Source organism: Silene latifolia, chromosome 3 (genome assembly GCF_048544455.1).
Source record: "Silene latifolia isolate original U9 population chromosome 3, ASM4854445v1, whole genome shotgun sequence".
Taxonomy (NCBI): Eukaryota; Viridiplantae; Streptophyta; class Magnoliopsida; order Caryophyllales; family Caryophyllaceae; genus Silene; species Silene latifolia.
Window position 1 is genome coordinate 114,103,343 of NC_133528.1, and position 72,089 is coordinate 114,175,431.

At 35.6% G+C, this 72,089-nt stretch overlaps 3 protein-coding genes and 1 long non-coding RNA gene across 6 annotated transcripts; 2 read left to right on the plus strand and 2 right to left on the minus strand.

The window, feature by feature from the left end:
• The first annotated feature begins 10,507 nt into the window (after nt 1-10,507).
• LOC141647867 (mitochondrial import inner membrane translocase subunit TIM23-2-like) lies at nt 10,508-11,550 on the plus strand. Its single transcript, XM_074456227.1, has one exon. The coding sequence runs from the start codon at nt 10,678-10,680 to the stop codon at nt 11,257-11,259; it is 582 nt and encodes a 193-aa protein (XP_074312328.1). The 5' UTR covers nt 10,508-10,677; the 3' UTR covers nt 11,260-11,550.
• Nucleotides 11,551-14,360: 2,810 nt separating this feature from the next.
• LOC141647868 (uncharacterized) lies at nt 14,361-20,695 on the minus strand. 2 transcript variants are annotated; one of them, XM_074456228.1, is made up of 5 exons: nt 20,520-20,695; nt 15,483-15,635; nt 15,310-15,391; nt 15,098-15,214; nt 14,361-14,739 (listed from the first exon to the last, which is right to left on the minus strand). In XM_074456228.1, the coding sequence occupies exons 2-5, from the start codon at nt 15,599-15,601 to the stop codon at nt 14,689-14,691; spliced, it is 369 nt and encodes a 122-aa protein (XP_074312329.1). In that variant the 5' UTR covers nt 15,602-15,635; nt 20,520-20,695; the 3' UTR covers nt 14,361-14,688. The 2 variants fall into 2 exon arrangements, with proteins under 2 accessions (XP_074312329.1, XP_074312330.1); XM_074456229.1 differs by lacking the exon at nt 20,520-20,695 and adding an exon at nt 17,735-17,891.
• A 2,465-nt stretch (nt 20,696-23,160) lies between these two features.
• LOC141647869 (vicilin Cor a 11.0101-like) lies at nt 23,161-29,455 on the minus strand. Of its 2 annotated transcripts, none has more exons than XM_074456231.1 (8): nt 28,906-29,455; nt 28,267-28,327; nt 28,119-28,169; nt 27,599-27,902; nt 25,878-26,153; nt 25,722-25,778; nt 23,726-23,860; nt 23,161-23,500 (listed from the first exon to the last, which is right to left on the minus strand). In XM_074456231.1, the coding sequence occupies exons 4-6, from the start codon at nt 27,686-27,688 to the stop codon at nt 25,743-25,745; spliced, it is 402 nt and encodes a 133-aa protein (XP_074312332.1). In that variant the 5' UTR covers nt 27,689-27,902; nt 28,119-28,169; nt 28,267-28,327; nt 28,906-29,455; the 3' UTR covers nt 23,161-23,500; nt 23,726-23,860; nt 25,722-25,742. The 2 variants fall into 2 exon arrangements, with proteins under 2 accessions (XP_074312332.1, XP_074312331.1); XM_074456230.1 differs by having other exon boundaries at nt 23,161-23,507.
• Nucleotides 29,456-36,018: 6,563 nt separating this feature from the next.
• Nucleotides 36,019-40,640, plus strand: LOC141647870 (uncharacterized). The gene is made up of 5 exons (XR_012545882.1): nt 36,019-36,363; nt 36,490-36,619; nt 36,712-36,909; nt 36,999-37,132; nt 40,270-40,640. It is a non-coding gene; the product is annotated as an uncharacterized LOC141647870 (long non-coding RNA).
• Nucleotides 40,641-72,089: the final 31,449 nt, after the last annotated feature.

Genomic DNA, 72,089 nt, shown 5'->3' on the forward strand with positions numbered 1-72,089 from the left:
TATTATTCACTTAGAGAAAAACTAGTGAATTATTATTCTTAATCATCTAAAATAAGAGTTTTAGAAAGAGAAAAATCCTCCATAATCTCTCCTCTCCTACCCGGTTTTAGGAGCTAAAATACCAACTATTTTGGTTCAATTTTCATAAGATTAATATTATACTAGTATTCATAATATTAATTAGATTAAGTGAAAGCCTTGGGTATAAAGCATAGGGAGAGATCTTACACTTAGATCTTTGTTCTTCCATTGGAATAGCTCAAGAACAAGAAGAGAAAGGTGATCTCTCTTGTGCCCAATATAGCCGAAATATTGAATGTAAGGACATTATTTCTCTTCTTTATATTATTGTTTGCATGCATAAAATCCGTTTTAATTTTATGACAAATTATTTTAGACATATATGAGTATGTTAAAGTGTATATGAATCTACATTTCCTTCAATTGGTATCAGAGCGCCACGGTTGTTTGCATGCAAATTGGTTAAAAGTTTTTCCGAGTTATATGAATAACAAAATAAAACTTGTAAAATTTGTGTTATTATGATATATCACGAAATTATTACATGCATGTTAATATTTCTGGTCCTAAAATGTTTTAGGATATTTTGGTTAATTTTTCGGATTTTTATTGTTCATAATTTACAATAATGGCATTTAAATGTGATTTTATGAATAAAAATGTCATTTTTGGTCGAAAATTAGCTATACTTCGAATTTTAAGTTGATCTTTGGATATGTTATCACATATATTATTTTGAGATAACCTGTAATTTTTCATAATTTTTGCACTTGTTATGCTCGAAAAATGAATTTTTCATTATTAAATATGGATTTAAGAGAAAAATAGGTTAATATGAGTTAAATTTCGAATCTGGTCATAGAAAATTAATATGTTGTCACATGCAATTTTACAAAATGTGTGTAAAATAATTGGCTATAAAGAAGTCTTTTAGCATGATTTATGAATTTTTGAAGAAAAATTAGCATAAATAGTGACATTATTAGTGTAAAATTAATAAAACATAATCTATGACTTAGGAAAAACGTATAATGTTGCATTTTATTATATTTTTCAGATCTAAAATTGAAAAGTTAGTGAAAATAATTTTTCCATGTTTTTATGATTATTTTATTAAATATCGATAAACCGCAACATTGTTTTTCCGGAAATTTTTTTCGAAATTTTTAACCTAAGATTTTGAACATTATGAGTGTCATGGATTTTTCCAGAATGTTCATGAATTTAAATTTCAAATTTTGAATTTATTTGAAATTTTGTGATTTATTTGAAGTTTAATAGCTTATTTTTGTAATTTTGGTCCATTTATGAACAATTTTGTAAATAAAAGTTAATTATGGTCAAAATTATTAGTGAAGACTATATTTTGAGTCCTAAGAGGTTAGGGTAATTAACTTATGCATAAATATGAGTTTATGTATTTTTGTGATTATAAAATGTTGAAATCACGCAAATCCGTAAAAACCAAGTAATATATGATATTGGCTATTTAAAGGCGATTTGGCATAAAAATTGAGCATGTTCATACATATTATAATGCTGCATTTTTCTTTATGATTGTCATAATTTTAATTTATGTAATTTTGAATTATGTAATTTTACTTAGTATGGCCTTAGATTTTAATTGGTATTTCCCGAAATGTATGGGAATATCGATTCGGTTGTAATTTTTATTGTGATCTCGTATCACCGTTTTGTAATTTAATAGATTTATTTTATTTTAGTTACAAATGTATAATAGGAAATTATGTAATTTATTATGTAATTTTATTCATTCCGGAGTTCCAAAAGACGGATTACTTCAAGAATGGCGATACATAAAGACGGTGTTACCTCGAGATGTGTGCCACAACCGAAGTTCAAGGGACCAATGGAGTTGGTTTCCGAATATGTAATAGATTAATAGTTTTTCTATTTTAGGAAAGGCCATACTAGGATTTATTTATCTTTATGCTTGCATTTTATTTTATGTCACATGCATCGCTAAATCGCCATAACTAAACATGCATTGTCTTATTTTATCGAGTTAATCGACCGTGTCAAATATAATTATCGTAGTTCACCGCTTTAGTTCACTTAAAACGTGATAGATAATAATTTGACATGACCTCTCGCTAAAACTATCAATTGAGACATAGCCTTACCAAATAGTAGAAACCATGAAAACCTATTTCGCGAGGGAGTGCGCTCGGCCCCACCGGGTACAAACCTTGTTACGTAGGGGAAGTGGGTGATGAATGTTAATCCACCGAATTCATGTTGATGAGGGATGTATCGGCCCCACCGTGCCCAAGTTAATGTGGGTTTGGATCATGGACACATTTATTCGAAATTTGGATTGAACTCAACAAAAGTATTTGATAAGGGATGTATCGCCCCACCGTGCCCTTGTCGATGTGTTTTGGGCTATAGATAATTGTTAATGTAATATTATCGACCAAGAGTTCTAAAAGTAGAATCGATTAAACGTTAATCCACCGAGTTATATTGATAAAGGATGTATCGGCCCCACCGTGCCTAAGTCGATATGAATTTGGGTCTTGGAATCATTTATTATAGTTGGGTAGAGGTCACTATATAAATGTTCATATCTTGTTAAATTTGCAAGTATGATTTAAAAAGACAAATGTTAATATTTCCTTTCCTCCATATTTGTAGTGCATTACAATGAATCCAACAAATGCTACCGCACCAATTACTATTGAGTCATATCACCATGTTCTTGATGACGTATGCTCCAACAATAATTTCGATACAACTAGAGAACTTCATTTCGGGATAGGTTCGGATGGAAACCTAAATTTCATCACTTCTTCTAAACCACCCACTACTACTAGACCTCGTGTGAGTCCGTCTCAGGAAGACTACCTCATACGATCTATAGGGTCTTTGTCTCTGGAAGATAAAGATGCCAAAGCTAGTGGGAGCTCTAGCAATCAAGTTCTTGCTTCAAAGGGCAAGAGGTTCAAGAAGAAAGCAAAGAAAGTCAAAAACTTCAAGCAAGTTAATGATGAGTGCCATTATTGCTATGGCATGGGACATTGGCTTAGGAATTGCCCTATGTATTTGCGAAATATAAGGGAAGGACTCATTACTCCAAAAGGTACAATTCCTAAAGAAATTTATGTTATTGATATAAATTATACTTCCACTACGACATGGGTACTAGATACCGGTTGTGGTTCTCACCTTTGTAATCATTTACGGGGTTTAAGAGATGTGGAGAGGCTTAGCAAGGGAGATGTGGATCTTCGACTTGGAAATGGAGCTCGGGTAGCGGCCGAATCCAAAGGAACTTATGTTCTAGCTTTGCCAAACGGTTTTGAGTTGTATTTGCATAATTGTTTTTATGTTCCTACGCTCTCTAAAAACATTATTTCAATCGCCATGCTAGACATGGACGGTTTTTGTTTTGTCATTAAGAACAATCGTTGCTCTATTTCTAGGAATGATTTGGTTATTGGCCAAGCTTCTTCCATTAATGGCATTTACATTTTAGAGACCTCAAATCCAACAAGTGATATTTATAACATACAATCAAAGAAACTCAAAACAAGTGACCCAAGTGAAGCGTTCATTTGGCATTGTCGATTAGGTCACATAAACGAGAATCGCATCAAAAGATTAATTTCTACTAATGTGATTGCACCATTTGATTATCAATCATTTGGTACATGCGAATATTGCCTACTTGGCAAAATGACTCGTAATCCTTTTAGTGGTAAAGGGACACGAGCTAGTGAGCTATTAGGACTCATACACACCGATGTATGCGGACCAATGAGCATCACCGCTCGTGGTAATTATGACTACTTTATAACCTTCACCGATGACTTAAGTAGATATGGGTATATCTATTTAATGAAACACAAGAGTGAAGCATTTGAGAAATTCAAGGAATTCCAAAACGAAGTAGAGAACCAATTGAACAAAAAGATTAAGGCACTTCGATCCGATCGTGGTGGTGAATACCTTAGTCTTGAATTTGATTCACACTTGAAAGGTTGTGGCATTATATCACAACTTTCTCCACCCGGAACACCACAACTTAATGGTGTTGCCGAAAGGAGAAATCGAACCTTACTAGATATGGTTCGATCCATGATGAGTCAAACCGAGTTACCGAACTCGTTTTGGGGATTTGCGATACAAACCGCAATTCGATCTTTGAATAATAGTCCCACAAAGTCCACCGAAAAGACTCCATGTGAGATGTGGACGGGTAAGATCCCAAATATATCCTATATGAAGATTTGGGGATGTGATGCTTACGTCAAAACTAAGAACGACAACAAGCTAGCCCCAAGATCCGAAAAATGCATCTTTGTAGGCTATCCCTCGACCTCTCGAGGGTATTACTTCTACAAACCTCAAGATTATAAAGTGTTTGTGTCTTGCGAGGCTGTCTTCTTAGAAAGAGAATTTATTTCTAAAAGACAGAGTGGGAGAAATTTTGAACTTGATGAAGTTCAAGAGCCACAAACCGAGATAGAGACGCAAGAAGATGTTCCTTCGTCGTCTAACGCGGTTGTACCTCCTCCACTAAGAAGGACGGGCCGAGTAATTCGCCATCCCGATCGATATGTGGGACTTATCGAAGAAGATGGAACACTCGATGTGTTACTTATGGAAAGTGACGAGCCCGCCACCTACAAGGCCGCAATCTCTAGTCCTAATTCCACCTTATGGCTTGAAGCCATGAAATCCGAAATGGATTCTATGCTTGAAAACCAAGTTTGGGACTTGGTAGATTTGCCTAAAGGGGCAAGACCCTCCAATGCAAATGGATATTCAAGGTCAAAAATGGCATAGAAGGACATGACGATGTCTACAAAGCTAGGCTAGTGGCAAAAGGATTTACCCAAGTCCAAGGTCTCCATTATGATGAGACCTTCGCCCCCGTAGCCATGCTAAGATCCATACGGATTTTGTTAGCGATCGCCGCATTTCATGATTATGAAATTTGGCAAATGGATGTCAAAACCGCTTTTCTAAATGGGCATTTAGAAGAGGAGGTGTACATGATACAACCCGAAGGTTTTGTTGATTCTAAAAATCCTAACAAAGTGTGCAAGCTTAAGAGATCCATTTATGGTCTTAAGCAAGCATCTAGAAGTTGGAATCATCGATTCAATCATGTTATAAAAGAAAATGGTTTCACTCGAAATGTTGAGGAACCATGTTTATACATGAAATTCAATGGGAGCAATGTTGTGTTCCTAATCTTGTATGTCGATGACATACTACTCATTGGAAATGATATTCCAATGTTGTCTTGTGTTAAGAAGTGGTTAGGTAACCACTTCCAAATGAAGGATTTAGGAGAGGCACAACGCATATTAGGTATCCAGATCTATAGAGATAGACCCAAGAGGATATTGGCACTAAGTCAAGAGTCTTATGTTGATAAGATTCTTCGACGATTCAGCATGGACAAATCCAAAAGGGGTTTGGTACCTATGGTAACGGGAACGATATTGAGCAAGACTCAATGTCCCTCCGAACCCCATGATGTTGAACGCATGAAGTTGATCCCTTACGCTTCCATTGTTGGATCAATCATGTATGCCATGATATGCACACGTCTCGATGTCTCGTATGCCTTGAGCATGACGAGTAGATATCAAGCAAATCCGGGTGAGAGTCACTGGATTGCTGTCAAGAACATCCTTAAGTACTTGAGAAGAACTAAGGACTCTATCCTTGTGTTTGGAGGAGACACTGAGTTGCGTGTTACAGGATACACGGACTCAAGTTTTCAAACGGATAGAGATGACATGAAATCACAAGCTGGTTTTGTTTTCATGCTCAATGGTGGTGCCGTAAGCTGGAGAAGCTTCAAGGAAGTTGTAACCGCGGATTCAACAACGGAGGCTGAGTACATAGCAGCATCAGAAGCTGCCAAGGAAGCTATGTGGATCAAGCAATTCACGGAAGGTCTAAAAGTAGTACCTACCGCCGATGATCCCATCACTCTCTATTGTGATAATAGTGGGACGATCTTCCAAGCTAAGGAGCCAAAGTCTAGTAATAGATCTAGACATGTACTTAGAAAGTATCATGTAATAAGAGATTTCATTGAAAGAAAGGAAATTGCGATTTGTAAGGTTGGGACGGATGACAACATAGCCGATCCGCTCACCAAGCCTTTATCGCAGGCTAAGCATGATGGGCATGTTGCGTCCATGGGACTTAAACGTGTACCAAATTTTTGTTAGATTTTGAAATGAAATAAAAGTGTTATTTTTGTTCATGTTCATAATCGCATTTGTCTTTTATCCTTAATTTATACTTTGTTACATCCAAACGGGTTGTAGAGACAATTGAACCCCGTTAAAGTGAACATGGATTAACATTGTTTTGCCCATAGTTACTTATATGAGGTGACGTCTCGAAGTGACTAGAGTGTGAGGCGATTGATGGCAAGTTCAGTGCCATACGGTCATGTGAGATGACTAGTCGATCACATAGGCAGATTATTAGGAACATTTTGTCGGGCCTAATGACCGCTTATAGAGTTCGGCAAATTTATATAGCCTGGTCGTGGCGAGAGCTACTATAGTGTTCTAATGAGTCGATTCTTTTGACTAGAGACTATTCGCCTAAGATGGCACGATTTTTGATTAACTTTGATTTGTGTTACTACGACCTTCGTAAATGGGGTCAAATGGGCATATTTTGGGTTATGATGGGTGTGGCTAGTCGAAGGGAATGAGTGCGATAGGAATTGTCCACCCCTTGTCGGGTTATAACAATATCTCGGGGCCACTCGAGGAGCAATGAATCGGAAATGCGTGGCCACGCTCGGAGGGTATCCGGTGTGGATAAATCCGGTCAATCGGTTATTCTCCGGATCGAGGAAACCACTCTCGATATGATCACTTGCAAGTACGACCTGAAAGACACCTTGCATTGAGTGGGAGATAGTAATAGGACAAGAGAATTGGTGACGCACACTTGTCGAGGACAAGTGGGAGATTGTTGGGAAATGTGTCCTCAACAATAGTGCGATCACGTGATTTAAATATCATTATTAAATCTCATTTTAAGAATACAATTGGGAAGTAATATTGTTCTTGTCAATCGGTCAACATATATCGGTAATGATTGGTGACTAGAGTTTGACACATTGTCGTGTGACGGTGGTGATCGATTGACCCCCTAGGTCATACCTAAAGGGCATACTCTTAATTGATTATTTAATTAATCGTATAATGTTGCGAGTTAATTAAATTACTTGAAAATTGACGGACGATTTTGGAAGTAAAATTTACGTATCAATTTGAAATGTGATTAAATGAGATACGGTGCGAGTAATTAAATTGTATAATTACTCGGATGAAATAAATTGTTTAATGTAACAATTAAATTTGAATGAATTGATATAAATACAATCTGTTGTGATTTATAAATGGTAAAATATCTTGGCACAAGTAATTATGAAATTACTAAGTCATTTTTGTATGTGACGTATTTTTATTAATACGTTGATTTTTAATTTGTTAAAAATACATAACAAATTTATGTCACACATGACATGTGACATATTGACAATTGACAAAATAATATGGAATCCATATTATGTCAAAATGCCGAAATAATGGAGGAGCATTAGGCTAAAATTATGTTTATATTTAAAATGGAAAACATAATGATGAAAAAGCTACAATAGCCATGCAACCCTATTCATCTTGTGAAGACAAATATGGGCATGCATTGGCTCTCCTTCTCCTCCACTCCCACCGGTTTTGGGAAGAGAAAAATCCTAGTGATTTTTCTTCTTATTTTACCTATTATTCACTTAGAGAAAAACTAGTGAATTATTATTCTTAATCATCTAAAATAAGAGTTTTAGAAAGAGAAAAATCCTCCATAATCTCTCCTCTCCTACCCGGTTTTAGGAGCTAAAATACCAACTATTTTGGTTCAATTTTCATAAGATTAATATTATACTAGTATTCATAATATTAATTAGATTAAGTGAAAGCCTTGGGTATAAAGCATAGGGAGAGATCTTACACTTAGATCTTTGTTCTTCCATTGGAATAGCTCAAGAACAAGAAGAGAAAGGTGATCTCTCTTGTGCCCAATATAGCCGAAATATTGAATGTAAGGACATTATTTCTCTTCTTTATATTATTGTTTGCATGCATAAAATCCGTTTTAATTTTATGACAAATTATTTTAGACATATATGAGTATGTTAAAGTGTATATGAATCTACATTTCCTTCAATTTGTGCCATTGAATATGACACAGATATGTTGAGAATATGTCATCAGTTTTAGTGAATGCAAACAAACCTTGATTTGTGACATTGAATTCATAGTTTTAAATTTCTTAATTTGCAGATTATTCAAATCAATTGACGGATGACCATGAAAGTTCTGCTCCATATGAAAACTGCCGATAGTTTAAGAATTGATTGTGAAACTGGAGAAAGAGTATTAGAAAATAGAAACATAACTGACAATTTAGTGGGCAATTTTTTTTGTCTTTTTTTTTCTAATTATTTTTTGGCAAAATAACTATATGGGAGTATCCTGCTCCCTACTCCTGGGTGCAGGATATAATTTGCCAAGAAATAGCCTGTTGGAGTTGGGCGTAAAACAACAGTAGAGATCACCTATCCCATTTTTATGTCTCATCTTATGTCTCATCCCCTTAAGATCTTGACACATCACACTTGAAATAATAAAAATGGTAATATTATATCTTAAAGTGTTCATGTGTCATTGGGAGAAGTAATGGGACACAAGATGGGACATGAAATGGGACAGGGGATCTGCTCTGATAAAACAAAAGGAAGGAACGGTATCTCAGTACCAATGTTTTGATAATATTAGAACATTGGAAAAAAGGAAAAAAAAAATCCTTTTCTTAAAAGAGTTCCACTTTACATGGAATTTGATGAGTATTTGCCATGTACTACAAGTCTACAACTATGATTTGATAAAATTTCAATGAATGTGATTGTTCCAATTCATGAGTGTGTTATATTAATGGCGGTTTTACTAATCCATATTAATGGCGGTTTTACATTTGATTAGTGTTAGCTATAGCAAAAACTACGCTTAAAAAAGTAATAAAAAAGAAAAAAAATAAGAGTTAGCTAGAATGATAAGAGCTTTATTACTCCATCATGAAGTTTGGGTTCAATTTTTACCCACAATGTAGTGCACTTATTTAATCCAAAATAAAGTAATAAAAAATAAAAATAAATTCACAATTACCCGTCTACCCCTAATTAGCGAGGTCTCATATAAAAATTATTGGGAGACCGTCTCTTCGGAGAACTTGTGCAGATTAAAATATGGTTTTTGTTGATATGACAACGTAGGTAGTTCGAGTTTATCAATAACATCGTATGTAGAATTATGGGTCGTTTGGTTGCCCACTAAATTACACAAGAACTTTAATTCATGTGAATTGCAAAATGGGTAGGTTGTTTGGTTACCCCAATTCACATGAATTGGAACTTCCCATGAATTTCAATTTCTCCATAATGGAGGAAGTTGCTTACCTAGATCCCCCTAGGTAAGTGGGAATGCCTACATGAATTACAATGCCTACATGTAACCAAACAACATTTTCTAATTCACATGAATTCTAAAATCATGTGATATGACACTTCCTAGACATTATAAGTTCCTGTATGTAACCAAACGACTCTTTAATTTGTAAATAAAATTGTACGTATTCATTATGTAATTTAAATGCCACACTCAAAATTTTAGGCAACAAAGTTAATATGTCAAATATCAGAGATACAATATGATTTTTTGTACTTCAATTAATCCATTGCAATTTTTTAAAATTTTTAAATTTATCATTATATATGAGGAAACAAATATGAAAAATGTTGAAGTTTCAACGAATTAACTAGAGAGAGATATTTTTTAACAAAAAAGCTATGAATGTGAGAGTAAAAAAAGTCTTTTTTAAAAGCTCAAACTCGGGTTTTCACTTTGAAAAGTGGGATAATTTCCAGCATGCTAATCAAAATTTGAAAGTAGATTTGGTTTCGAGCCAAAACATTAATTATTTTTGTTTAAAGCATACTTTTACAAAAAAAAAATAACCAAATACTCTTTTTTTTGTGATTTCATTATATAATGTATTGTTAGTCTTGAAGAAAATTTATATACAACGATATTATTTGTAGGCCTGTGCATTGCACGGGCATTAAATCTAGTACTTCTTTCGTTCCATTGAATTGTTTACGTTTGCTTTTTGGGCACTATTCATAAGTGAGAAGAATCTTCAATACAACTTTTTAATGTATAACATAAAAGATAGTCATGAAAGATCTTGTTTAAATTGCCTTACCGAGTGCATTATGAATATCAAATTTTTATAATTTTTAATAATATGTAACAAAAAATATGACCAAAAGAAAACAAACATTGACATACATGCATAAAACAAACGTAAACTATCATATAAAACGGAGAAAGTATATATTGTATATTGGTTGAAAAATTAGAAAAGACGAAACACAAAAGGGTTTGGTGAGTTGGACATTCTGGAACCTCGTCTTCTCAACACGCCACTTTTCTCTCCTCCTTTTTCCCCTTTTTCCTCAAACAAAGACCCCTTCAAACCTCTCACCTTCCTCAAGATCTCCCCCAAACCCTAACCTTATTTCCCCCAAAAATGGCCTTCAATCAAAACTCAGAAAACAACAACAACTCGAACATTTCCAACAACCCTAACCCGACCCACCGTCTCTACAACCCATACGCCGATCTCCAATTCCCAGCCCACAAACTTTACGAACTCCCTACCCAACCCGAATTCCTCTTCCATGAGGAATCCATCCACCAACGCCGTTCTTGGGGTGAAAACCTCACCTACTACACCGGCTGCGGTTATCTCGCCGGCGCATCCACCGGCGCCTCCCTCGGCTTTTACAACGGCGTCCGCGCCATCGAGTCCGGTGACACTCTGAAGCTCAGACTCAACCGTGTCCTCAACTCCACCGGCTCCACCGGTCGTCATTGGGGTAACCGTGTTGGGGTTGTCGGCTTGATGTATGCAGGTCTTGAAAGCGGGTTGGTTTATCTTAGAGATACTGATGATATTTTAAACAGTGTTGCTGCTGGTCTTGCTACTGGTGCTTTGTATAAGGCCGCTTCCGGCCCAAAAGCTGCTGCTATTGCTGGTGCTGCTGGTGGGATCTGTGTTGGAATGATGGTCGGGGCCAAACAGGCTATCAAGCGTTATATTCCTCTTTGAATCAATCATTGATTTGTTGTTATGAGGGTATGAAATTTTGTCTGGAATTGGGATTGGTTGGTGGAATTTGCCAAATAAAGTTGGTATCTTTAGCTTTATTTTGTGTAATACTCTAATGAAACAAAAGTTTAGATAGATGGGTTAATAATTTTGAGAATTGTGTCATACAGTAATGTTGTTGCTGTTGGACGTATTTTAGGAATATAATGCGTCTTTGTTTGTTCTTGTTGGATTGTTTCGACTAAGTATTGTTTTAAACCTAACAAAAGAATGGATCATCTGTTATGTTTATGATGGATCGTTGCTTTTTAGTCTAGTTTGTTTCATTCTAATCTTGTGTTAATGTTCACTTTGTGTTGCGGTGTAGTTTGTACGCTATGGGCAGGTAAGCAGGTGTATCTTTCCGCGACAAAGATGACTTGCTTCTGTGAGTCATCTTTGTACTAGTTGATTTAGTGCTGTTGTACTCTGTGTTCAGGGAAAATTTTATCGCACGGCAATTAGGCCTGCCCTACTTTACGGCTCCGAGTGTTGGGCCGTGAAGCATTGTCACATTCAAAAGATGAGTGTGGCGGAGATGCGCATGTTGAGGTGGATGTGCGGACATACAAGGAAAGATCGGTTAAGGAATGAAGTGATTAGGGAAAAGGTAAAAGTGGCGCCAATAGAGGACAAGATGATGGAAAACCGCCTAAGATGGTTTGGCCATGTGAGACGGAGACCTATGGACGCACTTTTGGTTAGGAGGTGGAGACTTGGAGAACAGAAAAAGGTCCCTAGAGGCGAGGAGGAAGACCGAGACAGACATGGTTGAGAGTGATAGAGCACGATATGAGAGTTCGGGGCTTGAGGGAGAGTATGGTGACGGAGAGGGCACAATGGAGGAAAGGATACATGTGGATTTTTAGTATCCGATGTTTTTTGATGATTTAATGTTTTTTTGTTTTATTTAATTTAAAGAAACTAAATTATTTATTTTTCTCTCCTTTATTACACTTTTTCACCAACCACTTTCCTATAGATTTTACCCGGTTCATTCCGGATCCTTAACTCTATTTCGGTTTTTAAAAATCGTTTTAATCTTTTCTCTCGATTTAAATTTTAAGTTTTTATAAAAGAAAGACGGAATTCGATTTTAAAACCCCTAAGTTTACCTTGCCTTTCCATTACATTTTTCGTTCTTCCTTTTTGTTTTTCATCTTCCCTTTTTTTATTCGCATTTTGAGGCTTGCGTTCACCCATAGACGGTTCGAAAGGATGATTCATGTCAGCCGACCCCAAATCATTTTGGGATTAAGGCTCTGATGTTGTTGTTGTTGTTGTACTCTGTGTTCAGGGAATTGAGGTTTACCGTGAAATTGTGTGTTGTCGTCGTTATTATTTGGGGTGTTAGATTACCTTTACTGTTGCTCTTCATATTTGCTTTTGTTTCATTAGAATCAACAACCATTGGCCTGCTGTTATCAACTTTGATTTGTCCAATTTGTCAGCCTCAAGTAAAAGATATATATTTAAAGGTTGACTACTGTGTTCCTGCCCAAGTTCGTTTTAAAGGGCAGAAAAATGTAATGGTAGAGGAAGAAAAAAGAGTCGGTCGGGACACAACCATGTAGGTGGAAGAGAAAGGGTGGAGGAGGTGAGTGAATTCACAAATAGATAGACTTAGGCAGATGGTTCTCTTTTTTGATTGAATTTTTGCTGATGAAGGATGGGAGAATAATGTTTTGTTCGAATAACCTCTCTTCTGTAACCACTGTCAAATGTCGCCCATACAGAGATTATGGATTTCTCATCATCTAGATGTTTAAGAAGGAGTTTACTCCTTGTTGACATGATAGCTTGTAAAGATCTAGATATTAGTCTGGTTGTTTATGGATTGTGTAAATCAAATATCTTTTTCGCCTTACAACTCTGTTCCTGTTGTATCCTACATCGTTTTTATGCATTATATGCAGTGGATTGCATTTTGAGTTACACTTGTATTGATCCACTCTAAGCGGATGGGTTCTTGTGCATATTCAATCCTGCAGTAACAAAATACTCCGTGGCTAGTTTTCTCTTATTTCCCTTGAACTTGCAGAAAATTTTCAGCATTTGGCGGATGAACCATTCTTGTGCATATAACTGATCAACCTTTAATAATCTGTTTGTTGGAGAAGTAGGTTTTTCATGTTTTGTTTTAAATGTCTGTAGTGCCGAGTACTAGTTCCAAGATTTTGTTTGTCAGAATTGGTTGGGAGTATGTTGCTCAGCTGATTAGAGCCCCAATCTCACTTAAGCTGGTGATTAGCTTGTACGATACTTTGTATAATTGAGCTTGTGATCGCTTCTGGATATCTAGTTACCGATTATCTGACATGGGCTTGAACCAAGTCCAAGTGCATGTTTGGAAGAAATTCGTTGATATTAGGATGGATTTGAAAGCAATATATCCATATATCTAAGGTGCAACTAAACTGTATGCGCTATTTATCATTCGTCGAATTCTCTAATTAATACTGATGCACGTAGGTTAAACTTTTAACTTGATTGTTAAGTTTGTTTACTAGTTATGACTAATTTAAAATGTAATTCCTATTAATTAGCTAATCTTAAAAAGAGAATTGAAATTTTAATTCATTATAAAGTATTCAAACTTGGTAACTTGCAATCGAATTTCAATGATCAATTGTTATTAAATTGTGGATTTTTGCTTATCCTTGAAATCCTTAAATTATCTGAATTCGCAAGTCATCAACTTTACTGCATTCAGTTAAAAGAGAATTGTTAGTTATACAAACTCAAAAACACCCCAAGTGGTTACATAAACACCCCGTTTGGTTACTACAATCCTTTTTCTTTGCACTTCAATTGCATCAACAATTAGAATAATTCCTTATGGGTTCCAACCTTATTTCCGCTTTACTATTGTTTTAATTTAATAATTAATTAGAAGTGCAAAGTGCAGTAACTTTCAAATTTAAGGACTTGTTGTACGACCTTAGCTATTCGTCTGTTCCTGTAGCGTATACTTGGACACGTTATAGTCTGCATTCTTACAACTATTAGATAATGCAATCCAAGTTTGCCATTTGAGTACCTCAAATGTAGAACTGCAGAAGTGATAAAAAGGAAATACTTAACACTGTCTCACTGTAAATATCACAAGTATCTCACATTTATAACTAAAAATAAATAAACTTCCATGAACCAATGAGGCACTCTTTCTATTTACCTATACCCGTTTCATGCAAAAATTCACCATGGGAAGTCCATACATTGGATGAGCATTATTGCTAGCGTGACGTTCACTGAACAATAATCCAAGAATAATCAATTCCGCAAAAAAATAACAGCTTCACCGGCAACCAGCAACTGAATTTCTTTAAGCTGCTGCAGCAACGTGTACATTTGGACATGTTCATCAGAGGTTTAGCATATGATGTTTCTTTATCCACTTCCATCAAGCTGACCCTCTGATAGGAGGTGTGCCATATATTGCTGCCACCATAAAAGACAAGAAGTTTAGATTCAGAAATTACCCTGATGTGATGAATAATTACGACCTATATTTCTTTGACGCTTCTTTTTGGATGGGTAACGCAAGAGACACAATGGTCCTAACACAATACGACATTCCGATACTTTAGTTTAAGCCTAACCACAAATTTGTTGACAAAACACAAAACAGTGGTGTCGGATGCATGTCGAAGGGTCTCGGACAATTGTAGCCAAGTTTGACTAATATAGATGACAACACCACCACCAACAACAAAATCTTAGTCTCAAAACGACAGGTAGTAACTATACAAAAAATTATCTAGTGGCAGAGATACGAATTCATTATAGTCAAACTTACCGCATGGTATGCATATGGTGATTTCCCCTGACGCTCAAAATGCTTAGCCATAACACAAAACTCAATTGGTCCCCAATCTTCCACTTCAAAGCAATTTCCAAGTGCAGCTTTGTATAGCTTTGCAGTAAATTTCATAACTAGTGTGAGATCCTTAACCTTCAAAATGTAAGCAAATAACGACATCAGAAGAACCTTGAGGTTAACGTTCTCACCTTTGCAGTGTCTGTCAACATTTCTGTTCCTGCGGGATAAGACGCATATAGTTGATCACCTCTGGAGAAACCTGCTCGTGTTCTACAATGTAAAAAGAGTAACATTTTAAAACCAACTTCAATAGTACATGCCAATTTTAAGAAATAATTCTATTGACAGACAAGAGACTTACGTATTGTTGGTATAAGCGTAAGTCACAACAGATGCAAAGCAATAAAATCCAGCATAAGAGACCATCCGCCGAAACTTCTGAATCTTTAGTATCTCGTAACATGTATCATAAAGACCCATAATTGACGTAAACTCTAAATACGCTCTTAAGCACCTGGCCAGTGCACAAGAAATAACATAAACATAAGATATTATCAGATTTGTCAAGATGGTAAACCAATAACACTTTGAGCGTAACATTGCATATAATGCAATTCAAATGAATCATTTTCCATGTATTTCAGCACCTTGGGGCTCGAATCACAGCCAACATTTGAAAGTAGGAGTTAGGGTTGTTCTAGCAACCTAGGGCGGCTAGGGTTAAATCCTAAGTTTGCAGTAATGCACAGGTTGATTTTGTTGTTGAATACTGGTTGATAGTGATGAGAAGTCGACGGTGGTGTCACACACTGGTTTGATGGCAGGCAGGTGGGTGTATTGGTGACGGTTAGTGTACATCTAGATGATGACGTTGTATACATCTAGATATTTTTGTGTCATTACGTACACATTCAATCTAATATGGGAGTTGAACCACATCTTGTGCATTGCACACGCTCTTCCAATTGAGTTAATATGTTTCACAATAGAGCAAAATGATGCAGAGAAACTCCAGTGTCAATTGTACTTGCTCCTAAAGCCAAACTCCACCATACAAAACAAATTTTGAGGATAATGACAATTGGACTACATAAATTAGTCAACAGATACTAAATTGAGGATGAAACTTCAATCAAAATCAATGCAACCATATATAATATGGAAAAGGGCAACAACAAATGAATTATAAACCAATATTTTGTATAAAAGAAAGATAAAACAATTGAGCAACATTCTTAATCTTTTACTTTCGGTTTTTTTTAATCGTCTTTTCATCCACCAAGTATAAAGAGGAATATCATTTTTCATTTCTACTCAAAAAGCAAAGCAATTTTTTATCTCTAACCTTGCAAGTTGCAACTAAGATCTACAAGAAGATCACCACCACTGATCCTCAGGCCTTATGTGTGTCAAATGATGTTCGTCGTTGCTTTTGAAGCAATAACGGTGATGGTTTGGTTGTTGGTGATCTTATGGTACTTGATTGTGATGTCGATCCCAACGAATAGCTCGGTATGTTCAGACAACTGTGGTGGGATTGTGGGAATGTGGTGGTGGTGGTGGTGGTGGTGGTTCAACGAAGATGTTGGTGTATGGAGGCTATTATGTTGTTGGTACAAGAATGGATGAAGGCAAGTGATGAATGTGATTAGTGGGTTAATCACACTCAGACACTCAGTTTATTAATTGGGTTCACTTCTCATCTGTTAGTGTATTTATATTGATTCTTCTTAAGAAACGTATATAATCAAATTGAAGGAACAAATAGATGTAAAGGGAGGGAGTATTTCTTATTGACTTTTTGGAGAGTCGGACTTTTAACTTCTGCATAAGACAGTTAGACAGCCAGCCAGAATTGCCACGACCCTAAACACAACAAATAAGTAAAAATGTAAACATGAATTGAGTCATGCTATGCTAGAAACCCCAACCCCAACCCCTATCATTCTAACATCCTACCCTCATCGACTTGAAAAAAACATACCAAAATCACGAGACGGGAGTTGAACCGGCCCATACCAAATGACTCATTTTCCAGATGTAACTATACTCCAAATACAACCTAAGAAAATTGAAAAACATGCAAAAATAGACATATTCCCACTTCATAAAAAACAAACTTGATATAGATGACTTTGAATTCTATCCTTGAGTTTCCACAATAAATCATGACTAAACAACCTTAACGCAGGAGCCTTTGCCTTTCTTTCTTGCAACAACCCAAGGTAGTTGTTACTCAACTTGATTAGGTAGTTGTTATTCGTATTAAGATGAAAGTAACACATGATGATGATGATTGGCAAGCACCGATTCTATGTAAGGAAGTAATGACTAACAACACAGAGGTGGATAAGAATGTAGCAATTTGAGGAAAACAAACTTGCCTGTAAGATGGCTTAAGATAAAACCCAAATAATGAAAATCAGAATTTTAGGCACTTAAATTTAAATGGAATAGAAACACTACAACATTATGATTATGTGTTGGTAATAATACGAATTCCAGATTAAGCTAGTAGAAAGCTGAAATTAAATTGAAGCAAAGAATAATAATTAAAAACAAATTAATAACGTCTTTAGGAAATTAATAACCAAATCCGAAATCGACAGTTACCTTGATTAAGAGGGATAGAATAGATGTTAACAACAAAGCATAAAACCCTAAAATCTAGTATTGCAAGTGGCCGTTGTTTGTCGCCATCGGTTACTGGTGGTTTGGCTGAGAGAAGACCCAATTTAATTTGTGTGTGTTCGTGGGATAGAGTGAGTTTGTGAATGCTTTCGTTGTGACTCACAGAAATAAGAGATGAAATGGTTGTGTTGTGTCAAGGGTAAACTTACGGTAAACTATACTGTAGTTACAGGAAGTCGTACCCTTAGTAAAAAAAAAGTGTTTTTTTTTTTAATTGACGGGTCTAAGGATCGGGTCCGGGTTTTAAAACTCAAACCCGGACCCGGAATCGAATTAATTTTGGATAGCCCATATCTGACTAGACCTGGCAAATCGGGTTAACGGGTCGGGCTAATTCGGGTCGGGTCTGCTCATTTCAAGTTACGGGTCAAGCGAGTCGGAATATTTTGGGTCGGTCATTTTCGGGTCAATGATTAAGAGAGAAAAAGGCGTTTCAAGTCTTTTGGGGTCAATTAAAGTTATATTTTGTCGGATCATTTTCGGGTTGAGTGGTTTTAGGTCGGGTCATTTCAGAGCGGGTCTGTTACGGGTCCACGAAAGCTCGGGTCATTTTCGGATCGGGGTGATTTGTCAGCTATATCTTACCCTTGCTCGTTGGGTCTGAAAATATGAGACCCATACCCATCCCATTTAGGCCCGACCCGTTGCCATCCCTACCTCCAAGTCTAAGGCTTTAACCCATTTATTTACTTTTGTTTTTGGCCCAAAGATCACGGAGAGATGAATATCTTTTATCAGCAACTCTCCTATAGGACCGTCCTATAGTATAAGACTGACCCAATAGGAGAAAAGCCCAAGCAAAAACATTAAGATGTTAAGTTTTTGATTTTATTTTGATAACTTTATACTTTTTAATGAAAACCAACATATTTAAATATGTAAGTTGTTAATTTGAAATATTAGGTTATTAAAATAAAAGTAGTATTTCATATTTTTATTAAGTAATTTTGTTGGGCCTTGTGCTATTGCGTTAATCTTACCTAAGTATGGGCCTTATACTCTTATAGAACAATTTGTGATCTTTTATAGTTGTGGTTAACAAATGACAAGAAGATAAGAATATAATTACATAATCAAATTACAACATGAAAAACATTACCACTATAAAAAGCTAACAATTAAATAAATGGGAAATTCCCATGGCACCCTTTAATTTTGTCAGATTTCTCATGGTACTCCCCCTACTTTTAAAAATCTGCTTATACCTTGAGGTTCCATTTTTATGCCCCCTAATGTAACGGTCGTTAAATGACCGTTAAATTTTGATGATGTGGCAATGAATTAGTAATTAAAAATTATTAATAAATCAATCAATATACATATATATAAAGCAGAAACTTTTCGAGCGATATTAGAGAGTTCAACTTTTATGAACTTCTAAATATTTAATATTATTGTTATTATTATCCTAATAAGAGTAGATCTAATAATTTATGAGAATATAATCCTAATACATAGTGATGATCAAAGATCAAATTCCTCTAGAAGCCGAGTCTAAATCAAATTCGTGCCTAACAATTGTAGTGTATATATTTTCGTCAATTGCATGCTTGCTTTGGTTTGTTCTTATCCTTTTTCCATTAATTAGTTAGCTATTACTCCATGTAGTACGTATTATTTTTAACTCATGTTTATTTGTTGGTTTTCTTTCTATAATTAATCCCTTCACAAACCCTTACATAGTTTATTGTTTCATGCAGGGGCAATTTGTTCTTCAAAGTTCGATTTAGCAGCATTCAGCCTTCATAAATTTTTATAATAGCGTTACATATTTCATTATATATATCATATTTTTAGCCTATAATTTAACGATTATAGAATTCACAACCTTTATTTCTTTCTTACATGGTTATACGTTATGCGTCTTCTTGCTATCAGTGATATGCATGACTTGACTTACTTTCTTCTGTTATTTGCAAATATTACTTGACTCTGAGCCAGGGGCGGATCCAGGATTTGAGTAAAGGGGTGACACACTAAGAAAAAAAAATGCGGACAACATTATACATTAGAATTCTAATATCGTCAATACATAATAATTAACGTAGTTTATTTTTGCGGTACACACTTTACTCAACCCGTACTTTTTGAAAAATACTTTTGTGATCCTTTTGTGTCTGATATTTGATATGTATGTTCTGATCTTATGCACTTACATCCTACATTGTTGGGAGGACCATCTCTCACTCATGTCTTCTTCTGCACCTCTTATAATGGTTTTCTTAATCCACGCCACTTATTGGTCTAAAAATTTAACCTGGCAGTTGGATAGCCCTAAACTTTACAATGCCACTCTCACCAAACCACATGGTCAGCAGTTCAGGACCTTTCACACTAATAAAATTAGCTTTGACACTCATTTCAGACAGCCCAAATAATCGGTAGTGATGTTGGCTTGCAGTTCACAAAAACTTCACCAGAAGATACAAAAATGCATTTCAGACAACCCAAATAATCGGTGGTTATGTCGGCTTGCAGTTCACAAAAACTTCACCAGAACATACTATTTAACTCCCTAATGGCTACTCAAACTATTTCGCAAATAATTCTTGGAACTCAAATAAGTGTCCTAACCGAAATTAATTGCTAAGTAAGGAAGTGATTTAGGGTTTGACAAAAATGACCAAATCATTCAATCTAAAAATTACCAATCAATGTTCAATCAATCAAATGAACAATAATCGAATTTGGGGAAAAATGAACTTACCAATACAGGCAGGCGAGGCGGCAGGTGGACGGAGAGGGAGGCCGGCAGTGGAGCGTGGACCGTGGACGGCCGAGGAGTGAGGCGGCAAGTGGGAGTGGGTGGTTGTATTTGGGGATTTTAAGGGCTTGGTTTTATTTGGTGTAGTTTGTGTTATTGAGTTGCTGTATCTATCGCGTCTTTCCTTCTATTTTTTAGTTTTTTTTTTTTTTTTTTTTTTTTTTTTTTTTTTTCACGTGAGGGAAGGTGCCCTCACTTTCCACCCAAAAATCCGCCCCTGCTGTGAGCTAACGTTGATATGTAGGATTGTAGGCAGGGGCGTTTTTAGTGAGGGTTTATGGGATTTAATTAAACCCCCACCAATCAATGATTTTTAATATTTAGTAGTAAAGTGGTTTATATGAGATTGTTAGTTGTTTTTTGACTAGGGGATGGGAGTTTGAACTCCAATGTCATCACTTTGTGTTTGAGGTGTCTTGATCCACTTTAATTGTACTAGTTGGTTGCCCGGCGCGCGATGCGCGCTGTCCCCCAAGATATTTTTATCGTTTATGTTTTAAACGTATAGTAACGATTCTTGATTTGATTTGGTTATCTATGATTTTTGATTGGCGATCACAATGAAATATTATTGTCGTTATAATCTTTTGGAAGTTCGTAATGAAACTCTTGTTGTCATAAAGTTAGAAACGAAATATTTATGAATGTGATCTTAATGAAACTCTTGTTGTTATATTATTTTGATGGTTGAATCAATTTCAAACAAAATTATAACCATTCATAAATAATTTGTAATTAACTTTGTTGGGAGCATGAATATCCGAATATAACAACACTTTTTACTTAGATGGTTAATTGTTAAAGAACACAATTACATGGAATACATAAGTCATTAGTATTATATTGTATTTTGCGAAGTAACGTAAACATCACATCTCCTTCGCCCCTTCCTTCTCATACTAATCGCTCTTTTCCCCTTAGCCCTCCTTAATCCTCCTCTTCCTTCTCCTTTTCCCCAACCTTCCTCACCCACTACTTCGTCATCCTCTTTATCTCCTTCTTTTCTCTTCAACGCCGTCGCATCCTAAACCACCTTCTCTTCTTCAACCTCGTAGTCCTCCTTCCCTTTCCCCTTTCTCCTTCTCTATGTCCTCCTTCTTCCTTTTCCCCTTTCTCCTCCCTTATACTTACTATGTTCCTTTATCATCCTCCATTTCCCCCCCTCTTCCTGCTTCTCTCATATTACTCCTATCCTTTTTACTCCTCCACGCACATCTTCCCCTTTCTCCTCCCCCTTCCCGCCTCATTTCCTTTCCTCTTATCATTCACATCTTTCGATTTCCTTCTCTCTACTCCCTATTCTTTCCCCCTTACTCTCTTTATCGACTTCCATCTCTTTCCCTTTCCCCTTATCCGCATTATCCTCCTTCCTCTTCTCCTCCTACTATTTGTCCTGCTACCCTTACCCTTACCCCCTTCCTCCTTTTCTACCTTATTCCTCTCCCTCTCCCCCACGCCCGCCTCTTACCCTCTCTCCTTTCTCTGTAACATTGACGCCTCATCCTCCTCCGCCTTTTTATCAGCCTCCTTATCCCTTTTCCTATTCGTCCTCCCCCTTTTATTACTGTGGCTCCCTGCCTTCCCTTGTGTCTCCTCAGCCATTTTTCCTATGCTTCTTCTAAGAAAATGACATTTTGATTAAGATTGTCTCGACTAACTAATAATTTAGTGAACTATCTTGGTCTGTAAGCTGCATACTATATTCTTGTTCCTCCTCCCTTCCTCGTACCATAGTTGGTTGTACCGTGCGCAAAAGCGCGCGATCCCCTAAGATATTTTAACCTTCAGTCCATCTCATTGAAGACGACCACTATCCGTTACAAGCTAAAGACGGATAGTGGGTCCCTCACAAAATGCAAGTGGGTGGGCAAATGGGGGTATCCATTTTCCCCCACTTGCACTATCCATTTGCATTTTGTGAGAGGGTACTATCCGTCCTCACCTTGTGACGAATAGTGTCCGTCTTCAATGGAAATTTGTGTTTTAACCTTTGACGTTTCATGTATGCTAACGTATTTTATTTGGTTTGGTTGTCTCTACATGTTGAGTGTCGATCATAATAAAACTCTTGTTGTTATATTGTTTTTATGGTTGAATTGATTGCAAACAAAATGACAATCCTTCGTAAATATTTCGTATTTAACTTTGCTAAGAGCATGAATATCCGAATAGAACTACGCCTTTTACTTGGATGATTAATTGTTAAGAAACACAATTACATGGAATAGTTAAAACTTAGTATCTACACACACCGCCCAAATAAATATTCTTTAACACGGTTTTTGAGACACGGATATTTTTTAACACGATTTTTCAGGAAGTTCTAAACAATTTCCTTCAAAACATAGGTTAATTTACATACACCGCCCAAATAAACTTGTTTTAGATATACAGTTTAGTACAAAACGTTACTTCTCAATGAAAATGTACAATAAGTTTAGAATATTGTATTTTTTAGGTCTTGTTTATTTATCAATGTTGATGCATCTTAGCTTCAAACACCGCAACATATATTCACTAATCAATATAGACGCTCCTTTTGGTATTCTGAGAAGAAAGCTAATACTAATATGGAGTTACTATGTACACTTCGAAAAATTCCCACTAATATATGAGTATACAACAGTCCGAGAGCGTAGAGCATGTTTCGGAGTGTCAATAAATGCTCCCACAAATAATAAGATCAGACATCGCAAAATGATCACTTCCCTCTTTGTTCTCAGAAAAAAAGATATTACATGATTTATCTTTACAAAAACAAAAGATGGCCAGGTGAAAGCCGAGTTCGCTTGAGAAGAAATATTATTAGGGGCATTGACTGCAAGCAAGCCTTCGTTGTTGTTTCTTCTGGCATTGTAAATGGTAAGATTTGGCCTTGTCTCTCAACTCCTCAAACGTTGTCTTAGTTTCGACATCAAAACTTCCTGCAAACTGGCGAGCAAACATAGATCATACCCATTGGCATAACAAAAAGTATTTGAAGAATTAGTTTACTTGCAAAATTTAGCAACATTGGCACATTTAAGTCATTAATCATAATTCAAGCCTATCAGCATCGATTCGATAATTGCTCTTGTGGCTCCATTTACAGTAAAAAGAATGTACCCTAGTTGGTAGTTCGGTTTTCATAGCGAGTTTACTGAATGTACCTGATGAACACTAAATGCAAAGCGAACTCCTTGAACGATTATTTCTTCTTCCTCCGGACCACCACCGACTATTTCAAGTTCTGCTAATACTCTTTTCATGTACTTCATGCCTAGTTAAACTGATGCTAGCTTGATCTGTTAAAGATTTAAAGAACTCGCATTAATACTAAACTGTATAGAATAATATCCACTGCAGACTTGCAGAGTCCACACAATTTTGGAGCTGGTAGTACCAATCATATAAATCATAATTGAGTGGGTCCGCAAACTGATCTACTTTCAATATGCTGGAACTCATATACAGTTTCAGCTATCAAACAGTCATGCATACTTCATTTATCGCAGGTCAAATTGAACAGAAGACCTCGAGACTATCTAAGGCAATATGGAGTACATATGGATTACAGTAACATGGTTTACCAACTTCAGGCGAAAATTTAGGTCTAGCTCTCTCTGAATGTTTAACATCCTTCTAATCCCATAATAAAGGCTTAAATCGAATTTTAGAGACACTAAAACTACCTAACAACCTGAGCATGGTTCTAGCATAACCCACAACATTTTGTCCTACTCCCTTTTTATTCCTAAAAAATGGATCTAGGAACTTTCAAGAGCTTGGTTTCTTTAGTAAATGAATTACATGTTTTTCCTGAGTTGGGGAGAAACTTTAGGTCCAACTATCCCATCTAACATTCCGCAACCCAGATTCAACCCAACGCAACTTATATAAAAACTAAACTACCAGACAAACTGAACATGGCCTTATCAATGACCCATTTCTTCCATCCTAATAATTTTATATCTTAGTATCTTCCGGTCTCCTTTCTTTTGAGTTCCACACATCCGGTCTCCAACTATCTCATCTAACATAATAGAGAAGTACACGATACATAAAAATATAGTACTACCAATATTAGCACAGATGAACAACTTGACAAAGGTTCGTGTCAGAAACACCAAAAATCAAGTACAAACGCTCTCTCTCTCTACCATCCTCCGTCTCCCCTCTTCCACCCTATCATCCTCTAAATCTGAACAAAACCAAATAAAGAGTCTTTCTTCCTCCCTCCCTCCCTCCCTCCAGTCTTTCTCCTTCTCAAACTAAGCAAAACCAAGAAAAACCCGCTTCTCCCCTGCCTTGCGATTCTGTGATGATATAATAGGTATGCAACTAATTCCACATATGCAAGAATCACACAAGCGAGGGCAATCTGAACACTAAAAAGAAAAAAAGAAAAAAAAATCGCCACTCATTCCCTCCCAGCGTCCCAGCCTCTCCCACTATCCGCACTAGCCTCAAAACATTCCCACTATCAAACTTTGAGATCATAATCTTCCGGAACTAAAACCTTTAAAAATTTAAGAAAATGGACATAAACAAATACAACTCTAATTTCAGCAAGTGAGTTCAATCTCTTAAGATAAAATAACAATCAACCTATAGTCGTCGAAAACTAAAGTCGGAGAAATTCAAACAAAGGTAAATAGACATAAAGCAACTCTAATTCCAGCAAATTTCGCTCAATTATACTATTTAAAGACATTTCATTCATAATCGTTAATAAATAAAATCACAAACCAAATTTATAGCAAAGAGAGATGGGCAAAAAAAACCTTAACTCGAGTATGTTAATCCCAATGTCAACAATAAACAAATCACATGTCTTGAAACGCTGCGTTTTCAGTATGCAATTTTACTTCTTCGGTTTTTCATTTTTCCACCATAACCCACCTAACTCCTTATTCTATGTTCATACCATACCGCTCCCCTACCTCCTGCTTCCCTTTCCTCTTCCTTTATTACACTTTCCCTTTGTTTTCTTTCTTAAAATGACTACCTGCTATTCAGATTATTAGTAGGTGGCTAGGTACCCTACCTTTGCTTCTAAGTACAATCTTCATTAAGCAGGTGGAAAAGTTCTTACTCTTAAACTTCAAGTGGGAATGTAAAATAAAATTCTTGTGTAAAAGCTAAATGAGAAAGAATTGTACTTACCCACAAAACCAGTATAATACCCTATGCACGCCTCTTGTCTATACGAAAGTCTTTAACCTGCACATATATAAGGATTGTTTAAACATACTATTCTAACTCAAGTGCTCTACATACGCAATGAAAGATGATAGGGGTACCTTACGCAAAGAAATTAACCTGAGTGAGGTTGGCGAAAGATATGGCTATTTGAAAGTCTTGGAGCACTCTGTGACCACTGGTATCGATTTCAAACAGCCTTCCAAATTCATTGGCCTCTTTAAGATGTTGCCTTAAGAGGTTTATCGGACTAAAGTCCCTTTTGCTCTTGCTTCCGAAAGGCCATTTAGTGCTGCCTTCATCATGGGTCAGAGCTCTGATTTGCTCTTCAGATGCCCTGATTATTATTCCCTCCCTTTGTTGGGAGAAAATCCTCTGGAGTCTGTCACCTGATGTCTGATATATCAAACGAAAAACACAACATGAATATCTGCACATTTCTCTATGCATCATACCAATTATATTCATAATGAAACAAATAAGACCGTCTTAAGCCGTGAGATGACCCTTTGATTTGTTAAACACACGCTTTTTACTATCAAAAGTGAGGTGTCTAACAAACAAAAGAACTGTTGTACAGTCAGCAGACTAACCTACAACTGAAATACTAAAGATGTCACACAGAGGACAAAAGAAAGTGATACAGTTCAAGCGACTAAGCCATTCCTTGGATACGTCAATATGATTAACATGTGGAACCTAAGATCAACAATAAAAGGTACTATGTTTAAAAACAGTGCAGAATGACGATATCACGACACTGAAATCAGAAATAAAAGTATTAGGCCCCAGAGGACTATTACATCACGACTGTGGGGATAAGGAACACAATATATACAAACTTCTTGCGATTGAAAATAGTGACAACGACAAAGTGACATTTAGAGTGACCATGTTTACTGATCTTGGAAGTGGAAAGTTCAATAGCCTGCTATGGCCAAAAACAAAGAGGGAGAGACTTCATCTCAACTTCCGCCATACTAATAAATATTACCCTTAAGTCCTTAACACCTTTAAACTAACTACTTCTCTTCATGGATTGACTAAATTCAAATTTCCTGATGCGAAATCTATCTTCTTGTTTTTGTTGTAAAATGTCATTTGTAAATGTGATCATTACTAACAGTGACCCGGCCCCAACTCTTTCGCCGACTTCTACTTTCAACCATATGTTATAGTGCTGGTTTATTCTTATACACGCCACAAAGAGACACAAAGTGAAATAGTTATGTAAAAAGTAATCATAAACCACTGCAACAATCCCCTCGCACATCCTAATTCTCTCACAAATGATCCAGTATACTACGTCTGATAGCCTGATATGGAGGTAGAAGCAAGCCGTTAACATAACAACTCTTTATTCATGTCATTAGGTAAAGTAATTTCCATACAGAAAGCTATTATTATCCAGAATATAGAATGAAACTTCCATCACCAATCCAAGCAAGTTAGAGACGAACTATTTACGAATAATTCTCTTCAGAGAATTAGTAATTAGATTAAAATACATTGTACCTCTCAAGGGATTAGTGATGAGATTAAGATATACTCCCTCCGTCTCGGTCATTTGTTTACCTTTAGTTTTGGCATAAAAACCAAGGAAAGAGGAGGATGTCAATTATTAGATAATCTCCTCATTGAGGCCTGAGAGTAACTACCCAACTTTACTACCCAAACTCTTTTTTTTGCTATGCAAGTTTTCACAAACCATGAAGGTAGCCCCCTTAATCTAACTTAGCATGTCTCAAAATAGACAAAAACCTCTTTCTCTTTAGAGGTATAGATACTTAAAATAAACACTCAAATAAAAAAAAATTGACAACCAAAGCCAGTCTGCTCACCTTTCTCCAAATACTTGTCTTTAATTTCAATCCATTGATGGTCAGCCTCAAATGACCAACAACTGCAGTAAGTCCGTGAAAAGTATACATTAAAGAAGGATCTCAATATACAAATAACAATTGCTATTGGGGAACTTTAGCTCAATTTAATTAATCTTACATTACTGAGATAATTAGTTAAATGGAATTGGATAGAAAATTTTGAAAACGACGCACCTGGGATTAATCAAACACATGCTCAGGTGAGTTATTTCTTGTAGGATTACCATTATGCTAACGGTATTAATGAACAATGATTTTCAACCTGAACAACATCTTAACATTAGTATACCAGCAATACTGAAGTACATGATCCATCTTTCTATTCTATATTCACATTTGTGCTGCTTCTACCTTAACTTTGAGGGGTTTCTAATTTTCTACGTCCATTATTTCCAATCTCTATTTTATTAGTTGTATTATTTGGGGAGAATTGGGTCATGTAAAAAGGCATTCATATCCAAGTGATTCGAAAATTCACCTCTGAGTAAGGGGATTCAGTGACCGCAAGCAAGTGCCGACTCTTCACATCCTGAAAAATAACAAAAGAAACAATGAGCAAGTAGCATCCGTGTAAACTCGTAACTGTCAATTGCTTCACATTGACAAAATATTAAACTTCTATATACCTAGAAGTTGAGCTACCCCATATGTTGGTACCGCCCTTGCCTGTGCCTGTTGGATCTCCTCCTTGGATTATGAAAAGACTAATTGGATGCAATAATCTTAATGTTTCGATGAAATATGATCGCATCATAGTACCCACTGACACACAGAGCCAGGAGGTTATGTAGAAAGACAGACAATCGATCACTGAAAGGATAACAAGCATTTCACAGTTGGAATCATACATCTGCTAGTGATTTTACGTTTTCTCCCTGCTATTAGTCTATTACATCAAACATAAGATCGACAGCAATTGCAGTCCCACAATCCTAAGCTCCTCTTTCTCCAGAAATTTTCAGAGTAACAGGCCCTAATTGGATGCAAAAATTCACAAAAGCTTAAACTAAAAAAAAGTGTGTGCATCACATGAAATTCAAGGATTTTGGGCAAGTATAAAGGCACAGAATGATACAGATAACTCATGCCATATGCATATGTCGACTCAAATCAAATGTTCATAATAATTAAATCACTGTAATTCGATTTGAATTATATCAAAGTAATTGGTAATTATTGTTTTTTTTTCACAATGACAAACTGCAACTCATACCCAGGAAACAAGCAAATTAAAGGCCAGATCACAAATGTTAAGAAAAAGTTACCGTATATCCTCCTAATTTCAGTGCGATACCATAAATCCGATTTCCTTCCTCCAATTCGCGGATGACGCCATTCATCAACGCCAGTAGTTCTCCAAGATGATATGGCATGGCGTTAATTGCGGCGCCATTAGCTGCTTTCGTTCGCTTTTTTTATCAGACATAGATGAAATTAGGGTTATGGTTTGAGAGAGCTGAATTAACTTGTAAATTACAAGAACTATAAAAGTGAGAAAATTAACTAAAGATTAAAATAGAGAAATATTGAGGGAGAAAGGAAGAAGGTGGAGTGATAATGGTAATGGAAAAAGTGTAGTCTAGATGAACCGACCGCTCAATTAAAACCATTCGATTGAAAATAATCAGGAAATAGGGATATGAAAGGAATCACCATGTGAGGAGAGTGAGAGTTGGGAGCAGGTAATATGTGGGTGAGAATTGAAACAATAGGGTAATTGGAGGCAGGAATTGTGCGGTCGATGAGAAATGATGAGAGAATAGAGGGTAGAGATTGAAGGTGTTATTGGACTGAAGCTTGAGGAGGGGTGCCAAGGCCCAATACATACCCGCACCAACCCGCTAAATAAGCCCCAGACCCGCCCGTCAGGAGTTCAACTATTCATTGTTCATGGGATTAGTTAAGGGGAGGAAGCCCACTAAAAAAACGAAAATACCCAGCCCAACACAAGCAAGGTGGCACTATTCATTGTGGGAGTTACTATTCATTAGTGAATAGTAACATGGGGGATAGACATTTAGTATAAGGTGAAAGATACTGTGTACAGAGGAGTTAACACTAAATTAAGGATTTAAACTATCTTTTTCCAGTTAAGGACCTAAACTATGAAACAATACAGGTAAGTACCTAAGGCCATGTTCCATTACTTTTAACGCCAAATCTACTACAGCTCACAGTAAATAATACTCCCTCTCATCCAAACCAAAGGTAACACTTCTCCAATATATATGAAGAGTATTATATTAACCTTTGATTTTGATAAGAGGGAAAATTCTACAGATTTTTACTTTATAAAAAAAAAATCCTTTCCTCTCCTTTTCCCTCACCCTCAAGGTGTATATCCTATTAAAATAATTAAAGCAAGTTGTATACTGATCAAATTAATCCATATATACATCAATGTTCAATCCTTCGTATCTGATGATGAAAAAAAAGTATGAGTTTAGGATCAAGTTTAAGTATAGTATATAGATTTAACCAAGGATGTAAAAAAGACAACCAAAGGGTATGAGAGTTTGAGACTTCTATAGTAATGTTCAATTTGAGAGTTGGAGTCCATTTATAAGATGATGGAGGTAGAAAAGGCGTGTGGCCATAATAATATTGTAGGAAGTTGGGCGTGAGATAGAATGAAGTGCAAGGTCAATTTCGACAATATGACAATGTGTTTTTGTTCCGTTAAATATTTTGTTCAGGTGGTTGGCCAAAACACTTGGTTCGTTAAGGACTTTGTGGTGGTGGTGTCTGGTTTGTCAAAGTCATCGGTCGATGTAGGTTGTGAGCATCAATATGAGTCATCGACGAACTCTAGAAGATCGAAGCCAATAAGTAGTCATTCATTTTTAGTTAATCAAGCAAGACTCGAGGGTATTAAATATATATGGTGAATGCCGAATGGTTTGGTTGGTTAATCCTTTCATGTGGCTGGGTATTTCATTGGCATGGATGGCCGATGTTGGGCGTACCATGGGACAACGCGGAAGAGTTGCGTTGTGCGATTGGGTTGAACTGCCTAAAAAATGCAACAATTATGGTGTTTTGTGGAGCAGGAGAAGAAACAGGGGAGGGAATAAATATTGCAAAGAACATGCTGCATCTTTTTTAGGGTAAAATAATGATAAGGCGTCATTGGGTGACACTCAATCTCAGCGCCACTCTCTCAGATGTAGTAAGTGGGGACTCCTTCAATAAATGATGCATGTAAGAGGGTGACACCCAATCTCGGCGCCACCCGATAGCGCCCTATCATTAACCGATTCATAATACATTTAACTTAGTATTAACCTGAAAAAGAACAATCAACACCATGCTGCTCTTTGGAGAGTAATAATTATCACACCGATTGACCAAAATATAGGTATATATTCGCTATAAAATGCTTTCGAAGCAACAATTTCAAGATAAATATTCAAATTTTTTTTTTAACAATCTACACATACGAAGTATATGTTATATTCTCATTTTTGTTTTTCATTCCTTTATGTTTTATTCTCGGATAAGTTTTATTTTTAAATAAATTACACAGTATCTTACAATGCTAATTCTCATCTTACATTTTTTAAATTTTTCTTTCTCTTGATTGGTAATTACTCTACGACTTAGTAATATACTAAGTGTACTATAAATATATAGAGAAATAATGTAAACTGTATACAATTCGAATATCACCGAAATCTATTATCAAACTGTGACTTACGTTTCAATTTCATATCAAATACATAATAGACGCTAAAAATATATTGAACTGCCAAATATACAAAAAAAATATGTGGTTACTTTCTTTTTAATTTTCTAAATTGCAATTCATAAATGTTTATTGCGATCTATGTATGACTGGTTACTGCTTGTTTATGCACTGATTGTATATTTAAAATTGCAATAATTTTTCATACTTTTTTTTGTCAACGGTTATATTAACTATGGTCTATGAGGTATCTCATATGGGTTTAATTGAATATAAGGTACTCCTTAGTGTGATAAATAAGATTAAACTTAAGAGTTTGACCTTAAGATATAAAAACAACAACTAATTGAATATATATCGGTTGTAAAGTGATGCTCTTTTCTGAAACTTTGTGCATTAATTATTATAAATAAAGAGCAGGATAGAAAGGTAAAATAGAGACTTGAATTTGTTAATAGGTAATATTTAAAATAAACACAAATGAGTTATAATTTTAAATTTTTAATAAAACTAATCTAAAACTAATCGGGTTTAAGAGTAGTAGCCTACTATGCTATCTCTTAGAAATAAAATATTTATTTAGTTATACTTCAAGAATAAATATACATCTATTTTATACTCCATCATATAGGAAATTTTAATGATTCATATTGTCATATACACGCTATCAGATGTCTTTGTATTATCTAAGTTAAAATAGGTCTCTTATTAGTTTTACATAGATTCGTAAATATTATTGTTCATTTTTATTTATTATTTTACTCCCTTTGTCTTATTCTTTTGTTTGCCTTTTTTTTAAGTGTACTAATAGCAAATATATCAATGAGTTTCACAATGTTAGATACCGCTTAATTAATATTATGATTAACATAGCTGGACTTATTTATTTATTTATTCATTAACATAGCTGACTTCTACTACTATATCATAACAATGTAAACCATCGTTTACAACACGTTGTTCAACAAATTCTTAAGAAACTCAATATACATATTGTTAAAGATTATTCTAATTAGAGCCCCGTGCATCGTACGGGCTTTCCAACTAGTATGAAATAAAAATGAAAAATAAGGGTACCAAAGGAAATCTAAAATTAAGGAGTACCACGGAAATTTCCATAATTTTTAATTACTGATTTATTGCCACATCATCAAAACTTAACCTTCATTTAACGACCGTTACATTAGGGGTGCCATGGGCACAAAAATGGAATCTCAAGGATACCATAGACAGATTCTTAAAAACAGGGATATCATGGAAAATCTAACAAAATTAAGGGGTACCATGAAAAATTCTCGTTAAATAAAACACTCTAAAATAGAACGGAGGGAGTACTAGGTATGGTAAACTATTGATTCAATAAGTGGTACAGAGTTGTGAGATCCCTGAAAAAATCTCCCTTTTGAAAAATATGTAAATAATATGGAGTTGCCAGTAGGTTTTAAAAAAAAAACATACAAAAATATTTTAACGGAAAAGGCCCCTTTTGATCCCTGGTATGGGGACTGATCCGTCACTCCGGTCTGAACCAAAGATTGCGGATTCGGGGGTAAAGGTACGGCCAGGGAAGGTGTTAGGCACCCGGACCGCCCATCAAACTGACGGCCTCTACTATTTATTTGTAATATTATATATTTGACGAATTTAAGACAGAAAAAAGAAAGTTAGTAACAAACGTTATACAATTATATTTACAAGACAAATTAATAGGTTAGTTTATACAATAAATAGAGAAAATAAATAAAAGCAAAATAAAAAGAAAGAGTAAAGAAAAAACTTATTTGATGTCGGTACCCTCAGGCCTATCTGGATGTTTGACTATTAATGAATCTTGACTTTGTCGTTAATTATTGGCTCTTATGCGCTTATATGGAACTGGGATGATTTGATGTAAGGTTTGATCTGAAACCGGGATTGTATATTTGAGACAGTTGGGGATTGTATATTTGAGACAGTTGATTTGAACGAGTATGGAATTTCTGGATCTGATCTTTGAATATTTTGTTTCGTCGTTGGTTTAATGAGTTTCTGTCTGTCCCCCTATTTCGTGTGTATGTGCATGGTATTTAGTAAACTTGGATGGCTGGAGTTTCTATGGAAATAGAGTTTGGTAAAGATAGAACTTCTCTTATTTTTATCTCACCTGGTCTCCATATTTATTTGCTTGCTCACCAAGTCACAAACATCCCTATTTGCTTCATGATAAAGTTCTCATACACATGTGTCCGTATATGACTTAGATATTCAACTCTAATCCGGACTTATCATTTCACTAAATTCTTTATCTAATGCCCACGGACTTATAAATCCATCGCTCTTATTGGTTTTGGGCCAATAGCAAATTATCCCTATTCCCTATAAAAATATAGCTTTTGGATTTTATAAAAATGGTTAATAATATGAAACGGATCAAAACAGTTTGAATCGGAATATGGGCTTTTAGGTGGTGTTATGCCATTTTATGTGATTTATTGGAAAATAAGTGTAAAGAGTCATAAATTATTAACATTGTCAATTTTCATTTAGTCATTAAATTTGAGCCTCATCATCGGGTACCCATAAGGCTAGTAGACAACTTTGAGGTCAGAGGCGAAGCTCAGCTTTGGCCCAAAGGGCCATGGCCCGGGCTGCAATTCTGGAAAAAATCTGTACGTTTCTACAAATACAAAAAATTCCTTAACTTTCTCCCTACACTTGCGCAATATATCCAAGATTGAGAATGTAATATATGTAAACAAATCAATTACACAATAACTACCGTTATTGTGAATTATTTCTCTTTGTCTAAAAATGAATATTTCCTAAATTATATAAGATCATCTAATAAATTGGTTAAGAGAATAATAATCGTAATAATTGGTATTGTACGTGTTATTCCGTAATAGAAAACTGGTAAAATGCAAAAATAAAATAAAAAATCCCACAAAAAGGAGTCTCCATTGCTGTTGAATCAAAGTTGTGAGTTGTGGCTTCAGTGATTAGCTAGAGGTAATTCCTAATCTAATACTTCGTATGTTTTTTTAGTGCATCAGTTATCGTATACGATGTATTGCCTCTTGAAAAATGAAAATGATCACTTCTTTGTTACCGTAACTTTGCTGAAAATAGGTCGAAAACATCTTTGTTTGATTAGGTGAGAAACTAATACTGTAATAGGTTAGGGAGTTATGAAAACTTCAATGCGAAAAAACGGAGATGGATTGCTGGGGAGGTTGTAAGTTGATGGAGATGAAAAGGGGAGTACTAATTAGGTGAGAGTAATTTAGCCAAATTATTTTGCTGGGTGAATTTGCTTCTTTGATTTCTATAATTTTATCCGTTGGCTAGTTATAATCTAAGCATTAAGATGTAGTCAAAATTTGTACTATATGCTTATGGATTATTAGCCTAATAAAAATTTCGGCCCCACCTTAAATTTGGTCCGAGCTTCGTCCCTGTTTGAGGTGTCTACAGAAGCCCCCACTTTGACCGAGTCTGAGTAAGACGAAGGTCAAAGTAGTCCGGTCGGGACAGATAAAGGATAAGAAACGTACCTGGGCCTCTTATTTACCTGTCTGGAGTAGCTGAAATCTGGGACTAGCTTAGCAAAACCTTGTTTTACTAATTTGGAATGAAGCTGGAACTCGTGCAACTTACTAATCTGGAATGAAGCTGGAACTGGTGCAACGAAACTTTGTTTCGTTGTTCCGAAACTGGCATAGTGAAACTTTGTTTCACCGGTCTGGAACTGGTATAGCCAAACTTTGTTTAGCTTGTCTGGAACTGGCATGACAAAACTTTGTTTTGTCAATCTGGAATGGAGTTGGTAAAACTTTGTTTCACCATTCTGGAAACTGGCATGGCAAAACTTTGTTTCGCCGATCTGGAATCTGGTAAAGCAAAACTTTGTTTTGCTGGTCTGGAATCTGGAATAGCTAAACTTTGTTTCGCTGGTCTGGAATCTGGTTAAGTAAAACTTTGTTTCACTTAAGAATGAACCTGCAAAATTTGATTTCACAAGCTCGAATGCGTGTCAGGGCCCGCCGACCGAAGAATTCAAAATTTTATTTTGAAAAGGGATTAGAATGTAAAATTTTATTTTACAAACTAGGATGCAAAATTTTATTTCGCAAAAAGGTAAGTTCAAAAAAATTTATTTTAAGAACTCAAATGCATGTCAGGGCCTGCCGACCAATTAATTCAAAATTTTATTTTGAAAAAAGATGGATAAGATCGTAAAATTTTATTTTACAAACTTAGATGCGTGTCAGGGCCCGCCGACCGATAAATTTTAAAATTGCAAAATTTTATTTCGCAAAAAGGGCAAGTTCAGAAAATTTTATTTTAAGAACTCAAATGCATGTCAGGGCCTGCCGACCAATTGATTTAGAAATTGCAAAATTTTATTTTGCAAAAAAGGTAAGTTCAGAAAATTTTATTTTAAGAACTTAGATGCATGTCAGGGCCTGCCGACCAAGGAATTGAAAATTTTATTTTGAAAAAGGATGAATTTGAAAATCGTAATGTTTTACTAACAAAATAGGCTGGAATTAAAAAATAAAATTTGAACTTGTAAAATGAGTGAGGAACGTAAATTCATTTTTTAATCGGGATTTAAAAAAAAATCGTAACATATTATTTTGGAAATAATTTAGTGGACATTTAAGGGAAAATGACGTGCTCCTAACCCAAACTTGAAATGGACTTGCAGCTTGAATCACAATCACATGTTTCAGAATTGACTAATTGGGGCAAGACTTGTTTTCCCCAAATTACATGCTTTATTCTAGAATCATCCCATGACCAAATTTTCTCTGATCTCTCGATTGAAATTCCTCTATTGTCACTCAAATGAAGTTTCAAGCAACTAATTGTACCATCCTGATTTGGGACGAGATCAATCTTCTGAAGTTGTGCCGCCATACCCATCGCTAGATTGGCGATAAGATGGTCGATGACGGAGCGCCGTCGGGGCTGACATGGCCTTGATCCTCAGACGGACTTTGCATCTCGGATACTCATTTCATCGATCAAGTTTCCCTTCGTATTATGACTTCAGGTTTGTTCTTCCTGTTCTCTAATTAATTTTCTTAAATTCCACCATTGTTGCTCAACGAAGCTCCAATCATTCGTCACATTGTGATTGAATTATTTTGAATTTCTTTCGTTTGTTGTTGCCCATCAGAGAAAACGCCTATCAATTCGACTATCCTTAATATGGGATGAAATCGGTGCGGGTTGTACCATCATAGCTGTCATTTGATATCCAGAGTTCCAATCGACAACCGCAGAACAAATGGCGGAACGCCGTCGAAGTAAGTGCTTCATTTCTATTTTTTTTTGTCGATTGATTTCGAATTTTATGATCCTTAAATGATTATCTTCAAAATTTCCACTCTTGCTCAAGCGTTCTATCCTGATTTGGGATAGTAGCTGTGCCGTCCTAGCCTTCGTCTGAGCAATAGATGACGACGAGTTAACTGATGAAGGAGCACTGGTGATTGTCGATTCTGCTAGCTCCTGAGATAGAGTGAAATAAGCGGAGGTGTGCCACAATTTGAGCCCCGATTAGCGACCGGATGACTGCTAATGGAGCACAGTCGAAGTAAGTGCTTCTTTTTCTTTTTTGATTGATTTTGAAATTATGCCCCTTTTTATTACTCTTCGACTAAATCAAGTTGTGTGCTTGAATAGTGGACTGCATTCACATCCTTGGCTCCTGATGTGGGTTGCACCGGTTGGCGACGGTTGACTGTTGAAGGAGCACCGCCGGATTTTGTGCTTTGTGACCGGATTTCCATTCTTGGTATCAAGCTCCGTTTCGAATAGTAAGATTTTCCGTCTGAACTGATTTTTAACCGCCTCTCTTCTTTGTTTTATTTCTTTACTGGTCAAGTTGTATGCTTGATAATAAGATTGAACTGGTAGTTTTACTGGTCTTGCGAATCAAGTAGTGTGCTTGATAATAGGACTGAACTAATAGTGCGATTGCTACATGAATAATTTATGATATACTGTATGACGCAAGGAGTGTATGCTGATAATAGAAAAAAGTGCTTATGATGCATGCTGTAGAATGCTTATGATGTATGCTGTAGATAGACCTGGCAAAATCAACCCGACCCGTTTGACCCGACCCGAAAAGGATGACCCGAGACCCGAAATCGACCCGAATTGCTGAACCCAAATGACACCCGAAGCCCTAAGTGACCCGACCCGACCCGAAAATGACCCGAGCTTTCATGGACCCGTAACAGACCCGACTCGAAATGACCAATCCGAAACCACTCAACCCGAAAATGACCCGACGAAATATAACTTTAATTGACCCTAATAGACTTTAAATGTCTCTCTTCTCTTAATCTTTGACCCGAAAATGGTCTGACCCGAATTAACCCGACCCGCTTGACCCGAAATACACCCGACCAACAAACCCGAAATAGACCCGTAACCCGAAATGAACTGATCTGATCCGAACTAACCCGAAAATTTGAGAAACCCGAAATGACCCGACCCAAACTGGCCCGACCCGAACCCGACCCGGTTGACCCGTTTGCCAGGTCTAGCTGTAGAGTGCTTATGATTCTATTAATGCAAGATGCTAATGTACTTACGACAATGGAGACACACACTAGCTAATTGACAATGCATTCTCTTCCGTAAAATAGACAATAGACACATGACACACCGAATTACTAGTCCTGGTTTCTTTTCAAATTAAAACGTGCTATTGAGTATGATCTGGGCAAGGGACGGAGTACTCTAGTCCTAGCTGCTTAGGTGTTGTGCCTATCGAATTATCATCAAATTGTACGTCCTTACAATACTATTGGTCACGGTTGTCTTCTAAATTGTTAACACATGCATAATGACTTTTCCCTTAGGCCCTTCGTTTTGACTGAAATTCTTCTATTTAGATTCCCTGTGACACAATCCTCCAGAGGCTGCTTGTTGTGGTAGCCCCCTGTTTGTTTATTTTCTGGTGTGTTTGTTTTAGTGCCACACAGCAAATCTGTTTTTTAAAAAAGCATCTCTTTTTTTTTTTTCGACCTGGTGTGGGTCGTGATTGTGCCGTTTTTTTTCTTAATTTTTTTTTTTGCCTTGGATTTTGAGATTCATATTGTAAAATGAGTTTTGCCCTCTTTACAGTAACAAGCTCGGCTAATTACCCAAAACTAATACAATAGAAATAAAATACTTTTGTGACCGTATAAGTGTAGTGTACATCCACCGAATTCTTAGATGCTAAACGAGGGTGATAGATGGAGTGGAGTAGAAGGTTCTATGGTGTTAGAAGACACTGAAGATCTGTGTGTCTCTCTCACTCACCTAAATGAATGAAAGGATCGTTCCAAGGGTATGGAGACAATGTAACTGTGGAATTGACTCGTCTGAGAAATGAAAAAGTGACTAACATCTTGGACCGGCTTTTTTGTCTCTCTTTTTTTTTTACTGGAACTTTTTTTGTCTTTTTTTTTACTGGAACTTTATTTTGTCTTTTGAATTTTTGAGATTTTTGATACGGGATAAAATTGTAACTTTGGTTGGATTTTTTTTGTCTTGTGAATTTTTGAGACTTTTGACATCGGAGTTGATTGCAAATTTGACTGGAAATTTTGTTTACTTGTGAATTTTTTGAGTCTTTTGAGATTGTAGTTGTATCTATTTGAGATCATAACTTTTCTCTTTGAATATTTGAGAGTCTTGAAACTGGATTTGGATCTGTTTGAACTCGTATCGGTACTTAGACTCACATCTTAAGTTCATTCTAAGGGACTTGTGGTCACCTATCTTGTTTTAAGGGCATGGAGTGTGCGCTCCCGTATTTCACTTGGTAAGTTTGGGCACGGGTGTACTGGGAATATGGTTTTAATGTTTTTGAGCTAGTTTTTTAGCATCAATGGAAAGGGATAGGCAATTAGTATAACGGTTGATCATGTGAGTTTGTGCTCATCTAGTAGTCATTTGAGATATGAGAAATTGATTAATCTGGTAGATAGAGAGTTTTGCTCTTTTGGTAACCATACGGAAAATTGACGAACCTCTTTTGGTAACCATACGGAAAATTGACGAACCTGGTAGAAAGATGGAGTCTCCAAACCTATAGGTCACCTAGTTAGAGACACGGCGATCAAGGAATTATCACACCATAGGGATGGAAAAGATGGTCAAATGCATGCCCTAGTTCAGGCTTATTCTAAGAGGTCGACTGATCTAAACTAAAAAGATACGACCTAAAGTACTTCAAGTCTATTATACTAGTTAAGGGTAAAAAGTAGAACAAGTGACTAATAAAAAATGACATATGCTCTTTGTTTCATTTTTTATGCAACTCAAAAAGCACTAGGATGGTTGTATCTTAATTAGATACTTATGTAAACTAGTGTTTTTTTTAGGTAATGTCAGGAACACTCGTATGAGATTTTATGATTATAAGAGTGAATTCTCTTATTCTATTGACATGTTTGTTCTTATTCTTAGTTTTTTTTTTAATATATATATGCAACCAAGAAAGGACTTGGATGGTCCTAATTTAAGCAAATTTTGATGGAAACTACATGTGAGTTGGTATTGTCTAGTCTTCTTGTACCCTTCTTTTGTTCTCAAGCTAGAGTGGCTATTAAAATTAGGGATTTGTTTACTCCTCCCTATCCCAGATCATGACATCTTAGCTTTTAGAAAACGATTTTGTTTTTCTCTTTTATAGTAAACAAGAATGGACCTAATGCTATATGAGGTCTGAATACAAGTACCTATTGTTTTTTTTTTTAAAAAAAGGCTTAGTTGTTGTGCTATGCTATTACTATACTGTTCAGAATTATGTATATGAGTCTCACTGCCTAGGATGCATGTTTATTCATCTAATGATTAAATGGACTGAATGCTTGATCCACATAGGACTGATGCAACTACTTATTAGTTTTTTTTTTTTTTTTTTTTTTTTTTTTTTTTTTTTTTTGTACAGGACTGACGCAAGATGTGATTTGTGTAGATGTAAGTATTGCATGCCGTACTGATGAATCGAATGGTAATATGCAAACAGACGCAGAACATGTATGACGATATCCTATGAATGACACTGTATGTAGAAGCAAATCAGACCCTATTGTGACCTCCACGACCTGATGCGGGTGTTAGCTCTTAAAGACGGAATGCACACGCTGGACTTTCATTAAATGTGAAGCTTATATGGACACACCAACCAGTGTGTATTATTTCTTTTGTATTAGTTATGGCTATGTGGGATGTAAAACTATACTCAGATGCCAGAAGGAACCTAATGCCATATGCAGATGATGCAAGTATGCATGAGAACAGGTAAAAGTTGGACTTTCATATATACCCTACTGTTCTACACGAGCAAATAGAGGTGCATAAACATCAATTTTAACCAAGCTCTATTCATAACATAAACAATCAATGTAGGGTGCTGGCAATGCATGCTTCTAATGTCAGTTTTTTTTGTCATTTTTTTTTCATCTATGAGGTTAATTAGTGGCCATGACACAATGTTTACAAACGAGACATACATAAAACATGACCTAGACAAAGGATCTACGGGATCTATGGTTAGGTTTGTGGGTAAGAAAAAGTGACTCACAACATTAAAATACCACGAGGGTATCTCTCGCTTTTGTGCTCCCCCAGTCATATGGACCAGACGAGTTGCCAAAACGCGACGTCATGAGGTGGAAAATATGTGTAAGGCCTAGTCGGACGAATGGACCTTCTAAGTATACAACATACTTACCGAGGGTGAATTAGGATAGCTTAGAATGACATAATATTGGCTTACCGAGAGCCTATGTCTTTTTTGTCTGAAATAATATACAAAGTATAAAGCACGGAAATAACGATACCATATTATGTATAAAATAAAGAGCAAATGAGCAATACGAAGAGCAAACACTATCATCAACAATTTGGCAGATTAATTAGCATACGTGTTTTATACGGAGTAATTGACCTTACCAACTCTGACGCATGCACAAGCCATTAATCCAAGACATATCCATTAAAAAAGCAAATTTGTGCTGTTAGAAAGGTTAGTTTCATACGGGGTACTTTTAAATTTTTTTATATACTCAGTTGTACGCTAATCAAATTAATTTGCAGTAAAGTTAAATTACGCGTATCAACTATTCTTTTTTTTTTTTTGTCAAATTATATAATATTACAAATAAATTTCAAATCTTACCCGCTTATTAAATCCCCAGCGGAGTCGCCACTGTGAGATCCCTGAAAAAATCTCCCTTTTGAAAAATATGTAAATAATATGGAGTTGCCAGTAGGTTTTAAAAAAAAAACATACAAAAATATTTTAACGGAAAAGGCCCCTTTTGATCCCTGGTATGGGGACTGATCCGTCACTCCGGTCTGAACCAAAGATTGCGGATTCGGGGGTAAAGGTACGGCCAGGGAAGGTGTTAGGCACCCGGACCGCCCATCAAACTGACGGCCTCTACTATTTATTTGTAATATTATATATTTGACGAATTTAAGACAGAAAAAAGAAAGTTAGTAACAAACGTTATACAATTATATTTACAAGACAAATTAATAGGTTAGTTTATACAATAAATAGAGAAAATAAATAAAAGCAAAATAAAAAGAAAGAGTAAAGAAAAAACTTATTTGATGTCGGTACCCTCAGGCCTATCTGGATGTTTGACTATTAATGAATCTTGACTTTGTCGTTAATTATTGGCTCTTATGCGCTTATATGGAACTGGGATGATTTGATGTAAGGTTTGATTTGAAACCGGGATTGTATATTTGAGACAGTTGGGGATTGTATATTTGAGACAGTTGATTTGAACGAGTATGGAATTTCTGGATCTGATCTTTGAATATTTTGTTTCGTCGCTGGTTTAATGAGTTTCTGTCTGTCCCCCTATTTCGTGTGTATGTGCATGGTATTTAGTAAACTTGGATGGCTGGAGTTTCTATGGAAATAGAGTTTGGTAAAAATAGAACTTCTCTTATTTTTATCTCACCTGGTCTCCATATTTATTTGCTTGCTCACCAAGTCACAAACATCCCTATTTGCTTCATGATAAAGTTCTCATACACATGTGTCCGTATATGACTTAGATATTCAACTCTAATCCGGACTTATCCTTTCACTAAATTCTTTATCTAATGCCCACGGACTTATAACTCCATCGCTCTTATTGGTTTTGGGCCAATAGCAAATTATCCCTATTCCCTATAAAAATATAGCTTTTGGATTTTATAAAAATGGTTAATAATATGAAACGGATCTAAACGGTTTGAATCGGAATATGGGCTTTTAGGTGGTGTTATGCCATTTTATGTGATTTATTGGAAAATAAGCGTAAAAAGTCATAAATTATTAACATTGTCAATTTTCATTTAGTCATTAAATTTGAGCCTCATCATCGGGTACCCATGAGGCTAGTAGACAACTTTGAGGTGTCTACAAGAGTACATCACTACATGTGTATGACAATCCGCACAACGATATACGTCGAGATTACCCTAAACAAATTGGAAATGGACATGGCATATATCCATTTTTTTTTACAATTGGGTTAACGAGTTTTACAATTTAATAGCACGCTTAGCTAACCTATGAGCGGCTTTATTACAAATTCTAGGAAGATAAGCAAAAGAAGTACAACAAAAGTTTACCGCTAGATCGGTGATGTCGTCAATAGTATTCCCAGTCCAATGTTTAAGTTGAGAAAACTAAAATTGATATGGTTGGCCGGGACATCCTTTCAACTTTAGTGCATTTGAATACAATTGATGGTTTAATACTCCGTATTTTTATAGTACTTCAAAAACATCTAAAACCACTTATAGGTACCGTCTCTCCGCGAAGAGAGAGAAACCTACCCAAAAAAATAAAAAAACCCCAAAATCAAAACCTAGACTGCTCCGTCGCTGCTACCCTACCACCCACTGTCATTCCCGGTGCTACCTCTCGGTCGCCGTAGATATGACCGTTCAGTGGTCAGTCTCCGTGATGAGTGAGTCGTTGTTCACTCAATCAAATGCATTTATATTCTCAACAAACAACTAGATAGCGGTTAAGTCAAGGTCGATCGACAGAACGGTGTGCTTTGGATTCTAAGTCTATCTATCTCAATTTATGCTAGTGTCACAATTGGTTTGGGTTAATGATTCTAAACTAATGAAAACAATAAAAAAAAACAATGAGAGGTAAAACAAGCAATAAAAACAAGGATATGAACAAATGATTAACAATACTAGGGAATCATGGGATCATAGGGGAATCATGGTGAGATAGCGTAAATGAATCATAAAGATGTAAACAATTATTATTGTTGGAATCGAGTTAGTTTATATCTTACAATTCCTATGAAGTTTTGGGTCTCGGAGCCGAGTCGGTCAAGACTTTACAACACCTACAAGTCGACTTAATTCTTCTTATTCAACTATATGCATGGTCTAACAAGCCTTGAGTTGGTTTATGTCTTACAAGTCCTGTTGAAAGGATAAGAGAATCATGCTAGGTTGTAAATCAAGCATTTCATCAAACATAACATGTGCATAATAAGTTGAAAGTACAATAAGCAAGCATTTATATGAACTCATTAAGCATAGATTTATCCCATGAATAACTTCCCTAATCCCTCACTAATCCCTAGTTAGGGAACTACTCACTCGTTATCATGGAAAACATGTTAACAATGGTGTCAATCATCTTAACAAGTATAAACATGATGGAAGAGTAAAGCAATATGCAAATTAAGTAAAGAGTGAAGAAATTATATCAATCTTAAGATGAACAAATGGAAAGGAAAGAATAATAGAAGAGAACTTGATTAATTGATGAAGAGTTGTCAATTCTCCAAATAATAATCCAATAATCTTCAATTACCCATCTAGATCTAAAAATTTTTGAACAATAATTAAGGAAAGATTAAAGTGCAATTTTGTGGAATAATTAAAGATTAATCTATTCTAATGTACTCCTAATGAGAGCTTAATTTAATCTAAAGAACTTTTTCTACACTAAGAGGGCTTATCCCCCAATTTATTACAAAGAGGGTATATATAGTGATACAAGGATTAGGTTAACTAAGGGATTAAATGACGATTAAGCCCCTCCTAAAAGAAGATTAACGCCTTGCAAGTCCCTCGTGGAGATACCCGACCCGCCCTTGTTGGACGCTCATATTGTAAGGAAAAATGCCCGTCCTGCTTAGGAGACGCCCGTCCTTCTCTTTGGGAGGCTCGGGCCGTGCATGAGACTCCCGTCTCATAGGTCACGTTTGCTTCTCCTTCATTTGGCTGTCTCATGATCCGTGGGGATCATTGAGAAGTCGCGGGGATCCTTTGTAATTGCCCAATTTCTTGTTTTATTGAGTTAGGCCTTTAGTGTTAGTCTTCTCTTCGATGCTTGATCGTTGGATGTTATCAATTTAGTCTGTTTCACTCCGTCTAGCAAGGTTAGTGCTTCTTTTCTACAAAGGACACCAAAACTCATAGAATATGTATAGAAGGAAGCTAAAAACAAGAAACGACCCTAATACATACTAAAAAGCATAGGAACTAGGCTAGTTAGGGGACTAAATGTGCTTAAATAGGAGTCACATCAAATATCCCCAAACCGAACCTTTGCTCGTCCCGAGTAAAGAGGTGAGTAAAACTATGACCCGAATACTACTGATATAGCCGGTGTGAGACAGTTAGCGGGTCTCGCTCCGCCCCTTCAACTCACAACAAGACATCTATGAGGTAAGGTGTCTTCTTGCACGACAAGGTGGGGCTTGTCAAAATAGCGATGCATCCAAGCATTAAGTACACAAAACAAATAATGGATGCATCTACAAAAGAATAGCCATTTTCCTCATCTAAGTGGCGGAAGCGCTAAAAGAGAAATGATCTAAGTGTACATACTCCGTCATAGATACTAGTTCTACAAACTACTAAGTCCAAAAGGATAGAAGTAAATCACCTCCTAGTAGTGTCGGACTAGGTTATGTTCGTCTACAATTACTAGATGCTTTCGTTAAGAGTAGGGTCCTTATGGCGTTAGAAACACTGTAGGATCGTGGAATTCCTCTTCTTGCCTAGACAAAATGAAGGGTCGTCCCCTCTCCACCATGCAACAAATATAGAACCATCAACGAACAAAAGGGTTTCAAAGTATATGAGTTTCACGATAGTAGTTTGCATTTGAATTGTTTTTCCCCCCATTTTTGTGACATTTCATGTTAAGAATATTTCTTTGCCATTTTTGATGATTTGGCATTTTTGATTCCGCAAATTCAATTCTGCATTTTTGAACATTTTTCAAAATAACCCCATTTGTAGCAAGGGTACTTCTATTAAAGCATATGAGTCTATTTTTTTGCTCCTCATTTCATTGATACAATTGCAAACATTTGGCTTTGATTTGAACTTGAACTCATTTTGATGATTTTGTGCCCATTACCTTTTTGGTTAACAAAATGATAGATGGTAAAGATGAAAGAACGGTTTCATGGCATTGAGGGTCACCTTGGAATAAACGATAGCCAGAGAGTTATCACACCACAATGTACTCTTGATTAGGCTCTTGTGCAGGGGTCGAATGATACTAGAATGACACTAAAAAGGGCCGGTGTTTTAAGACTATTCTAGTAAACAAAGTGTTAAGTAGAAAGAGTATCTACAATGGTCTATGCACAATTGTCAAATTTCTCAATTAGGCATTTTCAAAAACTTTTCTAAATGCAATTATATGCCATGATGCGACCTACAAATATATAAGGCTAAATGCATATGCTTCTATCAACTAAAATGCCATATAATCTAGATGCAACTCCTAACAGCGCATAGATACACAAACCGCAATAACAAAATACACCACAACCTCCTTGACATGTAAGTACATCCTCCTCATATGAATAATGAAAAGAAATGGAAGGGAAATAGGGATTAGAGCGATCATACCAAGCGGTCTTCACATTTCCTTGCTAATGCCTCGAATGAAGTGTAGTATCTATGTGAGAAGAGAACAAAAACACAAGTATATGCAATTCTACACTACTAAAAGAAAGAACATATTTTTGGTTTTGTAATTTTCAAATTTTTATGGATTTTTGTTTTTATGAAATTAAAGAACATATTTTTGAGTTTTTTTTTGAAAATTTTCAATGTTTATGTATTTTGGAATTTAAATTCTCAACCCCCACTTTATTTTGGACATTGTCCTCAATGTACATGTAGATGTAGGAATAAAAAGGAAATACATGTTTTTGGATTTATGGGTTTATGGAAATTGAAGTACAAATACAATGATATGATATGAATGAATGCATGCTCTAAATTAATGCAATTCTATACGACATATATAACAAATGAATGCAATCTAAACTATGCTAGATGATGCATGCTTTCTATTGAGTTGGAAGCTAATTTAAATTAACTTGGGTCACCTATGATCAAACCTCCCCAAACCGATTTAAGCACTATTTCTAGTGTAGAAAGGAATATGTTTGGTTATTAGTGATTAAGCATGAATGCAAGTTTTAACTACATGCAACTAACTAAATGAAACATGTGATATATATTACAATGTAAACTATACTATATAAACTAACTAATATGCAAGTGATAGGCTATCGCACACCTATGCAAAAATAAATACCCTAGACACAAATGAATGTAGTACGTAGGGGTCGAATCCACAGAGAGACGGTAGTTGTAAATTAGTTGTTATGGAGTGAATTTCATCTAGGTCAGTTATCGTATGATTGGTTGGTTGGATAATGGAAAAAAAACAATAATGATAAAGAAATAGTCTAGGGAGGTTGGGTCACACATGAAAATTATGTAAATGCTCAAATTAAACATAGGAGTTGATGAATCATTAATTGTTTAGGCTTAGAGACACCCACCTCTCGATATTAGTGTTAACCATAGACCGGGTCCTAGAGAAACTTCCGTTTATGACTAGGTCGTCCTACTACACATGCTTAGTCTAATCTGATTCCGTGCCTCTCGACTTATAGAACGAATTAAAAAATTTAATCTAAGATAGTGATCAATTATCAAAGATTAACAAAACAATGCAAACATGTAGAAGAAACAATGAAACGATATTATAACATCCTTGTTCAACAATTGTAAGAACTACTTATGCATGGTTTCCCTTATTCCCTAGACAATTGAATTACTTATGCATAATGAAAACTAATCTAATGACATATGAAATGATAAAGATAAACATACTAACTAGTAATGTAAATGACTAAGGAATAACAAAATAATACTAGAAATGAGATTACCTTGACAATGGAAATAGAACTTGAATATAGAAGAACAAATACTTGAAATTGGAATTGTAAATGAACTTGTAATATAATTTGAAAAGCTTAAAGAAATTGTTTATAACATAAAGGAAATGATAAAGGAAAATCTAATCTAAACTAAAGTAAGAACTAAAATGAGAGTATAAAAGTTGTGTATGAAGTATGTAAGAAGTGTAAGAGATGTCCTTTAGGTCCCGGATCAACACCGTCTATATAGGGGTAAATGATGAAACGTAAACAATTAAGAGGGAGGTAACCTCGATCGGGGACGCCAACCCTGATCGGGGTCGTGGTTTTCTAGCTTCGTCTTCTTAATTTCTCTAGTTAATGCTCAAGGAATCCTAAGTTGATGGTTAATGCCTTATTTAATCACCCGGATAAACTCTTCAATTAGCATCCTAAGCTTCACTAAGCATCCAATGTTTCCACCTTAGTTGGACTTCAAATCTTGGGCTTGACTTTGCATAAGACTTTATTTTGCATTTTTATTTTAATCCATATATTTATGTATGCAAATCCATGTAACACTTCAATGTTGGTCCAACTCATGCTCCATACTTAGCCTTGCTTCTAGTTTCTTGCACAAGTGATGGAATAAGCTTCTAAAAGGTCAACTTCCTACAAAATGTGACAAAACATGCAAAGACAACTAGAATACAATATTAGCTCATAAAAACACTAAGGTTAGTGCAATAATCATAAATATTAGAGCTAAAGTAGGGGGTCAAAATGTATATAAAATGGACTTATCAAACTCCCCCAAGCTAAGCCCTTGCTTGTCCTCAAGCAAGCACAAAATACAATGTATGATAAGGACAAGGGTACGAGCAACAATCATCACATCCAAATGCAATTCCCGTCATGTAATTTTAGAGTACAATGAATCAAATCCCGAAACAACTTGGGTATAGGGAAAATGCAACAACATGGATGAGATTTATATGACGGCGTAGCATGAATGACTTCAAATGAACTTTTCGGCCCTTGCATGATCTTTTGACTTTGAACTCTCACGGTACACTCAAGCTCTTTTACATGTGAAAGGATATTTATATGAGTAGCACTCACCTATCCTCAACTCATGAGAGTGTGCCTGCAATCTAATATGGTAGTCATTTCAAATCACAAGTAAAAAAACAATCAAAATGCAAGCATATAAAAGAAGCCAATGGATAGAAGAAGGCAATATGTAATGGGTAAGAAAGGGGAACATATGAATTATGGTATGTGGAGCTAAGTCAAGCTAGCAACAACCAAGTGAAAGGATGCTCAATCCCAAAATTAAACCCAATATTTCAATACAAATCATAAGAACATTTTCCAAAAGATGATAATAAAGCATGAGAATTTTCTTAATTTCCATTTCTTCTCCTTTATCTTAATACAATTCATGCTCTTTTTCATTCATGTGGTTTTTTCATTTTTCATTTTTTTTTCTTTCTTCATTTTTTTTTTTTTTTTTTTCACAAATCTTTTTTCATTTCTTTTCTTTCATTAACCAATTCCGGAAAATAGCAAATCCGGCATAACCAAGCTCACAAAGACCAAAAATTAAGCAAATCCAAAATGAGCACCCTAACACCAATGTCATAGCTACTAGCTTAACAAGGTAGGCAAGTATGATGTAGCTAGATAAGATGTAAATATGTGTAAGAAGGGGCTAGAAATGGGCAATAATGTCTATGTGAATGGCTTCAAATGCAAGCATGTAATAAAAGTAATGCTCATAAAAGAGATGAAATAAAAACCATATTTGTGCGTTATTAATATAACACACACCATAAGGAGACCTACACTCACCTAAGTGAGACCGAATATAGATGTAGTGGTCTAAGGAGGTTCTACCTTACCATTTTGTGGCTTGCCAAAAGTCGAGATCAAGCCTATTTGGTTCAAATTTCATCTTCCACCTACTATGTCACGACATCCCCATGTATGCAAAACCCGTCAAAAGCGTGACTCATTAGCTTTAAAAAGCTACAATATGGGAAATGCAAAGAGGAAAGACATTATACATAAGACAAAAGGGTGGACACAACACACACTTTTTATGAAATTTTTTAATTTTTTCAAAGTTTTAGGTTTTTTAGATTTCCCATAACTAGACTCACTAAATCTCTTCCTCAAGTTAGAACAACACATTGTCCTCAATGTGTAAAACAAAGAAGAACACCCAACAAGGGGAGATGGGATGACACATGCTGAAATAAAGAAAGGAAATAAAGCATATAACCGCGTAGAAGCTCCCCCAAGCTAGCTTGAAAACGCGGTAAAGTCCAATCCAAGTAGCAAAGTACCTGCGAAAGACAAGCTACTACATACGAAAGCAAGATAAATTTCTTATTGTCCTAACTATTACATCAAAACCAAATTGAAATTGCAATTGTAAATTGTCTTAAAAAGCATAAGTAAAACAATTTTTCCTAAATGAATATCCAACGTCCTTTAAAAAGCATGTCAACGCCCTTAGAAGTTGATCATATTCCTGTGCATGAGCAATACACAAGCATATGTAAGAATTGGTAAGATATAAGCATGAAAGATCAAAGGCAAGAAAGGATTAATCTTATCAAATTGCCCATGAGAGATTTCAAATAGAACCAGCGTACTCCCCTCGTCAGCAAGAGAAGGAGCATCATGTTTAAGGCCATAAAAATAACCGTTAGTGCACAAATTATAATCATGAACAGTCTCAAATTGGTGGTATGAAAATTCTAAGTGGTAGGACACGTCAAAAATGGGAGGTGCATCCCACTTAGCCTCTATATTAGCATCACTAAGTCCTCCATCAACTTCGAATTGGCCAACTACATTCCATGTGGAAGGATTTTCAAAGGTTTCACATGTCTTAGGTAAACACTCATCCGTTTCACTATGGTCAGCCTCAAGCTTATTCATGGCACGTGTGTCAACTACCTCCTCCACAAAATGTTAAATTGGAAAGACAATAGGGGGCATTTCAATAATGAAAGTCGGTTCATCGTCATCGTCATCCAATAAATCAAAATGGTTAGGGTCAAAAGACTTACATTGGGAGGTTGGGAGAGCACGAGGAGAGGAAATATTCTCACATTGGCTTGCTTCCTTGTGAGAAAATTGTTCCAAACGAGCTTGAAGCACTTTGAGCTCCTCTTGGATACGCCACACATCGAATTGGCGTGCTAACTCTCGACATTCGATAGCCATGGTATCTAAGAAATTCCAAAGTTCCGGCCCAATCATGTTGTAGAGACTCCCATTACTCAACTTTAGAGCCAATCCACGAGCCTCAGAATCCATGCCACCAAGCACGAAATAACCCAAGTAATCCCCATCAAGGACATGTCCAAGGGAGATGAGACTATCGAAAAAGTAGTAGAATCAGTCAAGATAGTCAGGAAAAGGCTCATATTAGAGTTGTGGGACGAATTCGTAATTCATTATGAAAGGCCAAGCTTTACTGCCTACAAAATAGGCACTAAAACTACAAACACACCGTGAGAATATCCCAAGGAACAAGTGTTCCCCGAGACAAAATAAAACAAGAAAAAATTCGACAACTAATTAGCAAACAAAACCGTGCTCCCCGACAACGACGCCAAAATTTGATAGGCTATCGCACACCTATGCAAAAATAAATACCGTAGACACAAATGAATGTAGTACGTAGGGGTCGAATCCACAGAGAGACGGTAGTTGTAAATTAGTTGTTATGGAGTGAATTTTATCTAGGTCGGTTATCGTATGATTGGTTGGTAGAATAATAATAAATAAATAGTCTAGGGAGATCGGGTCACACATGCAAATTATATAAATGTTCAAATTAAACATAGGAGTTGATGAATCGTTAATTGTTTAGGCTTAGAGACACCCACCTCTCGATATTAGTGTCAACCATAAACCGGGTCCTAGAGAAACTTTTGTTTATGACTAGGTCGTCCTACTACACATACTTAGTCTAATCTGATTCCGTGCTATTCGACTTATAGAACGAATTAATAAATTTAATCTAAGATAGTGATCAATTATCAAAGACTAACAAAACAATGCAAACATGTAGAAGAAACAATGAAAAGATATTAATACATCCTTGTTTAACAATTTCAAGAGCTCCTTATGCATGGTTTTCTAATTATTCCCTAGATAATTGAATTACTTATGTATAATGAAAACTAATCTAATGACATATGGAATGATAAAGATAAACATACTAACTAGTAATGTAAATGACTAAGGAATAAAAAAATAATACTAAAAATGAGATTACCTTGACAACGGAAATAGAACTTGAATATAGAAGAACAAATACTTGAAATGGAAATTGTAAATGAACTTATAATATAAATTGAAATGCTTAAAGAAATTGTTTATAACATAAAAGAAATGATAAAGGGAAATCTAGTATAACCTAAACTAAGAACTAAAATGAGAGCATAAAAGTGGTGTAAGAAGTATGTAAGAAGTGTAAGAGATGTCCTTTAGGTCCCAGATCAACACCCTTTATATAGGGGTGAATGATGAACGTAAGAAATTAAGAGGGAGGTAACCCCGATCGGGGCCGCCAACCCCGATCGGGGTCGTGGCTTTCCAGCTTCGTCTTCTTAATTTCTCTAGTTAATGCTCAAGGAATCCTAAGTTGATGGTTAATGCCTTATTTAGTCACCCGGTTAAACTCTTCAATTAGCATCCTAAGCTTCACTAAGCATCCAATGTTTCCACCTTAGCTGGACTTCAAATCTTGGGCTTGACTTTGCATAAGACTTTATTTTGCATTTTCATTTTAATCCATATCTTTATGCATGCAAATCCATGTAACACTTCAATGTTGGCCCAACTCATGATCACACTTAGCCTTTATTCTAGTTTCTTGCACAAGTGATGAAATAAGCTTCTAAAAGCTCAACTTCCTACAAAATGTGACAAAACATGCAAAGACAACTAGAATACAATATTAGCTCATAAAAACAATAAGGTTAGTGCAATAATCATAAATATTAGAGCTAAAGTAGGGGGTCAAAATGTATATAAAATGGACTTATCAGTAAGGGTGGTATGAAATATTTTACAAATGCAAGTCTATTCTAAATGATCAACTACAATGTAATCTGATCTAATGTGCAATGCAACTATACATGAGAGATATAGAGAAAAGAGTTCTTACAATGGAGGTGCCATGGTCAAATGTCTCTAGCCATTGTACTCATCATCATCATCATCCATGCGCCCGATATGCCCTCCTTGCTCTCCATAACCTCCTCCTTGGTTATGGTATCCTCCACCTTGGCCGCCAAATTCCCCTCCTTGGTTGTCATAATTAGGGAATAAGAGATGTGGTTGAGCCCATGATGGATGAGGGCCTCTAGGATTGATGTACCCTTGTTGTGCCATGTTGTAGTAAGAGGGGTATTGGGCCAAGTAATTGTCAACCCGTCCATCGTGCACTCCAAGATCAACACGTTGCATGCGTGACATCAATTCACCCATGGAGGGGGCACTCGGATCTTGGGGAGTGAATGGTATATGTGTGGTGGGGTAAGGTGGTATGGGCACATAAGATGGTTGTTGGTGAGGTGCATCACCCAATTCGGGCATTTCGCGCAGTTGGTGAGGTACTTCTTCTCGTGGTGGTGGGCGGTCATAAACCTCAATGGGTAGAAGGTAATTTGGCCTTTGTGAGTATCGGTGTAACACCCCCGTACACCAAGATGCCTTACCAAGGCCATCCCAGTGTATAAAGGTGTTACCATCTCGGTTACCCGAGATAGTAGATCAAATAAATAATAGAAGAACATTTACGTTATAATACTTTAAGCTTTTACAACCCAAAACAACGTAACGAGATACAAAGTGATAACTACAACAACTCCTAAGCTCATGCGTCGGGACACCTACTCCGGTAGCATGGTGCCTCGATTCCCTTCCAAGCCTGTCAGCAAACATACCAACTGTACCTACTAAATCAACTGCTCACCATACCCAAATGGATCACCACAGTTTTGAAAACACAACACGGGGTCAGTTACTGAATAACCAAAGCAAGACAAGTACAAAAAGGCAACCAGCTGATCATTATCCACCTCCAATCTCCCGATCTCACACACTAACCGACTACACACTGAAGTGTGTAGCCCTGCCAGATTACCCATCGTAACAGGTAATCCTCGCCGCCAGTGGGGGACCATGGCCAATCCCCACCTAAGCCCCGCTCATCAACGAGCGATACCCCTGTCCCTTAATCTGCACATCCTCTACCGTGGCGGGTTCCACGGAGGGCGAACTAGGGTGTGAAGCCACTCCCGCAAGTGACTCCACCACAATCATCACAACACCAACACCATACCAACACCAACACCAACACCAACACCAACACCAACACCAACACTCCCACAAAGATCAGCAGACAATCAATCGTACACAATACAATACAATCTCAAATCAATTAAATAGGAACTGAGTAGGGAAACCCTACCTTATCGCCAGACCATGAAAAAGCATCCACAATTAGCCAAGCAAGACTCCAAGACGCATCCTACAAACGGTAACCATATCCTATTATAAGACTACCCCAAAACCCTACTGAAAAAAAACAACAAAACAACGACTTACCTAGTGACGCGGACCGACGGCGACAACGGCGATATCCTCACACGCATCCTTCATGTGTAATCCCGTCCCCTTCTATGGTTAATGTCTAGACTAGATAAGAGTATAGGGAAATGGTGGGTGATAGGTGAGAGAGGGATAAATTAGGGTTAGAGTGAAATGGAACCGTCGAAAATGAAATAAGACTTGCGAACTTGCGTTTTATAATAACGCGTCAACAATGGCTATACTCGGTTGTGTACTCTCATACCCGGCCGAGTAAGCCCTACTCGGTCGAGTGTTCCCACTACTCGGCCGAGTAGTCTCTACTAGGTCGAGCAACCAACCGCGTAAGTCACTTATCTTCACTTATCTTCCTTAAACATAGTGGGTATTACAGTCTTTCCCCCTTAAAAAGGAACTTCGTCCTCGAAGTTTAACCCATACCTCCCAATCGCCAAGACAACAACCTAAGGAAACCTCTCGTTACTCAACACGACATATAGGATGCACAAGACTCCGATCACTACAAAACACATAAGATGCACAAGACTCCAACCACTACCAGGTTCGTGACAAAATCACCCAGATATAGCATCCAATTTTAACGGCAGTTACAAACATTAAGTTCGTGACAACATAGAAGGGAAAAGATGAACATAGAAAAAAAGGTGATAGAAAAGAAGGTGAAGCCCAAAAGGACTTTGGTTTATATGAACTTTTATGTCGCGATGTTATCTACCCCTCTTAAAAGAAACTTCGTCCCCAATGTCCGTTCCACCCAAATAACCAAGGTCAACCGAAAGCAGAACAACAATTATGGAACATATACCCTGGTACAAATCAAACACACACCTCGACACGTAAGTGAACAATCACTTTATGAATGCTAGACAAGGAAATGATACACACAACACACTTAATGAACTACAAGAAGTATGAAACGTCATTGTCCTCGATTAAAGAGGGGCTACCACTACTACTAAGGACACAATCACACCACGTATTACCTTTACCGTAATATGGTAAACTTCCCCATATGTCATGATCACATGTACAAGGTACCCTATACTAAAGTCCGGAGACACCCACAAAATATTGAGGCACACACAAGACTAAAGAGTTAACCATTGAAGGCTATAACGATTTTGTTAGGTTCATATACCTCTTATTAGACTCCTCTAATAGTAAACTAATTAATTAATTAATATATGTTCTTTAGATCTAGTGCATGCATAACAAAATAAGAGATAAATAAGAAAAACAATGTCCCTTACATTGTAATTTTTGGATTTATGGGTACAAGTAAGGTCTCCTACCTTCACTTATTCTTGAGCTATGATGAGTATTAGGATGATCCTCCAAAACTCTATATTAAAAGCTCTCCTTTTGATTGCACACACGATTTAACCCTTATCACTACTAAATAATATTTTCTTGATATTTATTTAGTAATCTACCTTAAAATTGATTACTAATACTCATATATTACATTAATAATATTAGTAATGTTGTTGAACAATTTGGATTATCATTTCTCAAGTTTTAGAGAAAGATGAACTAAGAATGTGTGAGAGGAAAGTTTTTGCATGTTAATAGAATGAATGGATGAATCAAGAGAAAAGAAAAGAACAAAGTCTCTTTAAAATAAGAGGAGGCAACCGGTGGGGTGAGGAGCAAAATGCCAAAAATGTGGCATCTCCTTTTCCTTTTTCTCTTCTCAATATGGTAGGCTTGTTAGGCTATGTAGTGTAGGTGTAATTATTTAAATTTTTATCACATAAAATAATATAACCACAACTCACTACTACTCCCTCCATTTTGGCCCATTCACATAAAATGGACTACCATTTTATTTTATCAATTTGTCACTTGTCCCACAATATGTCACATATAGTATGTTACATGTTATTAAATAATTTAATGCATATTTATCAAATAAATATCATTTTATAAATTAATTAATGACATACAACAAATTGACTAGTGATACTTGATCACATAAATAAAATGTGTCATATAATTATAATTCACAATATCTTGTAATTATAATTAACCATTCATTCTTATCTCAATTATTTCAAAAACAATAATCAATTTTAGTAATAAAGTATTTCAATTACTAAAATAAATCTTATTTAATCCCATTACAATAAGATATAAACATTCTCTCTCACAAATGAATTGTTCAATTTTAAGGAACTGATTAACTTGTATCGTTATACAATTAATCAACTTTACTGATAAGAGCATCATCCTTTAGGTGTGACCTTAAGGGATCAACTGATCACCACCGTCAACACGACAGTAACGTCAAACTCTAGCAAGCCAATCGTTACCGATTAATGTTGGTCAGTTGACTATATAATTTATCATCCCTTTCATATTCTTAACATGAGATTTAAACATGTGATCGCACTATTGTTGAGGACACATACTCCAACAGATTTGCCACAAGGTAAGGTGCGTAATCCGGGTCCTCGACCGAGCACATAAAAATACCATCTCTATCATGGCAGTTTCATTCATGTCATATGCGTGTCTGATCCATGTGATTTGTTAAATAGACTCTTTATTTCAGGTATCTCATGGTTGACCATCCGTTTAGAATTACGTGTCTGTTTTGGATTGCAAATTCCCAAAATTGAGCTCAATAACTCAAACCGACTCATATTAGTTTGATCTTATGGGTAGTGACACTAGGTCATAATCCATATTTTAATAAATCAAATTCATTACCTAGATCTTTGCCACTACGATCGGATCGTAATGCTTTAGTACTTTGTTCAATTGGTTCTCTACGTCATTTAGAAATTCCTTAAATTTCTCAAGTGCTTCACTTTATATTTGATTAAGTAAATATACCCATATCTACTTAAATCATCGGTAAAACTGATGAAGTAGTCATAAATACCCCTTGCGGTGATGCTTATTAGAACACATACATCGGCTTGTATTAGTCCCAACAAATCACTTTCTCATGTTTCTTTACCACTGAAGGAAATATGAATCATTTTGCGATGGTGACAAGATTCACATAGTCCATATGATTAAAAATTTAAATGGTTAAAAAATCTAGTCGACACTAGCCTTTTAATGCGTTTCTCATTTATGTAACATAATCGAAAAAGGTCAAATGCACAAATCATTTGAATCACTTATTATGAGTCTTTTGGTTTTATGTTATAGATAACTTTAGTTGAGTTGGAAGTGTCTAAAACATGAATACCATTGATAGAAGTGGCTTAGCTCACAGCCAAGTCATATTCAACAAAATAAGAAAGGAAAAATCCTTCTATGTCTAACATAGAAATGGTAATAATGTTTTTAGACAAAATGGGTACATAATCACCATTATGTAGATTACAACTCAAAGCTATTAGCTAAAACAAGTACATAAGTACCTCTCGAAGTGGCGGCTACCCTAGCCCCATTTCTTTGTCGGAGATTTATATTATTCTTGTTTAGCTTTTCCACATTTCCAAGCCCCTGTATACAATTACAAAGGTGAAAACCACAACCGGTATCCCATACCCACGTTGAGGTGGATGTATAATTCAATAACAACGATTTCAGAAGAAATAGTATCAAGTGGAGTGACAAGTCAAGATTTGATATCTCCCAAATACTTGGGGCAATTTCGCTTCAAATGGCCCATGACATTACAATAATGGCATTCTTCGTAAGATTGAGCACCGTTCTTGGTCTTGGTTGTGGTAGTCTCACTATTCATTTCTAATTCATTATCAGATTTGGGTTTCTCACCCATCTTTGCCTTTCCTTTAATAATACCATTACTCCTTTTAGTTGCAAGGACATTCTTGCTAGAACTCCCACTCAATTTGATATTTCTCCTTGCTTCATCAAACAAGGATGCCTTGGTGTTAGTGAGATTTTTTTCTTCACAAGTTTTTTTTACCAAAGAGGTAGGCACGCATAAATATCGGAGTGGGTGGTGTGGAAGTGATAAAGTAGCAAAGAATTCCACCCTGACCAAGGCCAAAGCGTAATTCTCTAATCGTATCATTGTCATACTCTGAGCACTTTTCATCGTATGATTGGAGCGATGAATTAATGGTGAATGGTGTAAGAGTATTAGATGAATCCATTGCGAATAAATAACTACAAAAACGGAAATGAAGGAAATAATTAACATGTATCGTTTTAATGATACTTGTAAACAAGTATTGCATTTATATAATGACCTCTACCCAACTATTATAAATGATCTCGAGATCCAAATTCATATTAATTCGGGCACGGTGAGCCGATTCATCCCTTATCAATATAACTCGGTGGATTAACACTTAATCGATTCTACTTCTAGAACTCTCGGTCGATAAAATTACATTAATATTTATCTTTAGCCCGGAACATATGCGACTACGGTCACGAATACTTCCGTTGAGCTCAATCCAAATTTCGATGTATAACATTTTATTACCCACTTACCCAACGTAACAAGTTTAGTACCCCAGTGAGCCGAGCCTACTTCCTCATGAAATTGGGATTCATGGTTTCTACTATTTGATAAGGCTAATTCTCAATTATTATTTAGTGAGAGGTCTTGTCAATTTATTATCTATCACGTTTTAAGTGAACTAAAGCGGTGAGCTACGATAATTATAATTGACACGGTCGATGACTCGATATGAAATGCATGTGTTGTTATGGCGATTTGGCAATGCATGCGACATATTAAAATAAATGCTAACCAATGATAATAAATTTCTAGTATGGCCTTCCTAAAAATAGAAAATCAAATAATCTATTACATATTCGGAAACCAACTTCATTGGTCCCTTGAATCTTCAAATGGCACGCCTCCCAAAAACACCGTCTTCGTCGGAACGCCTTTCCGAATGGCACTGTCTTGAAGAAACTCCATGATTACAAATAATAATAAAAATACAAATATATTACTATTATACATTTGTAAAATGAAAAAACTAGTAAAAATAAAAGTGATACGAGATCACATTAAATTACAACCGAATCAATATTCCCTTTCATTACGGGTAATATCGATTAAAACTAAGGCCATACTAAGATAAAATTACATAATTCAAAATTATATAAATAAAAGACATTCAACAATTGAAATATGCAGCATTAATATGTATCTATCATGCCAAATTATGTGCCAAATCGCCCTATTTAATTTATATCGATTATATAACCTGGTTTTATGGAAATGCGTGATTATAACTTCTTAAAATCACAAATTAAAACTTAAATCACATTTAAGCTCAAATTAATTATCCTAACACTCTTAGAACTCAAAAAATTAGTTATCACTCAATTTTTGACAATAATTCAACTTGATTTAATTTTTATGCTCATTTTTGACCTTAAACTCATAACATTTATGAAATAAATCCAAATTAAATTACAATAATTTCAAATTTTGAATTTTAAATTTTTTAGCACTCTAGAATAATTCCATGACAATCATAATGTCAAAAATCATGGTTAAAAATTTCGAATTAATTTTGATAAAATATAGTTGCAATTTATCGGTTTTATCTCATAAAATATCCAAAGTATCCAAAAATTAATCCAATAAATTTTACAACTTTAGATATGATAATTGCGATATTTATGCAACCTAAAATAATTTTCTCATGCCATGTAATTCGTTTTAGCTATTTATGCTAAAATAGTCACTATTTATGCCATTTTTACACTAAAAATTCATATATCATGCTAAATGAAATTATTTCATTTCAAAATTTACATGTAGTGTATAAATTATGCATATGATAATATATTAAAATCTCATGGCCTATTTCGAAATTTAACTATTTTTAACCATTTTACCTCTTTTAATCCATTTTTATCTCATAAAAATCATAAATCATGCAATATTAATCAAATTAATACGAGATTTTACACACAACTTGTAAAATATGCATGTGAGGTTATATAAAATTTTCAAGTTCATAAACTAAGTTTAGCCATTTTTAGTAATTTAACCTCCATTTATTCCATTTTTATCACATAAAAATCATAAATCATGAAATATTAATCACATTAATATAAAATTTTACTTGCAATACATAAAATATTCATGTGAGATCATACTAAAAGATCACAGCCAGTAGTGAGATTTAACTATTTTTAGTGAATAAAAGTCCATTTTACTCATAAAAATACAATAAAATCACTAAAAATCATTAAAATGAGCAATAAATTACCCTAAATCATAAAATTGACCTAACAACATTTTAGGACCAGAATATATAATATGCATCATGATTTCATGACTTACTCTTATAAATCACAAATTTTTAGTTTTATATGTTAATATTTTAACTCGGAAAAACAATAACCGATTATGCATGCAACATCCTATGCTCTGATACCACTTGTTAGGTTCATATACCTCTTATTAGACTCCTCTAATAGTGAACTAATTAACTTCTTAATATATGTTCTTTAGATCTAGTGCATGCATAACAAAATAAGAGATAAATAAGAAAAACAATGTCCCTTACATTGTAATTTTCGGATTTATGGGCACAAGTAAGGTCTCCTACCTTCACTTGTTCTTGAGCTATGATGAGTATTAGGATGACCCTCCAAAACTCTATATTAAGAGCTCTCCTTTTGATTGCACCCAAGATTTAACCCTTATCACTACTTAATAATATTTGCTAGATATTTATTTTGTAATCTACCTTAAAATTGATTACTAATACTCATATATTACATTAATAATATTAGTAATATTGTTGAACAATTTGGATTATCATTTCTCAAGTTTTAGAGAAAGATAAACTAAGAATGTGTGAGAGGAAAGTTTTTGCATGTGAATAGAATGAATGGATGAATCAAGAGAAAAGAAGAGAACAAATTCTCTTTAAAATAAGAGGAAGCAACCGGTGAGGTGAGGAGCAAAATGCCAAAATTGTGGCATCTCCTTTTCCTTTTTCTCTTCTCAATATGGTAGGCTTGTTAGGCTATGTAGTGTAGGTGTAATTATTTAAATTTTTATCACATAAAATAATATAACCACAACCCACTACTACTCCCTCCATTTCGGTCCATTCACATAAAATGGACTACCATTTTATTTTGTCAATTTGTCACTTGTCCCACAATATGTCACATGTAGTATGTTACATGTTATTAATTAATTTAATGCATATTTATCAAATAAATATCAATTAATTAATTACATACAACAAATTGACTAGTGATATTTGATCACATAAATAAAATGTGTCATATAATTATAATTCACAATATCTTGTAATTATAATTAACCATTTATTCTTATCTCAATTATTTCACAAACAATAATCAATTTTAGTAATAAAGTATTTCAATTACTAAAATAAATCTTATTTAATCCCATTACAATAAGATATAAACATTCTCTCTCACAAATGAATTGTTCAATTTTAAGGAATTGATTAACTTGCATCGTTATACAATTAATCAACTTTACTGATAAGGGCATCATCCTTTAGGTGTGACCTTAAGGGATCAACTGATCACCACCGTCAACACGACAGTAACGTCAAACTCTAGCAAGCCAATCGTTATCGATTAATGTTGATCAGTTGACTATATAATTTATCATCCCTTTCGTATTCTTAACATGAGATTTAAACATGTGATCGCACTATTGTTGAGGACACATACTCCAACAATCTCTCACTTGTCCGAGACAAGTGTGCGTCACCAATTCTCTTGTCCTATTACAATATCCCACTCAATGCAAGGTGTTTCGCAAGTCGTACTTGCATTTGATCATATCTTGAGTGATTTCCTTGATCTGGAGAGTAACTGTCTGACCGAAATTATCTACCGTAGATACCTTCCGAGCGTGGCCACGCATTTTTAGTTTACTATTCCTCGAGTGGCCTTGAGATTTCAAACAACCCTGACAAGGGGATGGAAAATTCCTATCGCACTATTCCCTTTGTTCAGACACAGCTCATCATAACCCAAAATATACTCATTTGACCTCATTTACTACAGTCGTAGAGCATAAATCAAAGCTAATCCGAAATTTGTGACAACTTGGGCGAATAGTATCTAGTCAAAAGAATTGACTCATAAAAATACTATAGCAGCTCTTGCCACGACCAAGCTTTATGAATTACCAGAACTCTATAAGCGGTCACTGCCCGACAGAGTGTCCCATACAGTCTGCCTATGTGATCGACTAGTCATCCCATATGACTCTATGACACTTGAACTTGCCATCAATCGCATCACACTCTAGTTATTTCGAGACGTCACCTCTTTCAAGTAACTAGGGGCGAATACTATGTCAATCCAGTTCACTTTAATGGGGTTCAATTTGTCTCTACAACCCATTTGGATTTAACAAAGTAATGGGTGAGTTTAATAAAACTCAAACGATAAATGCGATTATCATATATGAATAGTCAATACACTATTACTACTTCATATCTTATAATCTTTAGTGTACCTTTTACACTAGTTAAAATGCAATAAAAGCTTGGAAAGTGGATATATCATGTATCCATACATTCCAACTTTATGAATTTCTATTTCCTTCTACTCAATGTTATTTCTAATAATGTGAATTTTATCTAAGTATATGTCTAGTCTTCTTACTAGACTTGGGCTCTTTAACTTGAAAGATGCTCCCACTGTTGTCACATAACTTGTGAAAAAGTCATTGGTAGAGGAATCTACTCTCATTCCCTACGTTGACCATTTTATCATAATTTACTTAGATTTTGTTTGTAGAATTTGCAATGGTTGAAACTAAAACACTTTTCTAGTCTCTTACTCCTAAGTCAATAAAATCAGCCCAGGATTTTGACAAATCCTTTTCGATTTGGAAACTAAAGTTTGTGCAACCCTTCAACACATAACTTAGTTTATCATCCAAACATATGAACGTATCCTTAATTCTTCTGAAGAATCTCAAGGATGTTCTTTAAGGCTTTCACAAGACCCTCTTATGAATTAACTTGTTATTGACTTATTATGCTCTAAGCATGTGGTTCATCATGGCATATGCATGTGATGGCATACATGATCATTCTAATGGCGGAAACATTAGCAATTGATCTCATGTTATCAACAACTTAATAGGTTCAGTGAACGACTATGACTCCATCATAGTAATTCCACTTTCATCAACATGAATAACCTTTAACAGATATGAAAGAACTTAGAGGGCGTTTGGTTCGAATGGAAGGAATGGAATGGATTGGAATCTCATACCATTGTGGTATGAATTCTAAATCCCATACTTGGTTATATTGTTTGGTTGAACCTTGGAATTGAATGAAATGTTAAAACATTATGGAATGGAGTTAGAATCTTGGGTTAAAGGTTGGGTATGAGATTAGAGGGGGTTGGAATGGATTTAGAATCCATCCGGATTCTAACTCCATTCCAAAATAGCTCAACAAACACTAGAATGGATTAAATCCATTCCATTCCATTCCAACTCCCCCAACCAAACACCCCCTTATCATAATAAGACTCTCAATTCTATGCCAATATTCTCTCACATAGATTCAGAAATCTAAATACATCACACCTTTTCCTAGTCTCTCAATCACTCTTTCACAGAAGAGAGCATTGGTACATTATTCTCAATAAGTAATATGTTACCACATATAAGACATGGAAAAATAATTCTTGCTCCCACTTAACTTCATGTATAATCATGATTCTTCAATCATGTGAATGATACCCTTCTCAATTATCATATGAACGAAAAGTATAATCCTTTAATGCTTGCTTAAGATCATTCTGGGATCACTTAAGAAAGCTACGCATAATATGTTAGGATTCTTAGATCTTTATCTAAGGTTTTGTGTTCCAAACACATCCTTCTCTAAATTTCCATTTTAGAAAAGCGAATTTTTAATATCATTTGCCATTTTTCGTCAAAATGAAATGTGACAATTCCTAACATAATTTATCTTGATTAACATCTTCATGTCAATTCATGCACTTAGGTACTCTAAAGCTCTATTTACTTTAAAGAGACCCTCGCCTAAAAGTAAATCTACTCTTGAGTAACAATTTTTGGATTGTAATGCTATGGCTCGTATGTAACAAGGTCGATTTGGGACAAGGTCATAATACCATTACTTTCACAAAGCAAAATTTTAACAACAAGACATGTGTGCTAAATTCCCACTGAGCTATACTCCCACTCTATCTTTATAGATTATAGTTCCATTACTTTCACAAAGTAACACAATAACAATTAAGACATGTTTGTTAGTTACAATCTACTCCCACTCTATCTCTTAGAAATACACCTATCTTCTTAAGAGATAGCTTTGTGAGTAACAAACATTTATGGTGAAGTAATTGGAAGTTTGTCTAGACTGACGTGTTAATACATAAAAATACCATCTCTATCATGACAGTTTCATTCATGTCATATGCGTGTCTGATCCATGTGATTTGTTAAATAGACTATCTATTTCAGGTATCTCATGGTTGACCATCCGTTTAGAATTACGTGTCTGTTTTGGATTGCAAATTCCCAAAATTGAGTTCAATAACTCAAACCGACTCATATTAGTTTGATCTTATGGGTAGTGACACTAAGTCATAATCCATATTTTAATAAATCAAATTCATTACCTAGATCTTTGCCACTACAATCGGATCGTAATGCTTTAGTACTTTGTTCAATTGGTTCTCTACGTCATTTAGAAATTCCTTAAATTTCTCAAATGCTTCACTTTATATTTGATTAAGTAAATATACCCATATCTACTTAAATCATCGGTAAAAGCGACGAAGTAGTCATAAATACCCCTTGCGGTGATGCTTATTAGAACACATACATCGGCTTGTATTAGTCCCAACAAATCACTTTCTCGTGTTTCTTTACCACTAAAGGAAATACGAATCATTTTGCGAAGGTGACAAGATTTGCATATTCCATATGATTAAAAATTTAAATGGTTCAAAAATCTAGTCGACACTAGCCTTTTAATGCGTTTCTCATTTATGTAACATAATCGAAAAAGGTCAAATGCACAAATCATTTGAATCACTTATTATGAGTCTTTTGGTTTTTATGTTATAGATATCTTTAGTTGAGTTGGAAGTGTCTAAAACGTGAATACCATTGATAGAAGTGGCTTGGCTCACAACCAAGTCATATTCAACAAAATAAGAAAGGAAAAATCCTTTTATGTCTAACATAGAAATGGTAATAATGTTTTTAGACAAAATGGGTACATAATCACCATTATGTAGATTACAACTCAAAGCTATTAGCTAAAACAAGTACATAAGTCCCTCTCGAAGTGGCGGGTACCTTAGCTCCATTTCCTTGTCGGAGATTTATATTATTCTTGTTTAGCTTTTCCACATTTTCAAGCCCCTGTATACAATTACAAATGTGAAAACCACAACCGGTATCCCATACCCACGTTGAGGTGGATGTATAATTTATATCAATAACAACGATTTCGGAAGAAATAGTACCAAGTGGAGTGACAAGTCCAGCTTTGATATCTCCCAAATACTTGGGGCAATTTCGCTTCAAATGGCCCATGACATTACAATAATGGCATTCTTCGTAAGATTGAGCACCCTTCTTGGTCTTGGTTGTGGTAGTCTCACTATTCATTTCTAATTCATTATCAGGTTTGGGTTTCTCACCCATCTTTGCCTTTCCTTTAATAATACCATTACTCCTTTTAGTTGCAAGGACATTCTTGCTAGAACTCCCACTCAATTTGATATTTCTCCTTGCTTCATCAAACAAGGATGCCTTGGTGTTAGTAAGATTTTTTTCTTCACAAGTTTTTTTACCAAAGAGGTAGGCACGCATAAATATCGGAGTGGGTGGTGTGGAAGTGGTAAAGTAGCAAAGAATTCCACCCTGACCAAGGCCAAAGCGTAATTCTCTAATCGTATCATTGTCATACTCGGAGCACTTTTCATCGTATGATTGGAGCGATGAATTAATGGTGAATGGTGTAAGAGTATTAGATGAATTCATTGCGAATAAATAACTACAAAAACGGATATGAAGGAAATAATTAACATGTATCATTTTAATGATACTTGTAAACAAGTATTGCATTTATATAATGACCTCTACCCAACTATTATAAATGATCTCGAGATCCAAATTCATATTAATTCGGGCACGGTGAGCCGATTCATCCCTTATCAATATAACTCGGTGGATTAACTCTTAATCGATTCTACTTCTAGAACTCTCGGTCGATAAAATTACATTAATATTTATCTTTAGCCCGGAACACATGCGACTACGGTCACGAATACTTCCGTTGAGCTCAATCCAAATTTCGATGTAATAACATTTTACTACCCACTTATGTAACGTAACAAGTTTAGTACCCCGGTGAGCCGAGCCTACTTCCTCGTGAAATTGGGACTCATGGTTTCTACTATTTGGTAAGGCTAATTCTCAATTATTATTTAGTGAGAGGTCTTGTCAATTTATTATCTATCACGTTTTAAGTGAACTAAAGCGGTGAACTACGATAATTATAATTGACACGGTCGATGACTTGATATGAAATGCATGTGTTGTTATGACGATTTGGCAATGCATGCAACATATTAAAATAAATGCAAACCAATGATAATAAATTCCTAGTATGGCCTTCCTAAAAATAGAAAATCAAATAATCTATTACATATTCGGAAACCAACTCCATTGGTCCCTTGAATCTTCAAATGGCACGCCTCCCAAGAACACCGTCTTCGTCGAAACGCCTTTCCGAATGGCACCGTCTTGAAGAAACTCCATGATTACAAATAATAATAAAAATACAAAGCTATTCCTATTATACATTTGTAAAATGGAAAAATTAGTAAAAATAAAAATGATACGAGATCACATTAAATTAGAACCGAATCAATATTCCCTTTCATTACGGGTAATATCGATTAAAACTAAGGCCATACTAAGATAAAATTACATAATTCAAAATTATATAAATAAAAGACATTCAACAATTGAAATATGCAGCATTATAATATGTATCTATCATGCCAAATTATGTGCCAAATCGCCCTATTTAATTTATATCGATTATATAACCCGGTTTTATGGAAATGCTTGATCATAACTTCTTAAAATCACAAATTAACACTTAAATCACATTTAAGCTCAAGTTAATTATCATAACACTCTTAGGACTCAAAAAATTAGTCATCTCTCAATTTTTGACAATAATTCAACTTGATTTAATGTTTATGCTCATTTTTAACCTTAAAATTGTTAGTGATATTGATCACAAGTACATTTAAGTGCATTCGGGTTTTCGAGTAGAAATTGGTTTGAGCTCGAAATCGATATAATGTGAGTAGGAGAGTACGGAGGGTACGCTCATATAATCGGATTTATCGAGTGCATGGTGAAAGTGGATAAGTGATACTATTTAAAGTGTTGTCGTAGTATATTATGTCCCCTATCGGGGTTATATACTCGGGGTCAAAGTATTACATACTTAGCGAAAATAACAAGGCAAAAATCTCAATTTTAAGAAATTTGTCACGTCCCCGATCGGGGTGACATAACCCCGACAGGGATTGTATGCTCTGTCTTATTTCGCGCGTGATACGTATGACTTTGGCGGTTGTTTTGTTTGTTGATTGGTTTAAACGAAACAATGTTATTCTTATCCTATGAATTTTGGAGAATATATTACACATATATGATGTGTGTATATATAATGAGAAGTTAATGATTATCTGATTATATTCTCATTTGCATTTCTCAGTTTTTTACGAAACAAAGCAAACTTACAAAACTCTCTATTGTTCTTTGTTCTTTGCTCTTTGCCTTAAGACAAAGGAATCGTCTTATCCTACAGAGATTTCGTGATACCCAAAGGCTATAGGGTCGAAATACTCTAAGGAAAGTGTGTTCAACACGATTCGATTGGGTTTAATATACCGTCTTATATTATTTTTCCATTTCTGTTTTTAGCCTTGTATTAGTTGTGTAGTTTGTAATCTTTTGTAATACAAAAAATACAACATTCTTAGAGTATTTTCTGCATTTGGAAATGGATTCAATCAAGGACATGACTACCAAGTTTGGAAAGTTGGAGAAATTCGAGGGTGTAGATTTCCGTCGTTGGCAAAAGAAGATGCACTTCCTTCTCACCACTTTGAAGGTTGTGTATGTGTTGAGTACTCCTATGCCCGAGATTGTGGGGGATGAAACTCTTGCGGAAATTCAACGAAAGAGAAACAAGTGGGAGAATGATGACTGCATATGTCGCGGTCACATCTTGAATGGTATGTCCGACTCTCTTTTTGACATTTATCAAAATGTTGAGTCCGCTAAAGAATTATGGGATCAACTTGAGTCTAAATATATGGATGAGGATGCTTCTAGTAAGAAGTTCCTTGTTGGAAATTTCATGAATTATAAAATGGTTGATTCTAGACCGGTAATGGAACAATACAATGAATTGCTCCGAATTTTGGGACAATTTGCACAACATAAGATGGAGATGGATGAATCTATCTCCGTGTCTAGTATAATAGACAAATTGCCTCCCTCTTGGAAGGATTTTAAACATATGCTTAAACACAAAAAGGAAGAGTTGAGTCTTGTTCAACTTGGTAGCCACTTGCGCATAGAGGAATTTCTAAGGGCGCAAGATGGTGGTAAAGGAAAAGGTAAAGATGTTATAGGATCCTCTTCCGTCAATATGATAGAAAAGGGAGAGGGTTTCAAGAACAAATTTAAGGGAAAGAAATGCCCTTTTAACAACACCAATGATGAGTCTAACAAGACACCGAAAGGTGCCTGTTGGATTTGTGGAAAGACCGGGCATTTGAAAGCAAATTGCAAGGTTGGAAAGCACAAAAAGAAAAAGGGTGAGTGTACTAGCCAAGGAGGATAAGGGTCTAATGACCAAGGTCCACCCACTAATCAAGGTCAGATTTTAGACATTGGTTTTAATTCGGTTGTGAATTATGTACCATTATTTTCTGAAGCATTTTATGTGCAGGATGATGTAGTGGCATGGTGGATAGACTCGGGTGCAACCAATCATGTTTGCAAAGATCGACATTGGTTCAAGGATTATGAACTAGTGAAGGATGGATCCGTTCTATATATGGGCAACGAGTCTACCGCTCCTATTGTAGGTCGTGGCATGGTGGTGTTGGAATTTAGTTCCGGAAATATTGTAAAATTAAATAACGTATTACATGTACCCGGAATTAGAAAGAACCTTGTATCCGGTAGTTGTTTAAGTAAACTTGGTTATAAACAAGTGTATGAATCTAATAAGTATGTTTTATCTAAACATGGTGTATTTATTGGATTTGGTTATTATTGTAATGGAATGTTTATGTTGAATGTTGTTCCAAATGAAAGTTCCATATTTATTGCTTCCTCTATGAATGATACTTCATATCTTTGGCATGTGAGATTAGGACATGTACATTATAAAAGATTGGAAACTATGTCTAAAGATGGTCTAATTCCATCATTTAACATGAACATAAATAAGTGTAATACTTGTATGTTGACAAAAATCACAAGGCAATTATTTGGTAATGTGTCTAGGATCTCACATGTGCTTGAACTTATACATAGTGATTTATGTGATTTTCGCAATCATCCGTCTTTAGGTGGTAAAAAATATGTAGTGACTTTTATTGATGATTTTAGTCGTTTTGTTACATATATTTACTTCACTCTAAAGATGAGGCAATTGATAAGTTTAAGGTCTTTAAAAATGAAGTGGAATTGCAATAATCGGTTTTGATTAAAAGATTGCGTTCCGATAGAGGTGGTGAATATTATGACCCATTGTATTTTGAGCCAAGTGGTATCATTCATGAAGTAACTCCTCCCTATACACTACAATTAAATGGTGTAGCGGAAAGGAAAAATAGAGTCCTAAAAGAAATGGTTAATTCTATGTTGTCTTACTCGGGTTTTAGTGACGGATTTTGGGGTGAAGCCATGTTGACGGCTTGCTATTTATTAAATAGGATTCCTAACAAAAGGAATAAAGACACTCCATATGAACTTTGGTACAAAAAGAAACCAAGCTTGAATTATCTTCGAGTTTGGGGTTGTCGGGCTGTTGTAAGACTACCCGATCCCAAGATTAAAACCTTGGGGGAAAAAGGCATCGATTGCATATTCATTGTATATGCTGCGCATTCAAAGGCTTATAGGTTCTATGTAATTGAACCTAATGATTATGTTTCGGTTCACACCGTAATTGAGTCAAGGGATGCGATATTTGATGAGAGTCGTTTCTCATCAATGCCGAAGCCAAAGGATCTAATACCTAGTTCTAGTGGAGCTATTGAGGGAAGTGACAATGTCACAACTCAAGAAGCAACACCTGTAATTCGTAGGAGTAAGAGAAAAAGGATTGCTAAATCCTTTGGTCCCGATTTTCATACCTATTTGGTTGAAGGTTCAAGGGATGGATGTGAAAACTATTATCCATATTGTTTTCACATTGATGAGGACCCTAAGACATTTGATGAGGCGATGAGGTCTCATGACTCTTCCTTTTAGAAAGAGGCGGTGAATGATGAGATGAATTCCATAATGGGCAATAACACTTGGGTGCTTGCGGATTTACCTCGTGGTTGTAAACCATTGGGTTGCAAGTGGATCTTCAAAAAGAAGATGAAAGTTGATGGTTCTATCGACAAGTTTAAAGCTAGATTGGTTATTCAAGGCTTTAGACAAAAGAAAGGGATTGATTATTTCGATACCTATGCTCCCGTAGCTCGCATTACCACTATTAGATTGTTGATTGCACTTACTGCAATTAATAATCTAGTGAGCCATCAAATGGATGTCAAGACGGCATTCTTGAATGGTGAGCTTAAAGAGGAGGTGTATATGAAACAACCGGAAGGATTTATTATGCCCGGTAATGAGCATAAAGTTTGTAAATTAATTAAATCATTGTATGGACTTAAACAAGCTCCTAAACAATGGCATCACAAGTTTGATGAGGTTGTTTTATCCAATGGGTATAGACTAAATTAGTCGGATAAATGTGTGTATAGCAAATTTGATGACAACGGTAATGGAGTCATTATTTGTCTATATGTTGATGACATGTTGATCTTTGGTACCGACCAAAATCAAGTAGACCTTACTAAGGCCTTTTTGTCATCAAGTTTTGCCATGAAATACATGGGTGAGGCGGATGTGATACTTGGTATAAAGATCAAGCGTGAGAACAAGGGATTCTCTTTGATACAATCTCATTACATTGAGAAAGTGTTACAGAAACTCAATCATGGAAATTGTTCTCTGGTTAACACTCCAATGGATCCTAGTGTTAAGCTTATGCCTAATAAAGGTGAAGCTATTTCACAACTTGAGTACTCTCAAGTGATTGGGTGTTTGATGTATGCTATGACAAGCACAAGACCCGACATCGCCTTTGCCGTTGGCAAGTTGAGTAGATACACAAGTAATCCTAGTCTTGAACATTGGGTTGCGGTAAAACGTGTATTGAGATACTTGAAGCAAACCATGGATTATGGTTTGAACTATGTCGGATTTCCTTCGGTTTTAGAAGGGTATTCCGATGCTAGTTGGATCACCAACATGGAGGATCATTAATCTACCAGTGGATGGGTTTTCTTGCTTGGTGGAGGAGCTATCTCATGGGCTTCTAAGAAGCAAACTTGTATAACAAGTTAGACTACGGAGTCGGAATTCATTGCTTTAGCTGCTGCCGGTAAAGAGGCGGAATGGTTAAGGAATTTGGTTTATGAAATTCCGGTTTGGCCAAGACCTATTCCTCCTATCTCTATCCATTGTGATAGTTCGGCGACTTTGGCTAAGGCCTATAGTGAAGTTTACAACGGAAAGTCTAGACACCTTGGTGTTAGACATAGCGCGGTTCGTGAGTTGATTACTCAAGGAGTTATTTCCGTTGATTTCATGAGGACACATCATAATTTGGTTGATCAC

What these genes read in the sequence shown, in the direction of transcription:
- LOC141647868 (XM_074456228.1), bottom strand. Translation starts at nt 15,601, where the DNA reads ATGGGTCTTTATGATACATGTTACGAGATACTAAAGATTCAGAAGTTT. An exon ending in TACGCTTATACCAACAATAC is followed by an intron (nt 15,392 to 15,482) that starts GTAAGTCTCTTG and finishes TTTACATTGTAG; the next exon opens with AACACGAGCAGGTTTCTCCA. An exon ending in TGTTGACAGACACTGCAAAG is followed by an intron (nt 15,215 to 15,309) that starts GTGAGAACGTTA and finishes TTTACTGCAAAG; the next exon opens with CTATACAAAGCTGCACTTGG.
- LOC141647867 (XM_074456227.1), top strand. Translation starts at nt 10,678, where the DNA reads ATGGCCTTCAATCAAAACTCAGAAAACAACAACAACTCGAACATTTCC.
- LOC141647869 (XM_074456231.1), bottom strand. Translation starts at nt 27,688, where the DNA reads ATGTATACTTTTCACGGACTTACTGCAGTTGTTGGTCATTTGAGGCTG. An exon ending in AGACAAGTATTTGGAGAAAG is followed by an intron (nt 26,154 to 27,598) that starts GTGAGCAGACTG and finishes TTGATATATCAG; the next exon opens with ACATCAGGTGACAGACTCCA. An exon ending in CTTTCGCCAACCTCACTCAG is followed by an intron (nt 25,779 to 25,877) that starts GTTAATTTCTTT and finishes ATATATGTGCAG; the next exon opens with GTTAAAGACTTTCGTATAGA.